Source organism: Artemia sp. Qi Xiang Cuo, chromosome 13, assembly GCF_049724085.1.
Source record: "Artemia sp. Qi Xiang Cuo chromosome 13, ASM4972408v1, whole genome shotgun sequence".
Taxonomy (NCBI): Eukaryota; Metazoa; Arthropoda; class Branchiopoda; order Anostraca; family Artemiidae; genus Artemia; species Artemia sp. Qi Xiang Cuo.
In genome coordinates, this window is record NC_142806.1 from 3,025,873 (window position 1) to 3,097,961 (window position 72,089).

General features: G+C 33.3%; 1 long non-coding RNA gene across 1 annotated transcript; it reads left to right on the forward strand.

The window, feature by feature from the left end:
- The first annotated feature begins 8,345 nt into the window (after positions 1-8,345).
- LOC148944856 (uncharacterized) lies at positions 8,346-37,737 on the forward strand. Its single transcript, XR_016142705.1, has 3 exons — positions 8,346-8,417; positions 21,385-21,536; positions 37,586-37,737. It is a non-coding gene; the product is annotated as an uncharacterized LOC148944856 (long non-coding RNA).
- Positions 37,738-72,089: the final 34,352 nt, after the last annotated feature.

The window sequence follows — 72,089 nt, forward strand, 5'->3', positions numbered from 1 at the left end:
TTTAGCCTCCGCATCTCACCTATTTGCTCATGGTCTTCTCTTGGTTTTTCGCCTTCTTAGTCTCGGGATTTTTCCGTGATTGAAAGTTATTCGGGCTCTTATGGTCAGGGAAGTTGCGAATACGAAACATGCGATCAATAGTATGTTCCACCAGAAAATGGTTGAGAACAATCCGTATCTATTATCCACAAACGTTAATCTGTGGTCTTCATTTGTAAATATGGGGAATCTAATGCTTCTCTTATTTTTTAAGTCTTATTGTCTCTTTATTCTTTTCTATTGTGGACCTTTTCGAGGTTTTCATTTTTTCTTTTTCTATATTGGGAATAGTATACTATAGGTTAATTGCCTATAAGCTGCTCATTTTGGGACTTATCATTTTTTTGCTCGTGGTAATTGCCGGCGTTTGGACTATTGATTTTTTCTTTACGAGTCGACACCCTTGTCTTATGGTTATCATACCCACATTCTGAAACATTAATCCTTTTTTGTAGCTTGGGTGTATTCTTTCTTCAATATTCTAACAAGGCAAAGTTCCAACAGTTTTTCTTGGAACAGAGATCATGATAAAATTCATAAATATGAACAGGATCCCAGGGAACGGATTCATGATCCCTATGATCCAATCCATCTATACGAACATGATCATCTCATAATTAGACACTTTTGTACTTTTTATTTATCTACACTAAAATTTTAATAACAAAACAGAAAGAACGGAGTACAGAAACAGAGCATGGCAGAAACATAAAGAAAAGAACAACTACGGTTCTGTAATGTCTTCTGCTAAACTTTTTGCAAAAAAGCTAAGTTATTTGTTGCCGTCTCTTCTATTAGCACATAAAAATATAGCTTTTATCCATTCTTTAGCTACGTAACCGATTAATCAATTGCAGGTAAAAATGAACATTATAGTGACGACACAGAAACATTCATAAACACATGGAAGGTTTGTATCATGCATCAACCCCAATGAATCATTTTCAGAGATATTCCTGTCATGTCTTGCCTAAGGGTCCTCAGCGGGGCCGTGTTTGCTGTTGAACTTCTTATAGCATGCAAAGTTACAGAAGCAGTGAATTGTACAATATATATATTGATTATGCGGTTAGTTGTATGTACCAGAGACTGGATTAAAGCGACATCCCATTTATCAGAATAATACAGGGTAATGATAAAGATAATCCACCAAAGAATAATGAACACAACAATAACGTGCAGCCACATCAAGCATTCGATCAAACCATCGTAGAGGGGGATCAGTTTTCTTTGGCTCTTTTGGGATACCTTCAGGAACCAGTTCAATAACTCTCCTCAGTTTCGTCTGGTCCGAGACTTTGATGCCAAAACCGATAAACTTCACATAGTGCTCGCAGTTGCTTGATACAATGTTGTAGTTTCTGAATTCATTTTCTCATAAAATGGATAGTTTTTAGCCAGCCAAAGGGCTGGCCGTTGCCTCTATGGCTCTACTCCTTATCTAGTTAATGGGTTCAGAAAACTCTCAATGAAAATGATTCTACCAACCGCGCCATTAGTAGTGATAAACCAAATAGAGTTGACTAGTTTTGGTAATAAATATTGACCGCATCAAAGGCAGTATTATGCCCAAAGGCCATGAACTTACACCTTATGATTTCTCCGATATCGCTACTTATAGCGCTACAGATTGTACCAACAAGCATCGCCCCACAGCACAAGTGAGTAAAGTAACTTTATGACCGCGCCGCCCTAAATTATTGAGAGAAATTAAAACGTGTAGGAATATAGATGTGACCTCTTTCCTTGAGCTATCTGGATATCAGATTTCCTGGGTACGTCCTTGGAAATTTGCGAAGCAATTACCTTTTAATAGGCTGGCTACGGACATATAAAATGGAATAAAAACAGGTAAAAAAGCAATAGATTTAGTGAAACTTACATATTTGGGTGAACAGCAATGGGTCACTTCAAATGACAATAACGGTGACTGAGATACAACAATGAAAGAATCGCCACTCTCGAATGGCGAAAAAATATCTGAATGGTCCTGATTCCGATTTACGAATATCTTCAAAAAGCACTTTTATCCAACTCTCAAACTTAGTTTTTTCGTCCCGTACTGTGACAAATGGCTCATGATTGGCTTGAGGGGTCCAAGGATGCAAACCCCTTCATGATTAATCTTTCTTAAATAGTTTTTATGATCTACACGTTCACACGCTTATTACTTAGTACTCCTTAAGGAAACATTGTATGTCGTAGTTTTTTCATTACCACTTGTCCCGGCGAAATTCAAAGCCATCTCCTATGATTAGCGCCAATGTTTGGCTGAATCTAAAAGGCAGTTTTTCTTTTCGCTGATTAAGTATTTAGACTCTTGGAAAGGGGATTTAAACTTAATTAGAGGAAGTCGGCATTATCTTTAGAAGGAAAGAATCTTTGTATTTTAAATAAGTCACATGTTACTCACGGTACAGAATTTTGTTTCCCTCTCAGCATTAACCTTTAGTCAAATTGATAAAAGAATAGAAATTTAAAAAAGAAGAAGGATCAATTAAAGAAAAACGCAATGCCGTTTAATAAAACATTGACAGGAAAGAATACACTTATTTAGCAAGGGCACCGGCAGAAGTTTTCCAGGGGGCCAGACGCCAAAATAGCATTGGTGGCTGGGGGACAGGGAATATATTTCAGGATATTTATTTTTGTAGGAATAAGTCTGTTTTAAAATACTTTTAGTGAAAACCTCAAATAAAAAGAGCAATTAAATTGCATGCAAAATGAAACAAAATACAAAAAATTTTAAACAACAAGGATTCCTCGCAAAGGGATCGCTTTATTTAATCAATAATATTTTTAATTATTATACCTTTAATCTTAAAAGAAAATCAGATTTAAACCAAAATTACAGAAAGATTTATTGCTTCCATAGATTATAACAGATGTAAACTTGTCTTTATGCAGTTTCCTACTCCTTAGAATAGTTTGCAGAAAGAGTAGAGATACTCAAAAATCATCCTGCCTGCATAGATACCACGTCTTGATTTTATACTGGCCATGTAAAATGTACCTCTTTAACAGGGCAATTCTCCACCTCGATCTTAAATCCCCGTCTACATTCAGACATTTATAAAATTTACAGAATAGCGAAAGAAAAACTAAATTAAAACTTACTATCCAGCTGTCAAATTGATCCTCTTTCTTTTTATTAGCCTATTCAACTAAATAAAATGAACAGGTAAAAAAAAATTGTCACAGGAGAATCTTATCAAATAGTTTGTGATTTAAAAAAACTGGAATTATCTTGACAATTGCTAGACCAACAGTATTGGCTTTTTATGCTGATTCCAAATATATAAAATTATTTCAGTTTGTTGTTACCCACCCACAACTAAAAATTTGAGGAAATTTGCCTAGTTTTTGAAAACAAGGGAAACAGCCCCAGAAATGTGAGCGATCTTATTGAAAATTCCTTAATAAAAAAAAATCATATCGGAGAACTCTGATAGAGGTTTCAAGCTCCAGTCTTCAAAATGTGGAGTTTCACATTTTTTTTCAGAAGAAACATAATCGATGCATTTTATTTGTTTTGCTTTTTCCCAGGGGTGATTGTATCAAAGTGAATGTCCAAGATAATTGGGAGGAAGCTCATTCAAACGTAAATTGAAAGCTCTTTTTTAAATGATCAGACACGTTGGGCCAGAGGAAAGTCTAGTTTTCTGCCACACCAAACTACCACTACTCCAAAGAGAACGAATTTGCAATCAATTTAAAATTATCAGAAGTTAATTGATTTAAATGTAACAATAATTATATTTTATACTTCCCAGTTGCAAAAAAAGTAATGCCAAACGGTGGCAGTACTGGATTCAACCAAGTTGATTCACTTTATTTGTAAGGAAATTAGGCTACGTTTGGTGATCTGTAATTGCGTATCAGCTATAATGAGGGGTGGGGGTGAGTCATTCTTGAGGTGGGGATAGGGTAGATTCCTAAAAAAGTACATATTAATGGATACACTGCTTACTCTTCATGAGGCTTCAGATAAATGTTAAAAGAGGTAGAGAGGAGTCGGAATTAATTAAAATGTTTCTCTATACAGCTAAAATATTAAATTCCCATATATACCAGCCCAGAGGGGAAAAAGCAAGGCAGGGCATCATCAGCCTCGCCAGTAAATTTCTTAGGGTTGGCAAATACTGCTAGGAACTTGGTTTTCAGCAATTTCAAATGGTAATATTTTTCTTTTTCTATTTATATGAAGTACTTCAATGTATTTAAACAAATGTATGCAATGAATTTATCGATAAGAAAATCCTATTGCAGAGCTTGTGATGGCTTCAGTTATGTAAAAGATCAAAAGTCTGTCTCATCCTTAACTCCTTACTCTTTACTGTGAAGTTTGGCTTTTGTTCAAATTTTTAAAGAAAATTTGCAATTGAAAAAAAAATATATTTTTCAAAGCACTAAAAAACTTTTGTTTAATGAGCAGGGTGTCGAAAAGGGGGCAGTCCCCCTTATATACAAAGTAATTTCAATTTGTTTTGAGTTTTAAACTTGCTCCTTACTTTAGTCGAAAAATCTTTTCTTTTCGTTTAATTACATTTCATGAGACTGTAAAGAATTATGAATGCAATACTTTTGGTAACGCAAAAAAAAGATCAATATTCCAATGATCTCTGTTTGGATTTTGATGTTAATCAAATAGTTCATTGTAACTGACAGTAAGTAAGGAGAAATTATAACGTATTTGAGGGGAGTTGCCCCCTCCTCAACACCTTGTTCTTTAAATTTTTTCCCAATTCTTTAAAAACCACTTCTGAAACACAAAGGTCGTTTAATTAGAGCAATACATAACCTTTTTTAAAGTGCCGAAAACTTTAGTGTGAAGATCGAGATGTTGAAGAGAGGGCAACCCCACTCATATACATAATAATTTCTATTCGTTTTAAGTTTTAATGTTGCTCCTTACTTTCAGTTGAAAAATCTTGTTTTCTTATAACTGTGACGGTTATAAACAGTTGAAAAATTTTGGATAGTATATAACTGTTACAACGGGGATTGTCAAATTTGGAAAAGGCATCTGATGGGCAATTTAACTGCAACTTGTTTTTTTCTGTTTTATTTCTTTCCTATACTATAAGCTGTGATGCATGCGTAGATCTAAATGAAGAAAATCTCGATGATGAGATCTTGGTAAGTTAAAAGCACTGTCTATAAATATAATACACTATTATCATTCCCTGTCTCAACCATTATACAAAGTCGGACCGAGATGCAAGTGCTCCGGAGAACATTTAAACAAGTAACATTCATAGTTACATAAGTAACATTCGATTTTTTAACGGGTAGACAAGTCAATCTCTTGAACGCGAAACTTGGCTTTACAATTGTAACTCTAAATTTTAAAGAATCTAATTTAAAATTAATTTATTCCAATATATATATATATATATATATATATATATATATATATATATATATATATATATATATATATATATATATAAAAATCGGTAATTAGTAGTGCAATGTTATTATTAGATGTTCATTGAAGTTACAAGTAGGTTTTGAAGTCTCGAGTTGGTTTCAAAGGCATTTTGAGAAAGTTTCTGCGAAAATACGTGTTCCAGGGTAATATACGTGTTCCAGGGTAATGTAAAGAGGGAGGCTTTGTACAGATTAGGATGCAGGAGGAGTGAGCATAGCTGTGTTGGCCCCAGGTTGCTTGGTGCTGCGGTGAGCAGTTAATAGCAGTAGTAGTAACGGTACTTGTGTCTTAAAGCCACAACACTCAAGTTCTCTCGAGATTTTGTATCGCGAACATGAGACAATAACCGGTTTTCATGGTCTTTATACCAGATTAAATAAAAAAAAACATTTTTTTTTAACTGAAAGTAAGGAGGGATATTAAAACTTAAAACGAACAGAAATTATTCCGTATATGAAAGCGGCTGTCTCCTCCTGAACGTCTCGCTTTTGTGCTAAAGTTTTTTATTGTTTTAAAAACATAGAATTGTGAGAAAGAGTCAAGTGTAAAGAGCGAGACGTTGAGGAAAGGGGACAGTCCCTTTCCTATACGGAATAATTTCTGTTCGTTTTAAGTTTTAATGTCGCTCCTTACTTCGAGTTAAAAAAAACTTGTTTTTTTATTTAATTTTTGAAATGTTTTGAATTAATGCAGGTTTTGATTTTGGCTCACCGTACATGAATAATTAAAAACAAATTTGCATATTAATTATACTTTTATTTGGTTAAATGGCTTTCTCGAAAGTTGTTTAATTTTATTTACGAACGTTTTTGTTAGTAATAAATATACGTAACTTGCGAATTAACATATGTAACGAACTTCTATATTCATATATTTTTAATATGTATATTAGGGGGTTCGCCCCCTATTCAATACCTCGCTCTTTACGCTAAAGTTCGAATTTTGTTCCAATTCTTTAAAAATGACCCCTTAATCACAAAGGCCGTTAATTAGAATAAATAGCTTTTATGAAAGTACTAAAAAATCTTTGGCTTAAAGAGCGAGGTATTGACTCGGGGGCGAACCCAATCATACACGTAATAATTTCTGTTTGTTTTAAGTTTTGATGTTGCTCCTTACTTTCAGTTGAAAAACTTTTTTTTTAATTTGATTTCTGATCGTTTTTTAAATAATGCTGGAAAATCCAGCACCCCCTTCATAGCAATGTCCCTTCCCCCATAAAAAATTCCTCCATGGAAAGATCCTCCCATATGACCCCCGCCCCCCCCCCCACTCTCCGAAAAATACTCCCTAAAACGTCTGTATATTTCCCAATAAACAATACTATATGTAAACATTGGGTAAAGTTCATAACTTTCAGCCTTCACCCCAGGGACTTTGGGGGATTAAGTTATCCTAAAAGACATAGGTATTATATTTTCGACCGTGCTGAACAAAATGGCTATCTCAAAAATTTGATCGGGTGACTTTGGGAAAAAAATGAGCGTGGAAGGGGGCCTAGATGTCCTCCATTTTTTCGGTCACTTAAAAAGGGCACTATAACTTCTAATTTCCATTCGAATGAGCTCTCCCACGATATTCTAGGACCGCTGGGTCGATACGATCACCCCTGGTAAAAAAAACAAAAAAAAACAAAAAAAAACAAATAAACAGGCATCCGTGATCTTTCTTCTGGCAAAAAATACAAAATTCCACATTTTTGCAGATAGGAGCTTGAAACCTCTACAGTAGGGTTCTCTGATACGCTGGAATCTTAAGGTTCTATAATTTTTAGAGGGTGTTTCCCTCTTTTTTCGAAAATCAGGCAAATTTTCTCAGGCGCGTAACTTTTGATTAAACTTGATATATTTGAAATCAGCATAAAAATTTTATTCTTTTGATGTATCTATTGGTATCAAAATTCCGTTTTTTAGAGTTTCGGTTACTATTGAGCCGGGTCGCTCCTTACCTACGTTACCACGAACTGTTTGACAATATTAGTTTCAGCTTGGTGGGAAACTACATTGTAGCTATATTTTAATTAGATATTTAGTTGTTATTTTTGTTAAGTTAGGTTGTATTTAATTTAATGTGGTCTTGGCGGCCCCCTTCCATAAATCTTCGTTATAGTCTCCATAATTTTGTTACTAAACTATTATATTTTCATCATATTTTGGTACATTTCATTATGATTAACCCAACTTCACTTCTTGAGTGTGGTGGCTATAAGACACAAGTACTCTAGTAACAGAGCAAACATATTAATTTGATCTGATTTTGATTTAGCTTTTTTCGCTTATATTTGAGTCGGGAGGGGTGCTGTAATCAATTTTTCCCCCGCATCGCCAACCCCAGGAACGGCTTTGTAATGGAGGAGGGATTGCGGTCATTGTTGTTGGTCACATCTCATGGAAACATCCTAATAAAATAACAGTAGTACTACAAAATGTATTTTTCCAAATAACATGGTAGCTTTTTTTAACAATCCACCCACCCCCAGATGGTTGCCGGTATAATTCTAGGATATACAAAAAAATAGGACAAAGAAATTATTACTTTATATTTGCAGTGATTTTTTATGAATCAGAGTATCATGCTTCCTTCCATTGTTACTCACATAGGCTATATTGGGATATATTCGAATAATATTTGGTGCTTACATGTTATAACGACCACACCAAAGAAGTGAAGTTAGGTTAATCATAATGAAATATACCAAAATGTGAATGAAAATATAAGACTTTAGTAACAAAATTATGGAAAATACAACATAGAATTATGGGAAGCAGGCCGGCCAGAACAAATTATATCTAATACCTAAATTTGCCGGCTCTATATATTCAATATTTAATTAAAATATACCCCTAAAGTAGTTTCTCTCGCTCAGGCTAAGCTCATTATCTCCGAGAAAAGACAAAGAACCGATTTCATTACAAATCAAGAACAAAGTGTGGTCGTATAACACGTAAGTACCTAATATACTAATCTAGTAATTATATTGAAATCTTAGCGGAAATTGTTTCATCAGGTCAAGAATGTGACACTAAATTCATTGATTCCACTTTTGTTGGTTTGACATTACGAACAAACTGTTGATGAGAAATAAGTGGAAAAAAAAAAAATCAAACAAACAATATCTACTAAGTCAATTTCTCAACTGGGACTGTAACCAGTCTAGGCATTAGATCCCATTTTAACAGTAGTGATTATTATACTGGAAAAAGCGTGAATAGCGAATGTATGAGTATATTTATTTTTTTGCAATCTAACTTTCAAAAGATTCCCCCGTGATTCGGTATAATTTCAAAATGAATGAATTAAGAAGATTCTATCGTTTCCATGCTACATTTTCATTACTTTGTGTGGATTGGTAATAAATGCAATAGATAAATTAATGAAACGTATATAAATAAATTATAATCGGATTTGTTAAACAACTTTGACCAAAACAATATCCAAAGACATAATTTCTATTTTTCTCTACAAAAATACATCGAATGGGACATCCAAGATTATGTACTTTTAGAATTGTCTTAGGTTTCGCTTTATTTTCTTCTTCCGTTTTTATTTCCCGTGATGAAATTGTTTAAATCACAGAGTCCGATAAATTACAGAGAAGAATATTCCAAAGTGGTCTAGTCAAGAACTTTGAATTGTCTGTTTGTCAGGCCGTAAAAGGGTTGCCAGAAAGTAAAACAAGCCCGAGCCTCTGAAAAACAAGCCAAAATCCGCCCGAGCCTTTAAAAACCAAGATTGCCATTATGGTCAGTTCCTGAAGTTATAAAATGGCCAAAATTTGTGTTTCACAGAAATTTTCGGTCAAAAAAAAAATTTTGTGCGTGTCACGGCTTGCGCCACACCACATGCATGGTCCGATAAGTGTTATAGAATTAGTTCTAGATCAGTTTTTTTGTCAGGTTATTTCAAACTTAGCACCAATCTTTCGAAACAAATACGGCAAAAAAAGGTGGTCCTAATTAAATCAAACTTCGCACAAATCTCTCAAAACAAATACGGAAAATGCGGTCCAAACTTTTTGTTAATTCCTTAACTTCTTTCAAAATCCTCATCATTCGGTCAGTGACAAAATTGTACTACGAAAATGCTACAAATTGAAGCATTTGCTACAGTGCTACACATGATGAAATATTGCTAAAATAGTTCTTTCGTGCTAAAGTCAGAAAAAGTTTCTAATTCTACTTTTACCTTGCTTGCTTACCCTTTGTTCATTTTGCTCCACTTTCACGGAAGAACAACGATTTATGTGATCTGCCAAAATTGATCTGTTTTTAGCTGCAGTTTTATGCGTCATAATGGTTAAACAGCTGTGAACTCTTATTATTAACTTTCAGAATTTAATATGACTTATTCCAATGAATACGATAGTAAAAACCACAAGCCTAAGAAATAAAATATCTTTGGTTTATTATCGCAAAAGAAATTTTGGTACACGTTATTTGGTACAGTTGCACCACAATATTTTAATATAACTTTACGATTATAGCATGGCCTCAAAAAGAAACATGAGTACTGGGTTAATACAAAAGCCTTCGTAATCCGAAAATGAAATAATACAGACAACTAAAAAAACAAAAAAAAAGAAAGAAAGGCAACAAGGCACTAAGAGATTTAAGACTCAAAAGAGACTAGGATATTATCTAGATCGACTAGATCGGTTGTTTGGTCAGTTTCTTCGACTTCACCAGCCATATAAATATAACTATTGAAAAGCTGCATACGCTTTGTAGGCTCAAACGTCGAGCAACTCGACATCACAGGCCTTATAAGTATCAATATTGAAAAGCAGTTGCAACACAATATTTAAAGATAACTTTATGATTAAAGTAAGGCCTGAAAAAAACGTGAGAGCGGGGTTAATACAAAAGCCTTCGTAATCCCAAGATGAAATAATAAGTACAGACAAAAAACAATAACAAAAAAGAAAGGCTCTTAGATCCATAAGGCACTAAGAGATTTAAGACTCAAAGGAGGCTAGGATATTATCCAGATCGACTAGACAAACCCTATAAATATTCCTATTGAAAAGCAGTTGCAACACAATATTTGAAGATAAATTTACAATTATAGTAAGGCATCAAAAAGAAACGTGAGAACTGTGTTAATACAAAAGCCTTCGTAATCCCATTATGAAATAATACAGACGGAAAAAAAGAAGAAAAAAAAAGAAAGGCACCTAGATCCAAAAGGCACTAAGAGATTTAAGAATCAAGGAAAGCTAGGATATGATCTAGACGAATAGATCAGTTGTTTGGTCAGTTTCTTCGACTTGACAAGCCTTATAAATATCACTATTAAAAAGCAGCATAGGCGTTGTAGGCTCAAACGTCAAACAACAAGAGCCAAATCCTGACAAACACAGCCTGAACACAGGTATTGAGCTCAACATCGGCAAGAACATACAGTTTTGGAGCTTGCTCGGAATGACATTCATCATAGAAAAGGACCGTTCCACTATCGCATTGCTAATTGGCAAACTCAACAGGGTCAATACCCACTTGGCTAACTCACGAAAAGGAAATGCCCCAACAGCATCAGGATAATGTAGGACAGCTATCCAGAACTCAGAGGAGTCTTTGGGGATTGTTCCTCCACAAACAAAAGACCAATTAACGTCCAACAGTTTCCTCCACTGATTCTCCAAGGTACTGAGATCAGTAGTAGGAACAATTCTCAATGGCAAGTCTCCAAATCGGGGTCGAAACTGAGACAAGCAAATCACAGGGGATAAAAATTTTAGCTGTAGGAGCGAATCCAGAGCAGGAGGTATTCGTTCAAACACCGCTTTAGCCGCAGCTTTCAGGAACGTAAAATACCGTATTTTGATTTCGCTCTTCTGTGTGTCTGAAAGTTTAGATTTGGCCAGTTCAATGAGGAACTTGTGTTCGTAATCAACTTGATCTTGTGGCAAATAATTGATTCTGAAGTCCATATTAACCATCAAAGACACTGCATATGAACAGAGTATCATGCACAGGAGACTTAGTATCAAATCCTGCAGTTGTTCAAAAAGACGAAATTGGTCAGCGTTTGTGTGCTGAAACAGCAAGTTCACTCTCTGAAATTTGGACAGCAATGGCTTGAAAAACGAAATGCACATTTTGTTCTGCTCATCCTGATGAATAGTATATAGCAACTTGGCAGTACAGCTACGTTCTCTCTCTTTGGTTAGACTAAATAGTGCGAGAAGCTTCAAATACTGCTCATGTATGCAAACTAATGCATTATACCGAGAAGAGCTAACGAGCATTTGAGAAAGAAATACTTGGCAGGGGTGAGTTCCCATCGTATATCAAATGAAATACATGTTCATATGTCTCCCTTCTAAGGCGCCTTACATTAAACCATTTATATGTTTTGAACATCATAAACTCACGTTTCGAAGAGAGTTCACAAACCGCCTCTAAAGCATATAGATGGAATGAGTGGCAAACACACTTGAAGAGCTGAAGATAGGGTAAGCCATTGTCTAGTAGTAGGGTAAAAAGGAGTGGTTTACTCCGTACATGTTAGTACATGCTATGTACTAATTGATTCAATTTTTGGGCAGATTGTTAAGACAAGAGTGGATGTAAAAATGACCAAGAAATGTCTAAGGTAAAATTCTAGATAAGCTACTTTTTGATATCTTGGAAGGCTTAGGTTAGGAAAACAAAACTTTCAGTGATGAATCCAGGGCCACAAACATGCTCTGGGCAGATATTGCCATTCTATTATGTTAACCCCCTTCTGATTTCTAAGTCTTGGAAATTTGACAAATCAAAGAGTTTTGAAAAAGCTCTTTTTTTTGTCAAAACAAAGAATTTTGAAAAAGAGTTTATTTTCTCTGGTTTTAGTTTGAAAATGCAATTCCTGTTATTAGAGTAAAATTTCAAGCCATATCAAAGGTTTTTTCCTAAATCTAGGAAATTTATTTCCAGATCTTTGATACTTCCCAAATTTGGATTGAGTAAAGTTGTAAAGCTGAAGATCTATTCTGCATGGTTTCACTTTTATAAAACAAAGATTTTTAAAAGTCATCAAAGGTCAGTGCCCTCTATTGGGAATGGAGAAGAAATGGTTGGGATACTTCAAAATATCTTTCAAGGACATACTTTAGTATGTAAACCCATCCCAGGAAGCTTCATTTCTGTAACCTAACCCCTTCCCAAGATAGCAACAAATAGTTTGTCTAGAATTTTACCATATATAATTCAGACTATATATTTGCATGGGCGCCCATAAGGGGGAACAAGGGGGGGCACCTTCATCTTAGTACTCGTAGCATCATTAGTTACAGTAGCTATAATTCTAGCACTAAAAGTATACAAACAAAGGTCTACAAAGTATATAAAAGTCTAGTACAACAAAATGGCTGTCTCAAAATTTTGATTGGATGTGTTTGGGGAAGTGATTGACGTGGGGGAGGGGGAGCTGGTTGCCCTCCATGAGCTCTTTTTGAAGTTCCTATGACATGTCTTTCTATAAGAAGTGCTCTGGTCTAACAAACAAAACAATATATTGTGCCCATATTGCTCTTTACTTAGGTAGTACTATTGTGCTGCCTACGATATTTTGTCTTGAGATTTTAAATATGTACAGCACTGGAAGTGCCAATTAGACCATGTAAGCCCCTCCTATAATTCATCCTATGGGCACCCATGTATATTTACACATTATGGGGGGGGGGGGAGGAGAGCGATCCCAATTATCGACTAAGCCTAGGCCACAAAAAGATTGGGCCAGATCTGTCAAATATATAAAAAAAGGATAGATCTGCATAAAATTCAAGTCTTGCCTTAATCTGAGCAGCAATAAAAGTCCTTGTAACTTGTAATACTCCTAACGCAGAGCCATCTCAGCCATGCAGAAATAAATTCGTAATGGCGAATCGTTTCAGAATAGAAAGCGTTCTATGCCCTAAAGGAGGACTCTTGTCTTTTTGGTGCATAACCACAGCTGAGCAACCGTGATTTTGGAATTTTTGTCTGGTTCCAAATTTTCAGTCAAAATAAGCCCGAAATAAGCCCATTTTTTTAAACAAAAAAAGCCCAATTTCCCGCCCCACGGCCCCCACGCCCATTCCAAAATTCAGCCCGCCCCTGACAGCTAAAACAAGCCCATGGGGCGGAAAACAAGCCCATCTGGCAACACTGGGCCGTAACTGTAAGACAAAACTGCATTTTGTTAAACCACCCACAACCACCTACTCTAAAGGCATTACATTCACCCATCATGACGGATCCACCTTTATTTCTTTGAATGAGAAATAGCGAAGTAGAGTCCATCTAGCGGTAACAATTAATGCTTTTTCAAGCAAGTTTACATTAGTTTTTACAGAAAATTCAAAGCAATTTAAAAAGACTGGCACGGCGAATAAATAGATCTGAAGCTAATGAACAATATGGTGTACAAACTTTGTCTATTCGGTTGAAATAGTAGCTTCAGCTTAGTCGCAAAATTCCATATTAAAAAAAAAAAAATGAAGCAAATTAAAAAAAGTAATGCGGTGAATTTATAAAGTTAAATCTCAGCTATCGAATAATACCAAAATTTTTACCTTTTGTTGAAACTTGAAGACGGTACGCGATCTATTTAAAATCGGCCAAAAACACGGATGGTAAGCATAAACCTTAAGGTAATTGGTGTAGGTAATTCTCACCTTTGTTTTTGAAAACTTTATTGAAGAGAACTGAAAGCGGATTGAGGGCCCTTGAACCCTTGTTATTCATCGGAGTTCCATTTGCTAATTATTTATTTCGTTTATTATGATGATTGCAAAACTAGATACTTGAAGTTCTTTAGATATGCTTATTCTTGAGATTAACTAAAGCGTATTTACTTTACTTTGGAAGTGTACTTGGGGAGATAAAATAAAATTTCAAAATAGGGATAAAATCCTTTTTAATAGACAGTGTATAGAAATTCACAAAAAAATACCAGATAGTTCGGTCACGTATACAGTGACCATCATCAGTAGTAAAACTAAACTAAAATAATTTAAAACAATAGTTTGTGTACGAAATAAAATAAAACTACATATTGTTTAATCCTCTAATTCTTTTCAAAGCAAAGGCGGAAGCTAGCCTCTTTGACCTTCTTGGATTCGGTTCATTAGCGTTCAATTATATAACATTTGGACAGAGGTCAACAACTCGATTGGGTGAATTGAACTTTACTCTGTCAGATTTTAATAATTATCATAGATTGAGTTCAGCCCAAATTCACCTGTATCCTGATTCAAAGCAATAATCTTGAATAATTTTTTTTTTATTTCAAGAGTTTCACGAAAATTTTACTTAAAAAACCCCGATCCCCAGAAATCAAAGAGACATTCTCGAACAAAATAAAATGGTCTGGAAAATTGAAAATATGTTCTGAAAGGGCTTAAGTAAAATCTTCAGACCTAGAATCTTGCTTTAAAGCCGAAGAAATTGAATCTTTATGTTGTAATAATCTCATTTCCAAACTCTGGTTAGTACGTCCCACATATGGTCTCCGAAATTATCTACGTACTTGGGGAGGTCGGAAGTTGAAAGTATTAGAGAAAGGTTGTCATTACCTATAGCCCATAATAATTGAGCTTTTCGAAAGGAGAAAAAAAAATGACAATTGTTTTAGGGTGAAAATGCTGATGGTTAGCCAAGAGTATCGGTTGCATACAGCAGTGGAAACTGGTGATAATGTCGACAAAAAAACTGTTAACTCCATTCTAGGGGTTTGGTGACACTTCGTATTTTTCGAGAGTGATAATAAGCTAATTAATTTCATTAGTACAATTGGTAAAATTAGGGAATTAATTTCTGATCTCAGTTCCTGAACAAAGAGAAAGAAAAAAAGAAAAAAAAGAAAAAAAAAATTACGATTCTTAAAAAAATTGTCAGTTTCCACTCTTATAAGTTACCCGTATGGTTTTAGCACAAGAATTTCTCTTACCAAACACAATGTCAGGTGCAGATTAATGAAATGAACTAAGGAATCAATATTTATTTAACAGAAAAACCATGCATTATATGCATTATTATGAATGTATAATAATTAAAAACAAGAACGAATCTGCTTCGCAACTGTTCTTCGCTTTTTTATTTATGACTTGCTAACAGTATAATACGACTTTTACGGGGGAATAGTGAGATCTATGATATGGACACTGACATCTATGCTTGATGTACTATGAGGAAAACATCAAGCACAAAAACTATATGGGCCTTTGTAGCTTGAGCCTTGACTGAGTTTCTGATTAATGGCTAATGATTCTGGGCTTGGCCTTTTTTTTTGCTGGCGTTTTCGGGCTGAACAACCTTTTCCTATATTTATCTACTATCGGCTGACTCCCCGTGGTAGTTGGCTACTAGTGTACTACGTGGCACTATGTACTGCCTCCCCGTAGTAACATAATATTTGTAGACATCAATATATAATGAGTTGGAGGTAGTTGGTTTTAGATTGTCTGTGCAGGAATATGAGTGTTGATAAAAAATATCGCCAAGTGCTGAAAACCATGTAGTTATCAAGATGTGCCCAGGATTGCAAAAATACTCAATTCAACAGGAGGTCCCAGGGAGCTCTTGCTGTTTGGTTCGAAGCCGGCTTAAGCGCTTTGGTGTATATCTGAGATTTCTTGGTCCCCGTCCTGCACTGGGTTCCGGGACCAAAGCTTTACCTGTGGCCAAAATAATTTCAAGGATTTTAAGAATATGAGAATTGCAGATTGGAATGTTCGACGTAAAAAAATAGCTATAGTGTCGATATTTTTACCGACAAATTCAGACACTTCGAACTGGACTTCAGAAACTCATAGCCCAGGGTGAGGAAAAATGAAATTAGGTGAAACAGAATTTATATACTGAGACAGGAAGGGTGGTATAAATACGTAGATATGGAGCAAGGTAAATGACGTAAAAGACGCAGCTCTTTAGGTTAAGTACTCTTTAGGCTGGGAAGCTGTTGTTATTGGAATATTTATCGTTCATTTTAGGACTTAAAAGTACATAGTATCAGTCATAGTATACGCCCCGGTAGGGCCGACTGACGGAGATATTAGTGATTCCTAATATCTCCGGAAGTTGAATTTTACTATCAGCTATATGTACAAATGGAAAGGGTCTTAGATAGAACTGTGATTTTTGATTAAGAAATTTTTAAGCCCCGGTCAGTAGAAATTGGGATTGATAATATCATTGCCCTGGTAAATTTGGTATAGGAAAACAGCAATGGCTACAAACTGCTGCAATTATGTAGGTATAACAATCTAGGTAAATCAATATAGTATTTGGCCATAAAATGATTCTTAAATTAACATTGTCTTCACATGATGGTAAAATAGCTAACCTAAATAGTTATGACCATGTAAATTGAGCATCGGCTGGATGAATACAAGATATAGGACGTACATGAGTTCTGCTATTTAAGTTAAAAGTAAAAATCGCCATCTTGTACTGTCTAGGGTTTATTTAAAGCTGAAATTTCAGAAGGGTAACTATCTTCCTGGAGGTTATGACGTTGGTAGACTCCAGGATGAAAATTTGAGAGAGGCTTTCCAGGAACTGTTGAATATTAAACTGGAGAATTTTAAATTTGACAATGTAGAAGATGGCTGAAATAATTTTAGGAAAACCATTTGTGAAGCTGCTGATGGTCTCTTAGGGCAGAAAGCTAGTAGCGCAGAAAGCTTGGAATATTCGTAAAAAAGCTCTATTTATATAATAGAAAGGAGAAGGGGCTTGTACAAGAATTATCTGAGTGATAGATCATATGAAAACAAAAGGAATGTAAGGAAAGTGGAGAAAGCAATAAAGTATGAACTAAGGGGGTGTGAAGTAGAGGCTATGGATGAAATTGCCGAGGATGTGGAAGATGCAGCTAGACGGCATAATAGTAATATATTGTAGTGACATGTTAATAAATTCAGAGGGAGTTGTTAATCTGGGCTTGTCCCAGTTAAAGATAGGAACGGGGCCAGAATTAGTATGGAAAGAGTTAAAGAGAGATGGCCTGAACGTTTTGAGAATATTCTAAACCAGAATAGAGCCACAGGAAAAAATATAGAGGAAAATGAAAAGTTTGCGACATCTTGGATGTGAAAGAAGATACATTTTGGGAGGAAGAAATAGCCACAGTACTAAAAGGATTAAAAAATAACAAGACCCCAGATGCTGATACTGTGGTTAGTGAGTTTCGCAAATATGGGGGCTATGAGGTTAGAAATAAGTTGCTGAAGTTTATGGATATAATTTTTGAAAAATTGAAAGTACCTAGCGATATTTGGAAAACCCTGATTAACCCTGAATAAGAAAAATGATAAGAATGAGTTTGTTAATTATAGAAGCATTAGCCTGATCTAGCTTAGCTAGAGGATGCGTTAATAACAGAGTATTAACGAACAATTAAACTTCTTTTCCCCGATCAGACGAGGAAAATTAGCCAAAAACGTAGCTCTAAAATTACTGAAATACCAGAAGCAAATATCGTGTGACGCTAATGTGGCTTTATTACAGGATCTAGCACATAGAATTGAGTGGAAAAGTTCAATCAAAGTTTTCAAGGTAACAACAATTTGTCGAGAATTCGGAGTTCTTATTTCTTGTAACTGAAAACATTTGATCTCATTATGGAAACCATTCAGAAAACAATTCCCTAAAGATTTTGCGATCAAACTGGTGGAAACAAAACTCGTATTAGCCAATGCGCACTCGAGAAGCTTACTCAGTTGAATCTCGAAAAATCGGTTTACCATTCTCTATTCGGAGACAATTAGCATACGTTCACTGAAATAAACTATGTTGTAGCTATTATTTAATTAAATACTTAATATATAGACTTTGTATTTTGGTTAGGTTAGGTATTTAATATAATGCGTTCTGGGCAGTCTACTATACAAAATTCCATATTGTAGTTTCCATAATTTTGTTACTAAAGTATTATATTTTCACAATATTCGGGTACATTTCAATATGATAAAGCCAACTTCATTTCTCGATTGTGTACTGGCTAGTAAGGAAGTAGCCAAAAGCTTTCCCAGCCGTGTCCAGCCACCCCCCCCCTAAAGCCCGATTTTGACGAAGAACACCCTAGTTTATATAAAATTTACATGTCATATGAGGTCTAGCGTATATTTAATCAACATAAGTTATCTTAGAATTCAGACACAAATCCTACCTTTTCATCCCTTTTATCTCAATCTTGATTTCAATATTTTCAAAATCAGCTTCAGAATTTATTTGAGCCTTGGCTTCAAAAGAAAGTTGAAAAACGACTTCCTTTAAAATCTTTCTTTATTGACTTTCCCATGCATAAACAATATTAAACATTTCATTTTACAACGTCATCATTTTTAAATTTATGAGATTTACTTCTGGTAAGAGCTATTTAACAGTCCTGCGAAAAATTGACAAATTCCCTTATTCTTATCTATTTTTCTTTAGTATGTTGGCTGTACGAATAACAATTAATTCCTAACAAAGTCTCTTGAGTGCTATCCATTTTCTAATCCAATTACATTAACAACTTTACTGGTGATTTTAGACTGATGATTCAAAAGATGGCGGTTATAATAAGAATCCTGAAAACAAAACTGAAAACAGGTTAATTGTTAAATTAATTAGTACTTTTTATTTCTTTGAAAATTTAAGAGATTTCCAACTAGGCTAGACAAGCCCGCCAACTGTGCTTGTTTGGTACCCTTAAATTTAGCTCAGATTTCCCCTCAGGGATCAGTACCTGCTTATTGCTGAAATGAGCCCGAATATCGCTTAATTATTCACTGAGTGAGTTTGACGTCATGATATAAAATTCAAAAATCTTGTATACTATAGCAGACAGACAAGGAAGTCAAGCAATTAAGTTACAGCAAGATAACTTTATAGATAACAATTAGTGTCAATAAAAAAAATTTGAATCCTTAAAATAGATTTAAATGTAAATTTTATGAATATAAAATTATCGAATATCTTTGAACTTGCTTGTTGGCAGCGATGCCACGTTTACCCGCCGCCAAGTGGACAACCCCTTGCCTCAGTTTACGTGGCAAGATCTGCTTTAATTTGACAGATAAGAGACTCTTTGTGGCTTGTTCTCCAAATACGTGAGCAGGTATGCCAAATATTCAAAGGGACTATGTTCATTCATCACTTATTGTGTAATAAAATTCCCATTTATTTTAAAGAATTGATTTTGCTCTATTTTTCGGTTCTATTTATAGGAATATTAACCGCAGCAATCTATAAAGCAAATCTAAAATAGGTTTTGGGCTTTATCTAAAATTTCAGCGAAAATAAGTGTCGGCTTTAGCTTTTTTTTCGATTTAAAATATTCATCTCTTTCTCTTTTAAAAAACAACGAAAAGACCGACAAAATCCTTCAAGTAACCTAAAAAAAAACTTAACTTATATTAAAACTTATCAATAGCAAACTTAAAAAAACTTAACATGGGAGAGATGGCAAGTTGATTTGGACAGGCGTGAACCCTTAAATGTTTTGTGATGATCGCTGATCAGAGTTTATGTTATTTGTATCTTTCATTTATGTTATTTTATTATGTTCATGACCGCATATTTGGCTTTAAAATACACTTCTCTATCTATCTATCTAATATGCAGAATAATTGTACCAAACAAATTTTGCATGCAGACCCGCTATTCTTTACCCTCCCCCCCCTAATATGCAAATCTATAGCCTAAATTTATTTCTAAAGTAACGAAAAACTGATGTGCTCTCGAATTTTACACAACGTAAAATTGAGTGAGTGGCGCATAATACACATGTACCAAAATTCGTTCCCCCCCCCTACGGAAATAAAAAAATAAAAGTCAAATAAAATTCTCAAATTGGGAAAGCTTTAATTTCCATGGGTGGGGTATTTTCCGGGGGAGGGGGGAGGGTAAACGCCTAGAACCATATATATACATATACATATACATATATATATATATATATATACATATATATATATATATATATATATATATATATATATATATATATATATATATATATATATATATATATATATATATATATATATATATATATATATATATATATATATATATATATATATATATATATATATATATATATATATATATATATATATATATATATATATATATATATATATATATATATATATATATATATATATATATATATATATATATATATATATATATATATATATATATATATATATATATATATATGTATATATATATATATGTATATATATATATATATATATATATATATATATATATATATATATATATATATATATATATATACATATTTATATAATTGGCAGTAGAAACCAACTGTTTATGAAAAATAAGCAAAAGACAGAGAAACCCACAAAATCAACAAACTTTTGTGTAAGGCCTAGGACAATATCTGGCCATGTTATGGGGGGAGGGGGTGGTTCAGACACAATTTTTACAGCTTTGATTATTGCACTTGGTAAAAACACTGAATGGAGACTTTGATACTGTATTTAATTTTTCCTACCTGATTTCTGTCATATAAATAGACCTAACCTTAATCATACATTTCAAATTCCAAAGCTCTAAGCATAACACAATTCAACCGGTTTTTAAGTAGCCAGTGTGAAAGCATAGCAAAATTGGAGACTAGGGACTTATCCCCATTTTGGAAAGTCCTTGAAACAAAATTTCTTTTTAAAAAAATTGCAGAAAATCTAACTGTTTACTCATTTTGAAGGTTTGACACCTACAAAAATAAAATAGACTGAAAAAATGACTAGTATTTATTTCTTTTGTGATCATAAATAGCAATGTCCAGGGAACTTGTTTACCTGTATAAGATTACATAGTAACTATGGGAAAAAAATTCTTTTTTGAGCCTAGTTTTTGCAATGTATTTAGGTGTCTTTTAACTCTTTAGCCTTGAAATTCTTTTTTATTTTAATCTATAAAATACAGCAACCCCGATGCCCTTTTATCGTTGAAGACAGTGCCATTGCGGATGGCAGCTGAAACCACCCCGCAACCTCCCAAAACCAGCAACCCCGATGACAATGTTGCATTGATCTCACTGTCATTGAAACCAATGACACTTGAAGCCACTGACACTCGTAAGTGAGATTCTATTGCTTATTTTTTTAATTTTTACTTACAATCTAATTGACTTAATTAGCTTAAACACAAATTTAAATGAACTTTAGTTTAGTTAGATGTTAGATCAAATTAAAAAGAAAATTTTTAATCAAATTTAATTAGCTGGATTAACTACCCAAGAAACTTTAACTAAATTTTATTCAAATTCAAGTTATATTTTGTAGTTGGCATTTTCACTAATGTCTTATTATTGCCTATTTCAATTTTCGCTGAAAACGCTTGTGATTTTATTGTCTGCTTATACCCACTTCCAGGTCCATATTCATAAACGTTCAGTATTTTCTCAAACTTTCAATGCGTCAAATACTTTCTGTTTTTGTTTAAGCCTATTTACGCATTATTCCTTTTTATACACATTTCCAGGCTGATCATCATAAACATTGAATATATTCTCGTGCACATTATGTAAAAAATTTAATTTCATAATTTATTTCGGGTAATTTTTTTCTCAGTGCCTATTCATATACACTTTGGCACACATTTCAGGAGGGCCTCCTCTTACCCAAACAATCTTTTTGGCTCCTGAAAAACTGCATTAAAACTTTTACTTTCTGTTCAAATGAGCCGACTTTCCTAGGAATCATCCCTAGGAAGAACAAAGGTAAATAAACAATTTTTTTATGCATTTTTTGAGTTTTTTTGTGTATACCCCCCTTCCACAAAAAATCTTTAAGTAACCCCCCCCCCCCAAAAAAAAAAATTTAAAAAATCTTGAGTACCCCCCCCCGAACAAAATCCTGGGTACGGCCTTGATTGGGAGAGTCACATATTGGGATGAATTTTTTTGGGTTGAACTATCCTGGAGAAACTTTCGACGAGGGGAATTGGCCCGAACTTATATACGAAATTCGTTTTATTTGTCGTACCTTCTCATTGATGACCCCTTTTTACATGTGGAGATTCTGTGGGGGAATTTTCCAGGGAATATTTTCTGGGGAGTTTGAATTTTTTTTGGGAGGGGGGGGCTTACGTAGGGGAGGGGTTTTCCAGAGGAGAAATTCTCCATGGGAATTATTACCAGGAGAAATTTACAAGGAAATTAGCAGGAATATTTTCGCGGGAGATATCCGGCAAATATTTTACACATAAGTGGGATTCTGTCATGACTTTAAAAACGATCAGATAAGAAATATTTTTTTTTTCTTTATATGAAGTTATGCTAAGGAGTATTTTATGCGTAATCGTGAGCAAAATTTCTTTGGGGGGAATTCGCTGTGAGGATGGAATTGTTCGGGGGAAAAATTTTACATGGGAGGAACTTTCTATATACGATTTTTCATGGGGTTTATTTTTTACGGATGAAGGATTTCCTAGGATTATTTGAAAAACTAAAAGAAATTAAATTAAAAAAAAGTTGTTTCTACTGGAAGTAAGGAGCAACATTAAAACTTGAAACGAACAGTATTCCGTATGTGCAAGGGGTTGCCCCCTCCTAAATATTCTGCTCTCTACGCTAAAGTTTGAGCTTATGTCCCAAGCCTTTAACAACGATTCTTGAAACACAAAAATCCGAGCCTTTTTTAATTGCGAAAAAAACCTTTGGTGAAATATTGAAGAGTGGAGTATTGAGAAGGAGAGAGCCCCCTTACATAGTGGGGAATAGGGAATTCGTTTATTTTAAGTTTCAATGCTGCTCCTTTCTTTCGCTAGAAAAAGCTTTTATTCTAAATTTAATTTTGCTTATAACCATTTCATCTTATCTATGTCCATTTATACACTATCATATTATACACAGTTCAATATTTTTTAACGTCAAAATATTCCAGTAGGCTATACGGAGGCCATGTTGGTCAAGAACATGCAAACGATGGTCAATATTCGGCCTAGAGAGAGGCGAGCTTCTGGGGATAAAAATATATCCATCATCCAAGGTAGTTGCTATACTCTTCATTGCAATAAATTTCAGGTACAGCGTTGCTAGCACAACAGATCCTAGGCCTAGGAAATGGTTAGACTTGGGTAAGGCCTGTATATAAGTAGAGGTGACCCTAAAGCTCGTGTCACCCACCCCTGCTGCCACCTATAACTTTTTTTACATAGTTTAATGAGGACAGGGTCAATGACCTCTTTCTCAATGACCTCTTTCTCCAGGTGTGTTTTTGGCACGCTCTCAGCGAATGTTATGATCCAGAAATAGTATTTGTTGTTGTTTCCGAGGCAAATGTCAAGGTCAATGTTGTTGTTGTTGTTTTGTGCACGCTCTCAGCGAATGCCATGGTGTCCAGAAATAGGAAACAGCATTTGTTGTTGTTGTTGTTTTGTGCACGCTCTCAGCGAATGTCATGGTGTCCAGAAATAGGAAACAGTATTTGTTGTTGTTGTTGTTTTGGCCAAGTGCACGCTCTCAGCGAATGTCAAGGTGTCCAGAAATAGGAAACAGTATTTGTTGTTTTGGGCAAGTGCACGCTCTCAGTGAATGTCAAGGTGTCCAGAAATAGGAAACACTATTTGTTGTTGTTATTGTTTTGGCCATGTGCATAGAGTCATTAGGGAGAACACGTGGTTAATTAAAGCGATTGGGAATTTGGAACACCTGTGCTGTCAGTCATTAATCAAATTGTTTCCGGGCAAAGTTTAATAATGTCTGAAAGGCACTGTCAATAATAAATCAAATTGTTTCCAGTCTAAGTTTAATTATGTCTGACAGGTGATGTCAAGATTGATTGATATATCATGAAATGGGAAAGAATTTGTTGTTTCTAAGGTGAATTATTCATTCAAGAAAGGAGAATTAATTTTTTGTTTCTAAGGAGAAGGTGGGGAAGAGATATATTGATTGCGTAATCGAAGGGAGAGAATTCCCGAGAAATTGATTACATAATCAATAGAACCCTATAAGGAGCTCGTGACGGGAATCCATTTATGGGCATAGAATGACGTAATCGACTAGGACAAATGGAATTTCTGAGCAGTTGATCACATAATTAGTAGAACCCTATCAGAAGGTCATGACGGTAATTCATTCATGGTCATAGAATGACGTAATTGACTAGGAAAATGGATTTCTGAGAAATTGATTACATAATCATTAGAACCCTATCAGAAGGTCGTGACGGGGGTCCATACATGGGTATAGAATGACGTAATCGACTAGGAAAATGGATTTCGGGGAAATTGATTACATAGTCAGTAGAACCCTATCAGAAGGTCATGACGGGAATTCATTTATGGACATAGAATAACGTAATCGACTAGGACAGTTGGAATATTTCAGTAGTGTTTTGTTGTGGCTTACCTTGTCACAGTTACATTCTCTTGATTTTTCAAAGTTCATTTTCGATTTCTTTCGTTGAAATGCAAGAGTTGGATTATTTCAGTAGTGTTTTGTCGTGGTTTACCTTGTCACAGTTACATTCTCGTGATTTTTCAAAGTTTATTTTGAATTTCTTTCATTGAAATGCAAGAGTTGGAATATTTCAGTAGTGTTTTCTCGTGGTTTACCTTATCACACTTACATTCTTTTGATTTTTCAAAGTTCATTTTGAATTTCGTTCATTGAAATACAAGAGCTGGATTATTTCAGTAGTGTTTTGTCATGGTTTACCATGTCACAATTACATTTTCGTGATTTTTCAAAGTTTATTTTGAATTTTTTTCGTTGAAATTCAAGAGTTGGAATATTTCAGTAGTGGTTTGTCGTGGTTTACTTTGTCATACTTACATTCCCTTGATTTTTCAAAGCTCATTTTGAATTTCATTAGTTTAAATGCACGAGTTAGAATATTTCAGTAGTGTTATATCGTGTTTTACTTTGCCAAAGTTAAGATATCTCGATTTTTCAAAGTTCTTTGTAATGTAATTACTTGAAATGCAATGGTTTGATTATCTCAGTAGTGTTTTGTAGTTGTTTACCTAGTCACATTTATAATATCTTGATTTTTAAAAGTTAGTTTTGAATTTCTTTCGTGAAATGCAAGAGTTGGATTATTTCAGTTTTCGCGGTTTACCTTGTCACAGTTACATTCTCTCGATTTTTCAAAGTTCATTTTGAATTTCTTTCATTGAAATGCAGGAGTTGGATTATTTCAGTAGTGTTTTGTCGTGATTTACCATGTCACAGTTACATTCTCTTTATTTTTCAAAGTTTATTTTGAATTTCTTTCATTGAAATGCAGGAGTTGGAATATTTCAGTAGGGTTTTGTCATGGTTTACCTTGTCACAGTTACATTCTCTTGATTTTTCAAAGTTCATTTTGATTTTCTTTCATTGAAATGCAAGAGTTGGAATATTTCAGTAGTGTTCTGTCGTGGTTTACCTTATCACAGTTATATTCTCTTGATTTTTCAAAGTTCATTTGAATTTCTTTCATTGAAATGCAAGGGTTGGAATATTTCAGTAGTGTTTTGTCATGGTTTACCTTGTCACAGTTGCATTCTCTTTATTTTTCAAAGTTTATTTTGAATTTTTTTCATTGAAATGAAAAAGTTGGATTAATTCAGTAGTGCTTTGTCGTAGTTTACCTTTTCACAGTTACAATGTCTCGATTTTTCAATGTTCCTTTTGGTTTTTTTTAGTTAAAATGCATGAGTTTTAATTTTTAAATAGTGTTATTTTATAGCATACATGGTCACACATACATTTTCTCGATTTTTAAAAGGTCATTTGGATTTATTTCATTGAAATGCAAGACGTGTAGTATTTCACTAGTGTTTTGTAGTAATTTACCTTGTGAAAGTTATAATCCCACAAGTTTTCAAATTTAATATTTAATTTATTTAGTGAAATGAAAGAGTTGGAATATTTCAATATTGTTTTGTTGTGGTTTACCTTTTCACAGTTACATTCTCTGGATTTTTCAAAGTTCATTTGAAGTTCTTTCATTGAAATGCAAGAGTCGGATTATTTCAGTAGTGTTTTGTTATGGTTTACCTTGTCACAAATACATTCTCTTGATTTTTCAAAGTTCCTATTTAATTTCTTTCGTGAAATGCAAGAGTTGGAATATTTCAGCAGTGTTTTGTCATGGTTTACCTTGTCACACTTACATTCTCTTGATTTTTCAAAGTTCCTTTTGAATTTCTTTCTTGAAATGCAAGAGTTGGATTATTTCAGTTTTCGCAGTTTACCTTGTCATACTTACATTCTCTTGATTTTTCAAAGTTCATTTTGAATTTCTTTCGTTGATATGCAAGAGTTGGAATAATTCAATAGTGTTATGTCGTGGTTTACTTCATCATAATTATATTCTCTTTATTTCTAAAATTTAATATTGAATTTTTTTCGTTGAAATGCAAGAGTTGGATTATTTCAGTAGTGTTTTGTTGTGGTTTACCTTGTCACAGTTACATTCTTTGATTTTTCAAAGTTCATTTTGAATTTCTTTCATTGAAATGCAAGAATTGGATTATTTCAGTAGTGTTTTGTTGTGGTTTACTATTTCACAGTTACATTCTCTTGATTTTTCGAAGTTCATTTTGAATTTCATTCGTTGAAATGCAAGAGTTGGATTATTTCAGTAATGTTTTTTCGTGGTTTACCATATCAAAGATACATTATCTTGATTTTTCAAAGATCATTTTTGATTTATTTCGTGAAAATCAAGAGGTGGATTATTTCAGTTTTCACGTTTTACCATGTCACAGTTACATTCTCTTGATTTTTCAAAGTTCATTTGAATTTCTTTCGTTGAAATGTAGGAGTTGGATTATTTCAGTAATGTTTTGTCGTGATTTACATTGTAATAGTTACATTCTCTTGATTTTTTATAGTTCATATTGAATTTCTTTGGTTGAAATACAAGAGTTGGATTATTTCAGTAGTCGTTTGTCGTGGTTTACCTTGTCATACCTACATTCTTTGGTTTTTCAAAGTTCATTTTGAATTTCATTCATTGATATACAATAGTTGGAATATTTCAGTAGTGGTTTATCGTGGTTTACCTTGTTGCCGTTCCACTCTCTTTATTTTTCAAAGTTAATTTTTGATTTATTTCGTTGAAATGCAAGAGTTGGATTATTTCAGTAGTGTTTTGTCGTTGTTTACCTTATCACAGTTACATTCTCTTGATTTTTCAAAGTTCATTTTGAATTTCATTCATTGAAATGCAAGAGTTGGATTATTTCAGTTTTCGTGGTTTACCAAGTCATACTTACATTCTCTCGATTTTTCAAAGTTCATTTGAATTTCTTTCGTTGAAATGCAAGAGTTGGAATATTTCAGTAGTGTTTTGTTGCGGCTTACCTAGTCACAGTTACATTCTCTCGATTTTTCTAAGTTCATTTTAAATTTCTTTCTCTGAAATGCAAGAGTTGGAATATTTCAGCAGTGTTTTGTCATGCTTTACCTTGTCACAGTTACATTCTTTGATTTTTCAAAGTTCATTTTGAATTTCTGTCATTTAAATGCAAGAGTTGGAATATTTCAGTAGTGTTTTGTCGTGTTTTACATTGTCACAGTTACATTATCTTAATTTTTCAAAGTTCATTTTGAATTTCTTTCGTTTAATTGCAAGAGTTGGAATATTTCAGTACTGTTATTTTGTGGTTTACCATGTCACAGTTACATTCTCTTTATTTTTCAAAGTTCATTTGAATTTCTTTCATTGAAATGCAAGAGTTGGATTATTTCAGTAGTGTTTTGTCGTGGTTTACCTTGTCACAGTTAATTTCTCTTGATTTTACAAAGTTCATTTGAATTTCTTTCCATGAAACGCAAGGGATGGAATATTTCAGTAGTGTTTTGTTGTGGTTTACTTTGTCACAGTTACATTCTCTCGATTTTTCAAAGTTCATTTTGAATTTCTTTCGTTGAAATGCAAGAGTTGGATTATTTCACTAGTGTTTTGTTGTGGTTTACCTTGTCATAGATACATTCTCTTGATTTTTCAAAGTTCATTTTGAATTTTTTTCATTGAAACGCAAGAGTTGGATTATTTCAGTAGTGTTGTGTTGTGGTTTACCGTGTCACAGTTACATTCTCTTGTTTTTTTCAAGTTCATTTTGAATTTCGTTCACTGAAATGCAAGAGTTGGAATATTTCAGTAGTGTTTTGTTGTGGCTTACTTTGTCACAGTTACATTCTCTTGATTTTTCAAAGTTCATTTGAATTTCTTTCGTTGAAATGCAAGAGTTGGAATATTTCAGTAGTGTTTTGTCGTGGGTTACTTTGTCACAGTTACATTCCTTTGATTTTTCAAAGTTCATTTTTATTTTCATTCCTTGAAATGCAAGAGTTGGAATATTTCAGTAGTGTTTTATTGCGTTTTACTTAATCACAGTTACATTCTCTCGATTTTTCAAAGGTCATTTTGAATTTCTTTATCTGAAATGAAAGAGTTAAAATGTTGAAGTAGTGGTACGTTGTGGTTTACCTGGTCACTGTTACATTCGCGTGATTTTTAAAAGTTCAGTTTGAATTTTTTTCGTGGAAATGTTAGAGTTGGAATATTTCAGAAGAGTTTTGTCGTGGTTTACCTTGTCACTGTTACATTCTCTTGATTTTTCAAATTCATTTTCGATTTCTTTCATTGAAATGCAAGAGTTGGAAGATTTCAGTAGTGTTTGTTCATGGTTTACCTTATCGCAGTTACATTCTCATGATTTTTCAAGGTTCATTTTGTATTTTTTTCATTGAAATGTAAGAGTTGGATTATTTCTGATGTGGTTTGTTGTGGTTTAACTTGTCAAAGATAAATTCTCTTGATCTTCAAAAGTTCATTTTGAATTTATTTCATTAAAATGCAAGAGTTGGAATATTTCAGTAGTGTTTTGTCGTGGTTTACCTTGTCACAGTTATATTCTCTTGATTTTTCAAAGTTCATTTTGAATTTCTTTCAGTGAAATGCAAGAGTTGGATTATTTCAGTAGTGTTTTGTGTGGTTTACAATGTCACAGTTACATTCTCTTGATTTTTTTAAATTTCATTTTGAATTTCATTCGTTGAAATGCAAGAGTTGGAATATTTCAGTAGTGTTATGTCGTGGTTTACTTTGTCACAGTTACATTTTTAGCATCTTTCATAGTTCATTTGAATTTCTTTCATTGAAATGAAAGGTTTGGAATATTTCAGTAGAGTTTTGTCGTAGTTTACTATGTCACAGATATATTTTCCCAATTTTTCAAAGTTCATTTTGAATTTCTTTCGTTGGAATGAAAGAGTTTGAACATTTCAGTAGTGTTTTGTCGTGGTTTACCTTGTCACACTTACATTTTCTTGATTTTTCAAAGTTCATTTTAGATTTCTTTCATTGAAATGCAAGAGTTGTTATATTTCAGTAGTGTTTTGTCGTGGTTTACTTTGTCAAAGTTACATTCTCTTAATTTTTCAAAGTTCATTTTGAATTTTGTTCGTTGAAATGCAAGAGTTGGAATATTTCAGTAGTGTTTTGTCATGGTTTACTATGTCACAGTTACATTCTCTTGATTTTTCAAAGTTCATTTATTTCGTTGAAATATGTTTTGTTGTGCTTTACCTTGACACAGTTACATTTTGTTGATTTTTGTTAGGTTAGGTTAGGTTAGGCTAGATCAAGTTAGGTTAGGTTAGGTTAAGTTAGGTTAGGTTAGCCTACGTACGCGCGCGTACGTAGGCTAACCTAACCTAATCTAACTTAACCTAACTTAACCTAACCTAACCTAACTTGATCTAACCTAACCTAATCTAACCTAACAAAAATCAAGAAAATGTAACTGTGTCAAGGTAAAGCACAACAAAACATATTTCAACGAAAGAAATGAACTTTGAAAAATCAAGAGAATGTAACTGTGACATAGTAAACCATGACAAAACACTACTGAAATATTCCAACTCGTGCATTTCACTTAACAAAATCGAAAATGAACTTTGAAAAATTATGAGAATGTAATTTTGGCAAGGTAAACCATGACAAAACTCTACTGAAATATTCCAACTCTTGCATTTCAACGAAAGAAATCCAAAATGATCTTTGAAAAATCAAGAGAATGTAAGTGTGGTAAGGTAAACCACGAGAAAACACTATTGAAATATTTTAAATCTTGCATTTCAATGAAAGAAATCCAAAAGGAACTTTGAAAAATCAAGAGAATGTAACTATGACAAGGTAAACCATAACCAAACACTACTGAAATATTCCGACTCTTGCATTTAAATGAATTAAATTCAAAGTAAATTTGAAAAATTAAGAAAAAGTGACTTTGACATGGTAAACCACGAGCAAACACTACTGTAATAATCCATATCTTGCATTTCAATGAAAGAAATTCAAAATGATCTTTGAAAAATCAATAGAGTGTAACTGTGACAAGGTAAACCATAACCAAACACTACTTAAATATTCCAACTCTTGCATTTCAATGAAAGAAATTCAAAATGAACTTTGAAAAATCAAGAAAATGTAACTTTGACAAGGTAAACCACAACAAAACACTATTGAAATATTCCAACTCTTGCATTTCAACGATAGAAATTCAAAATTAAAGTAGAAAAATAAATAGAGTTTATCTGGGTCACGGTAAACTTCTACAAAACACTAACGAAATAATTAAGCTCTTAAAGTTCAACGATAGACATAAATAGTTAAATTATATTAATCATGGTGCTGTAACTGTGCCCATGTAAACCACGACAAAACACTACTGAAATATAACAACTCTTGCATTTCAAGGAAAGAAATCTAAAATGAACTTTGAAAAATCAAGAAAATGTAAGTGTGACAAGGTAAACCACGACAAAACACTACTGAAATATTCAAACTCTTGCATTTCAATGAAAGAAATTCAAAATGAACTTTGAAAAATCAAGAGAATGTAACTGTGACATTGTAAGCCGCAACAAAACACTAGTGAAATATTCCAACCCTTGCATTTCAAGGAAAGAAATTCAAATTAACTATGAAAAATCATGAGAATGTAACTATGACAAAGTAAACAACGACATACCACTACTAAAATAATTCAACTCTTTCATTTTAATTACATAAATTCAAAAGTCGCTTTGTAAAATAAATATAATGTAAGTCCGACAGTTTAAAACACGACAAAATTCTTCTCAAATAATAAAACCCTTGCATTTCACAGAAGTAAATTCAAAATGAACTTTGAAAAATTAAGAGAATGTAAGTGCGACAATGTAAACCACGACAAAACACTACTGAAATATTCCAACTCTTGCATTTCAATGAAATAAATTCAAAATTAACTTTGAAAAATTAAGAAAATGTAACTTTGAAAATGTAAACTAAAACCAAACACTAATTAAATATTACAAATATTGAATTTCAACGAAATAAATTCAAAATGAACTTTTAAAAATCAAGAAAATGTAACTGTGACAAGGTAAACCACAACAAACCACTAGTGAAATGTTCCAACTCTTGCATTTAAATTAAATAAATTTAAAATGAATTTGAAGAATTCAGATATTGTAGCTCTTACAGAGTAAACCCTGACATACGCCTCAGAAATGTTCCAACTCTTGAATTTCAAAGAGTAAAATCCAAAATAGACTACGAAAAGTCGTTCGAATGTAACTAAAATCAGGTAAACCACGACGAAAGACTACTGAAATATTCTAACTCTTGCATTTCAACGAAAGAAATTCAAAATGAACTTTGAAAAATCAAGAGAATGTAACTGTGATTAGGTAAGCCGCAACAAAACACTACTGAAATATTCCAACCCTTGCATTTAAATGAACGAAATTCAAAATGAACTTTGAAAAATCAAGAAAATGTAACTGTGACAAAGTAAACCACAACAAGACACTACTGAAATAACCCAACTCGTGCATTTTAATGAATGAAATTCAAAATTAAATTTGAAAAATCGAGAAAATGTAACTGAGACAAAGTAAACCGCAATATAACACTAGTGAAATAATCCTACTCTTGTATTTAAACGAACGAAATTCAAAATGAACATTGAAAAAATGTGAGAATATAACAGTGACAAGGTAAACCACGATAAACCACTACTGAAATATTCCAACTCTTGCATTTCAATCTAAGAAATTCAAAATGAACTTTGAAAAATCAAAGAATGTAACTGTGACAAGGTAAACCACGACATAACCTTAGTTAAATATCCCAGCTCTTTAAAATCAACGATTTAAATTCAAAATGTCGTTCGAAAAATAAAGAGAATGTATATTTAAAAAGTTAAAGCATAAAAAAACACTACTGAAATAATTTCACCCTTTGCGTTCCAACGAAAGATAATCAAAATGAACTTTGAAAAAATAAAGAGACTGTTAGTGTGACAAGGTAAACCACAAAAACTGAAATAATCCAACTCTTGCATTTCAATGAAAGAAATTCAAAATGAACTTTGAAAAATCAAGAGAATGTAACTGTGATAAGGTAAACCACGACAAAACACTATTGAAATAATCAAACTTTTGTGTAACTGTAACTGTACCCCCGTGTAACTGTACCCCCTTTAACTGAAACCTCGTGCAACTCAACCCTCCATGCAACCCATCATTTCTCATAGGCCACTGGGCTAATTTGGCTTTTGTGTGCATCCCATTGTTTTTGTGTGGGTTCCATTGTAACTGAATCCCCGTGTCACTGAACCCCAAGCAAGTGAACCCCCATGCATCTGAACCCTCGTGCAAGTGAGACCTCTTTAACTGAACCCTCATGCAAACAATTCTGAGTGTAGCCTACTATTCTTTAATTAGCAGCATCGTGCATTTTGTTTAAATACTTATTTTTTCATTTTTTGGCTTTTGTGTGTGCCCCATTGTTTTTGTGTGGGTTCCATTGTAACTGAATCCCCGTGTAACTGAACCCCAAGCAAGTGAACCCCCATGCATCTGATCCCTCGTGCAAGTGAGACCTCTTTAACTGAACCCTCATGCAAACAATTCTGAGTGTAGCCTACTATTATTTAATTAGCAGCATCGTACATTTTGTTTAAATACTTATTTTTTCATTTTCCAGATTCAAGATTTGTATTTAACACAAATGAATAAACAAGCTGAAGTATTTAAAACGAGCCAACATAGAGCTACGGTCGCAATGAATGGTACTTGTTATCAGAAATCTCCAAAATGGACTCCCCCTCTCTCTCTCCAACCCAACCCAGCCCCGCAGAAATGGGGGAACGAAGGGAACGTTAGATCCTATTTTAAATTGAGAATACTTTTAAAACGTTACTTGTGTATTATACAGACCACATCGGAGAGGTAAAGCTAGGTCAAGTCACATTGTCATTCTATATTATTTATATCCTCATTAAGAACATTCAGAGCAGAGTTACGCAAACGGAAATACCTTTTTTGCAAATTGGGTTAGTTTTATGCGAATGATAAAAGTTTTGGCAAATCGAGATAGCTTTACGCAAATGAAATACCATTTATACCACTAATAATACATGCAATACTGAAAGAGTTATCAGATACCTGTAATTTACAGGATATTTACACGTTTGACAAGTTTTGATTGGAATTTGTATTTTTTTTTGCCAGAAGAAAGGTCATGGATACGTGTTTATTTATTTTTTTTTTAAACTGGTATTTTTTCAAGGAAGCCCATAACACTTTGCAGAAACCCGTCTGCTAAGCCAATGTACCGTTCGTAGTAATAGGTGACTGACCCTGGCAAGCCAATATACCGGTTAAACTGCACACATATCTATGCCTCAGGCGTAGGGGTGAAATCAGCACCTCTCTTACTACTAATGACAAGCAGGATAATGTCAAAGTATATATTTCGAGCATTCAAAAAATGACAATTAAGCGTAAAAATTTCAATTTTGTGACTTTTTACGTCTTAACCATCCCACAACCCAGAAGTTATAAGCACAGAAAAATTACATAAAACACCAGTTATATAAGGTGAATCAGCATATTCCACAGCGCTGATACAATTAAAAATCAGCAAAACAATTGCCTAATCAAACTTGTGTTGCAAGGGTGTTGCTGTAAGATTGATGTGCATGATTTAGAAAAGAACATGTTCGGCTTTCGTCCCTCTACGTTTCAAAACAATGTAACTGTTTGATAAAAATTAATATCATTTTTATTAAAATTCAATGTCATAGCTCTTCAGTTTTTACTCGCTAAAATTATGGGACACTCACGTTTGAAGCGGTGATCTCTTGATCTGCAGTCGAATGCACTAAGCTATAGAGTCCGTATACAGCTCAAAAACAAATATAATTTATAATATAGAATTTGTTGTAAAATTAAAAATATTTATAATACAGTTTTACAACCTATAGCCCTCTCCCCAAGAGCTTTTGGAGGGACATGGTATCCCCGAAGGCATATTTATTGGACCTCTTAACTATGTTGCAATAATTGCTGGCTTAAAATTTTTACCAGATGTCTTAGGGGGAAAGGGGGCGTGGGAGGGGAGTTATCGGCCCTCCAATATTTTTTTAACTTATAAAAGGCACTAGAACTTTTGATTTTAGTTTGAATGAGCCCTCTTCCAATATTCCAGGACCATTGGTTCGATACGATTACACCTAGGGATAAAACAAAACAAATAAACACAAATCTGCGATCTTTCTTCCGGCAAAAAATACACATATTTGACATGTTTGCAAAGGAGAGCTTGAAGCCTCTGCAGTAGAGTTCTCTGATACGTTGAATCTAATGTAAAGATTTTCATTAAGATCACTTGATTATTTGGGGTTGTTACCCCATTTTTCAAAATCAGGTATGAATTTTCTCAGGTTCGTAGCTTTTGATGGGTAGCAATATACTTACTGAATCTTCTATATTTTGAATCAGCATAACAAGCCAATTATTTTTGTGTATCTATTGACATCAAAATACCGTTTCTTAGATTTTTTGTCCCTTGAGCCGCGTCGTTTCTTACCACGAACTGTTTGGTAATAATACTACCAACTTCTTTATGTTTAACAAAAACCCTATGCCTTCTATGCCTTCCCATGCTTTCCCAAGGCCCCTATGCCTTCCCAAGGCCATAATATAATTTGCACTGTACTGAAAAAAATACAAATGAATGTGCATTGTCGGTTTATTATGCATATACAGCTATTTATTAGTCAAAATTTTAATTTTATTTAATTTATTCAATTTATAAAAGTAAAAACATTTATTTTCAGTAAAATGCAAATTTTGTTCTGGCCTTGGGAAGGCATAGGGGTTTTGAGGCCTAATCATGTTAATTTCTGCTCGTTTTGAACTTGACTTGGTTATTTATTGTAATTTCTGTTCATTTTGGGTTTCATTTATTTATTGATGCTGATTTGTGGTAGTTTCAAGTTTGGTAGATTATTTGATTTTATTTTTGCTCATTTTGTTTTGATGGAGTTCTTTACTTTTCTTTGAAAAACTTATTTTGTGGAAAATTTTTTTTAATTACTATGTAACCAGAAGCAGTGGCTATTGATACAGAGTAAATACTAAAACAGAACATGTCTGTAATAATGGCCCCCAAAGCACTCCCTATATTTTTAGTGGATATTAAAACTGAAAAAGAATAAACGGACTTTAACGGAAATCCTAGGTAAAGTTAGATGGCGTTGGTTTTTCATTTTTCTTATAGATCAACTTCAGTTTCGACTCTTATTGTCAACCATACCTTTAAATTATTTATGTTAATACATGTTCGTTTTAAGTTTTGTTTCACTCTTCATTTTAATTTCATTGCTTTTACCCTTCATATACTTACTTATATTAATTTCTGCTTTCCTTTTTTTTACAGAAAATTTTCATTTATATAATGTTTGGAACCACATAAATTTACATCGACATTATCCGTAACGCACTCTATTTTCAAATTCGTTCTTCTAATAATTTTTATTTCATGATTGTTCTAGAAGGAATATTTTAATGTAAGTAATTTAGTAACGATACGTCTTAAAATATAAGTTAGGCTGGGCAGATTTTTATAATTTGCCTATAAAATTCATCATCAAAAAATAAGTATTGCTTGTCATTAATAACTATTCGTTTGTTGTGTATTTAATGGTTTAACATTAGAATAGTCTAATGTTCATCTTACAGGTACAAGAGGGCGTAAAATTTAGCTTTATTTTACTAAGGTGTAAAAAGTTCCAAATTTTAGTAAGTAGTCTAGGTTTAGTAAATTAGAGGAACGTGCCCAAACTTAATCATGCCCAGATGTTGCCCGACCGTTAATTAAAGAGCAGCAGTTTGATGGGATTGTCAAGTAGTAATTTGTAGGGGTATGACTAATAATATTAATTTGACAACTGAAATATTTTATCAATTCCATGTCCATCCTTTTCAATTGCACCAATAGAGGTTGTGTTTATGCTTCTAATTGCTGCTCGATGTAATGCTAAGTGGGTTAAGTTTTTTTCTGGTAGTTTTGTCGGCTTAGTTAAGTTAGATGAATAGATAGTTTTATTTCCCATTTGAAAAACGATACAAAACCACAAATGGAATAAATCAACTGACACAGAAAAGACTATGAAAACAACAGGAATGAGCGAAACCTAAGCTACTATATACATACAGAAAGATACTTAAGGACGAATATCAACGGCAATGCTACTGGTCTCGACTGACTTTAAGAATTCTGTCTGATACTTATTAAGGGATGCAATGGGGTCGATAATGCCGAATCGGTGCGAAACCGATGAATTCTTTATCCACGGTCGGAGCGCAGAAATTTAGCATAATTATACAAGTCTGAACGTATATTTCTTTTATCACTTGTGGAAAAAATATTCCAAAATAGAGACATAGCTAAAATGCAGTATAACCAAAGCATTGTACTAGATGAATGGCCAGAAAGCATAATTTGTCAATATTTTTTACTCTGTTCGTAAACGAGACTAATCTTTATTTGAAAAGCTCAACCAGTAACGAATTATAACAAAATGCTAATATTGAACCTAACAGTGGCACCATGAAAATGTGACGGGGAGGGCGAATTTCTTATTAATTTTTTTTAATGAAGAAATATTTTTTTTTTAATTTTGGAGCGTCAATCCCCCCTCCCAACCATCACCTCCAGTCTAAAAAAACTTTGTTTAGCCTCATTGTCACAAAGCCTTGTCTCTCTAGTTTCATTATCAATATTTATCCTCCAAAAGAGAACTGAGCAGGATTGAAGTTTAACCGATTTCTCTCTTGTTTCAGAAAGGAAGAAAATAAATCCATGGGCCAAGAAAATTCTAAGGGCCAACTCAGCGATGCGATACCGAGATGGCACACTGAAGATTACTTTTGAGGGCAGTAACGCCTATACTGTAATACCCGCTAAAATGATTCGAGAAATTTACCGGGAGTGAATTTCATAATTTTGTACTAATGTGTATGTAATGTAAAAATGTGTAATGTGTAATGTAAAATTTTGTATTAAAGTGCATTGGTGCAAAAAAAAAAAATAAATAAAGTGAGTATTTGGAACTGGTGACAATATTCAGAAAATTGTTTTGAGTGATTGAACATCTCAGACAGACCTCAGCGTTCAAGGCTGCTTATTTTAGCAGCAAATTTATTTCTCTGGCGTGTTATTACCTTTAATGAAATAGTATATTACAATGATGAGTGTTCAACCATGATTAACTTCCTAGTTAAAAAATTCAATTAATACTTGGCTGTGCTGTGTAAGCATTTGAACAAGAAAAGCCTATTTCGTGCAAAACTTAAGGTTTGGAGAGGGATTTACTTCCTTGAATTTAATTTGCCACCCCATCCCTAGATTTTGAAATATACCTTTTTAGGATGTTTCAATTTAAAAATGCCTTTTCAGTATTTCTTTAAAAAAAAATTTAAAACGGCAAATACCCCCCCCCCCATATATTTTGAAAAAGCCAAATTCAATTTACTTTCAAACCCTTGAATGTTATTTCTCTCCCCCCCCCCATACTTTGAAAAATCCCCTTTTAGGGTGTTTTCATTTAAAGCCTGCTTCATTTATGTTTGCATGTTAAACTCTATTCAGGATTTACATCTTCTCTTATAGATAAGAAAAGTAGGGATTAACAATATTCGTTTCTGCAGTCGTTTAAATAATTTAATTCGGTTGTTTTTTAATTTCCTGGTATTGTATTCTATTGATTCGTCATTTTGGTTCCAAAAGAGGTAGTGACAGGATACCTTAAGCGTGGTTTAATTAACGTACCTAATTAACTTACCAAAAGAGACATTCTAATACGAAGAATAATAAACCTGATTTTTTGAACTTCTGAAATAAACAAGGGCATTATAGGCTCGGGCGCGTGTGCAAAATCATTTTTCAGGAGGGGATGAATTTAAAAACTGACACAAAAATAGGCGACTTACGCGAAAAGTAAAAAATATACTGGTTAAATCCTTAAAATCAGGATATATATCAAGAGGTTAGCTGTTAAGCTACCAAAAAATGGTTTTAAGTTTATTGGGAGTCCTATTGAACAAATTTCTGAAATATGCACATGTTGAAAGCGTGTTTGTTGAAAGGCAACATGTTGAAAGGCTCTCTTTTTTTTCTTTTCTTTTTTTTCCGTTGAGAAAGGCTCCAGGACGTGGGGCCGAAACATTCGGAGTATTTTTGTTTAATTAAGTGTTTATTTTATTGTATTCACTGCTTTATAAAAATTAAAACCCGTTTTTCTTGCTTAATTTTTCGTGAATGGAAAAGCAGTGTGGTCTAAGAAATTATATACTCGTATAAACTTCAGAGAAGGCTCATTTGATTGAAAATAGAAAGTTCTAGTTCACTTTCAAAGATTCAAAAGAGACCAAAGCTTAATCCAGTCCCCCACGCCCTTTTTCCCCAAACCCATCCGACAAAAATTTTGAGATATCACTTTTGTTAAAAATAGTTCAAACATCAGATAATGAAAACTTCGAGGTTGACACAAACCCATTTTTTAATTTTGATACTGTTACTTTGATATCAGTTTTGATACGTCGATGAATATTTTTTTTTTAAGTTTGATTTTGAAATAAGGAATTTTTAAAAACTTGAAATTTTTTCCAATCAAAAACGAACAAAAGTTAATTAAAAAAAACTTTCCGAAATATAAGTTTTTCAAAGAAAAGTAAAGGCCATTTTAAAAATATATGCGTCTTGAACAGTCTTAGAAAGTATAAAAAACATCAAATTGAATATTTGATCTATAATGATATTAATTGTTGAAATATCCATCAGTTCAAGAATTTATTTCACTGTAATTGTATTTTTATTTTCAATACTGTAAGAAGTGGAAAAGAAAATATTTTTAATATAATTCGTTTTCAGTTAAGCACTAATGACGCAGTAGGCTTTTGGTTTTTATTTACAGTTAGGAAAGGAGGCATCCTTCCTAAACACTATCCAAACACTTGTTTGAAGGGAAACTATATTCGTCTTTAACAACTTTAAAAAGAGCTAATAAATTAAACTGAATATTTGATGTATAATGATATTAATTGCTGAAAGCTCAGTTCAAAATGTTACTATAATTATTTTCAATATTAAGTACAAAAGAAAATATTTGTTATAAAATTGGTTTTCAGTAAAGCGTCAATGACGCGGTATGTTTTAGACTTTTACAGTGAGAGAAGGAGGTCATACCCAAACTCTGGTTTGTGGTGATTTTTGTTCGTTTCAAGCTTTATTTGCATATTCAATTTAAGTTTCACTCGTTTTAAGATTTATTTATTAATTTACATTAATATCTATTGTATGGTTGTTTTCATATATTGTTTATTTAATTTCTGTTTGTTTTAAGTTTCATTTATACTTCAATAGGAAAATATTGGTTTTCATTTTAAGCTTGATATTCATATTCAATCTAAGCATTACTGGCTTTAAGATCTATTTATTCATGTATATTAGTACTTGTTGTATGTTTTTGCTATGATTGTTTGTTTAATTTCTGTTCGTTTTGGGTTTCATTTATTCTTTAATAGTAATTTCTGGTTGTTTTGAATTTGAATTTTAAAAGGTATTTGCATCTGCTGAGCTTAAGTTTAAAATGGCCTTTACTTTTCTTTGAAAAAATGTATTTTTGGAAAGTTTTTTTTTAATTAATTAACATAAAGAGCACATAATTTGTTAATTATGTAGAACACAGGGCTTTTAGTTATATCATTACTATCCATGGTTTTACAAGTTTTGAGAGCCTGTCAATGTTTTTTTTTGTGTGAACATAGACAAATAAATAATAATGATAAGAAATTACAAAATGAGCAAGATTTCAGGGGGCAAGATTTCAGTAGCACTTTTCAGGGGGCTCAATCTTGAAGTACTTGTGTTGGCAAAGTAACTTTAAAAAGTTTTTCAGTTTTCTTTGCTGTGATTCTTTTTTGCCAAAAAAAAAAATATTTTTATGAGTGACATCATTCTCATATACATCAGTATTGCAATAATGCTGTCATACTTGTCACACTTATGAGAAAAAATTGAAGATTTTCAGGTATGGAGAAGTACATTAAATTGCTTAAAGAGCAAAAACCTGGTAATTGCAACTGTTTGAAAACGTGGATTAGCTACCACTGCAACCCGGATTACAAGCAGGAAAAAACCTAAGGATCTTCGAATGATCGTTATTCAATATAATTATCATTTACTATGGGCAACGGTTCGTTCTTTAATATAATTAATATAAACCAACTGAAACCATAAATCTGGTAATTACAAATAATTTTGGTATTTAATAATAACAATATGGTATCTATATAATAACAATAAGTTTTTTAAACATTAAGATAAAATAAAACTCATTTAAACATTTTTCGAATGTATGTAGTTTCTTTTCATAAAGTGTGAAATGTTACTAAAACATCCTAAATATTTTTGCAGTTTACAAAGATTTGCAGTTTTTATTATACCTTTTGCTTTGTCACAATATAAATACTGTAATCTCAACTATAGTTAAGTTGTCTATGCAAGTTAGTATAGGCAAGAGCTCGTTTTTTATTATAATTTTCAGGTATTTTTCTAATCTCAAATAAAAAATTGTTGCTAAGACACCACAAATATTTTTGCAGTTTACATAATAACTATAGAGATTATGAACTGAAAATACAGCTTATTTTTTAATTTTTATTCATGTGACAAGTTTTAATTCAAAAAGTGGAATTATGATTGCTAAGATACTTTAAATATTTGTGTAGGTTTATACTCTCTACTAGGTTACAGCTAGAGCGTGAACCATGAAAATTCGTTCTTTACTGCAGATATTGTCAAAATTTGTGTTTTATTCAAATATTTTCTATGGGCTAAAAGTTTGTTCTTTATTATAATTAACAGAAAGGTTGGATGTTGGAGTCCACCCGGAGTCGATTTGTTTCTATGGTGATAGAATCACCATAGTTGAAGATTCCAAACATGAGACTCACAGTCCTTCATGTCGAACAGTCCAAAGAGGAATTATCGTTTCCCCTTCAGATAATTTTCAATAATATAACAAATACAGGACATTTTCCAAAGAAATGGAAGAAAGGATTTATTACCCCCATTCCAAAGAAAGGAGCAGCTAATGATTTCTCTGGTGTCCGGCTGATCACAGTTACGTCAGTTTTTAGCAAAATGTACGAAAGCTTTGTTGCTGCTTGGCTGAAAAAACATCTTTTGAAAGTAACTGATCGAAAGCAATTTGGTAACATCCCTAAGTGTTCAACAGTTCATTACCTCGTTAAGTTAATTGATTTTATTTTAAATCACCTGGATGAACCTGGAAAATGGATAAATTTAATTGCAATTGTATTCAGAAAAGCATTTGACCTTGTTGATCACCAAATCCTTTTAGAAAAAATGGCGGAAAAAAATCTACCCAACTTTGTCATTAAAATCATAAAGAGCTTCTTAACAAATAGAGAGCTAACTGTAAAGTATAAAGACCAATTTCCACTTCTCTGTCAGTTTTTTTTGTGGAATTCCACAAGGAACTGTGATCGAGCCGCTGGGCTTCCTCCTCAAGATAAATGAAATTGCTGCTGAACTGGAGGACAGATGGAAATACGTTAACGACTTGTCCTTAATGAAAGTCTTATCTGAGGATTCGAAGAGCAATGCTGCTGGTTTTATCGACCAAGTTACCTCAGAGGCAGCTGAACCGTCTTTCGAACCTCCTATCGCTTCCGAGCTAATAAGTCATAAAATAACTTTACTTAGTGTGGTGATTTCTTTTGACCTCTCGTGGCGGGAGAATACAAAGAAAATTGTAAAAAAAAGCTAACGGCGCAATCCAAATGCTAAAAACACTGAAAAAATTTCGAGTTCCTAAGGACAAGCTGAAACTAATATTTTCAACTTTCATCCGCCCCTTAGTTGAATATGCTTGTCCCGTTTGGCACTTTGCCCTTACCCAGGATGAAACTGATAAAATAGAACGATTTCAGAAGAGATCACTGCAAATCATTTATAGCGGTTCCCCTCTACCTTACTCCTTTTACCTCAAAGAATTTAAACTTGAATCCCTTTCTTCCCGCCGAGAAAAATTATGCCAAAGACTTGGCTCCTCCCTCCTCCAACATCCCATCTACCAATCATTCCTTCCCCCACCTTTTGTCCCTATAAGATCTCGTCTCCCCAGGGAAGTGGCTGAGAAGGTTCCGAAACTGACCCCATTCCACTGTAACACCAGGCGCTACAGTAAAAGCTTTGTGCCAAGCTTTGTGAAATATTACAATGATTTCTAGTGTTTTTATTCTTTAGTGTATATATCCTGACGATGTTTTATCATTTCGCTATTTATGACAAAGAGACATCATATTTAGGCTTTGCCTACGAGAGCTATGTCTTGTTTTTCTCAACGGAAAAAAAAGAAAAGAAAAAAAAAAGTTCTTTTTAAAAAACTTAACTTACATCAAAATAAAAACATACTAAACACATAAAAAGAAAGAAAAGCAACAAAAGGAAAAATATAAATAAATAGGAAACAAAACTCACATATTAAATAAACACTTCCATGCACAGGCGTATAAACAAAATCGAATGTCTATATTGATTCAAACAACGCCTCCTCACAGTATATAAACGGAAATATATCAAAAAATGAAGAATATATTTATGCTTAAACCTAAACCATAAGGGTCAGCTAACCCCCGGCCCATAACCCCTAAGTAAATCTTATAAATTCGTTAACCACGGTTTAAATTATAAACGGAACGGATTCATTTGCTTGCAAGCTAACCAGTTTGTTTACTTTTCCCAGCATTTAACCTATTCTGACCTTTGTTTGCAAAGTCATCTTTCGTTTCAGAACTATTATTAAAATCAGTACTGGTTGAAAATCTTACCTGCTTTTTAATTAAACTATTATAAATTGAATTGATCCTAAAATCCCCTTCATCACTATTGATACTAATACCCCCTTATATTATCTTTTTTATTTCTATAATTTCCCTGAAGCTTTGGAAAAGTCCTACAGACGTATCTACTATTTTTGTTTGATCAAATAAAATACTGTGATGAGGAAAATTATAAACATGTTCTGCAACAGCTGACTCAAACGTTTTCGGTGTTTTATTTTGTTTTTGAGAGCAATCTATGCCATTCTTGTGCTGCTGTAGCCTATTTTCTAAAATCTGTTGTGTTCTCCCCACATAAAATGTACCACAAGAGCATGGAATTTTGTATACTCCCTTTTGCAAATTTCTCAGTACCTTTTCTTTCCCTTTATTTAACAAAGACCTTATAGCTTGTCCTGATTTAAATGCTGTATTTATATTATGTTTTTTTTAATTCTCTTCTTAATTTTTGTGACAATATTGGGATAAAAGACAAAGTTATGTAATTTGTTTCTTGATTTGACCCATCCTCTTCTAATATTTCTGGTTCCATCAACTTTTTTGCCTTTTTTCAATTATTTGAGAAATCATATTTTCCAGAAAGCCATTACCTACTAGAATATCCTTAATAAAAATTCGTTCATTGCTTATGTATTCTGGTGATGCTAATTTTAATACCCTATCAACTAAAGAAATAACCACACCCCTTTTTACCTGGATCGGATGATTTGATGCGAAAGACAAATAACGGTTGTTATTAGTTGGTTTAGGGTGAATTGAAAACGCTAGTTCGTTATTATTTCTATGGATCAAAATATCTAGAAACGGTAACTTATTCTCTGTTTCCTTTTCAATTGTAAAAATTAATTCTCCTCCCAGATTATTTAAATGTTCTAAAAAAAACCTTCAATTTGTGATTCCCCATAATTCTAATTAACTAAAATATCATCCATATATCTGCCCCAAAATTTAGGTTTAAAAAATATGTTTCTATAGCTAAATTTTCTACATACTCTACATAAATATTTGCTAACAACGGACTTAAAGGCCCTCCCATTGCCAATCCCCTAATTTGATGGTAAAAATTATCTCTAATCGTAAAGTAATTAGTATACCTGCTAGTTATTTTGACTAAATTTAATATAGTTTCCAGTTAAGATAATTCTTCTATCTCATTTTTATGTTCCTCAAGTTTTTTGGATAAAATACTAACCGATTTATCAAAAGGAATATACGTATACATTGATTTTATATCAAAACTAAACGATCTAGATTCTTCTGATATTTCTGCACTTATAAGTTTATCTTTTAAGAATTGGAAACTATATTAAATTTAGTTGAAATAACTAGCAGGTTTACTAATTACTTCATGTTTAGAGATAATTTTTACCATCAAATTAGGGGATTGGCAATGGGAGGGCCTTTAACTCCGTTGTTAGCAAATATTTATGTAGAGTATATAGAAAATTTAGCTATAAAAACATATTTTTTAAAACCTAAATTTTGGGGCAGATATATGGATGATATTTTAGTTACTTAGAATTATGGGGAATCCCAAATTGAAGGTTTTTTGGAGCATTTAAATAATCTGGGAGGAGAATCAATTTTTACAATTGAAAAGGAAACAGAGAATAAGTTACCGTTTCTAGATATTTTGATCCATAGAAATAATAACGAACTAGCGTTTTCAATTTACCCTAAACCGACTAATAACAACCGTTATTTGTCTTTCGCATCAAATCATCCGATCCAGGTAAAAAGGGTTGTGGTTATTTCTTTAGTTGGTGTTTCCAAGCTATAAAAGAAAGTAAACAGTTTTTTTTGCGAATGGTATCAAGTTTTCTATTTCAAGTCAACTAGAGGAGGTATGAAACTAAATTAAACACTATTATTTGTGTCCAGATTTTTAAAAGGGTGTATTTTGTTTAAAATTGCAAAAAAATTTCTCCAGCATACAAATAGCAGGTCAAACTATAAAGTCTTAAAAAAAACAAAAAGATTTAAAGTATTATTTTCGTTGATAACCCCCTCCGAGCCCTCAGGGCAAGGGTTGTAAGTTATATTGCCTTGGATCATTAAAGGTTTTTATGAAAGTGTCGTCGTAGAATCTTTAAAAAGGGCTCATTTGATTGGAAATTGAAAGGGTTAGTACTCTTTTTAATAGTCGAAAGTGAATGGAGAGCAACTAACCCCCCCTCTGATGCCCACCATTTTCCCAAACGCATTCAACCAAAGTTTTGAGATAGTCATTTTGTTCAACGCAGTTGAAAGTTCTGGAAATTATTTACTTGAGTATGACAAACCCCCCAGATCCCCCAAGGCAATGGTTGTAAGTTATGCCCTGGGTGCATATAAGGTTCTTTTAGAAAGCGTTGTATAAAATTCAAAAAGGGGCTCTTTCAATTGGAAATTGAGACGACTAGGTTTTAATAGTCGAAAGTGATTGGAGGGTAACTAACCCCCCTCTCAAGCCCACCATTTCCCCAAACACATTCAATCAAAATTTTTGCATAGCTTTTAAAGAATTCCTTTTTTTAAACAAAGGCACAAAAGGGAAGATTTTTTCCAAACTGTAGAAGCTAATTTTACCTTCAAATTGGCTTCCCAGGAAATTTTTAGTTAATATAAGACTTTTGCCACAATCATGCCATGAATAAGATTTTCATGGTATTCTTTGTCAAACAAGGCCCAATGGATAAGTTGATAATTATAACCTTAGTTTTTTCAAATATATTGAGATTTTAAATATGGTCGCTATTTAAATGTCGCTAATATGTCACTATATAATGTTACAAAATATGTGGCAATGCTTAGACATGTCGTACATCTTTACTTGGACAGCGCTATTGCGCTGCTTGTGATATTCATTTGACTTTATATGACAAGCTGATATCAATACTATTTAATAATATAAATGGGTAATCCTACAACCAAATCAATTTAATATGAAATCATAAATAACATCTCAGTAAATAGCGTGTATTAAAAGTTTAGTACAACAACTTAAATCTTAGAGAGTCAAAATCCATTCAAAATTACGAGCAAATGAATAACACGATACTCAGGGCTATTAAAATAGAGTTTGGTAAAAAATTAATGAGATTGAGCATCCTGTGGTGAGCGTTAGGGTTGAGGGAAGTGGAGGGGATATGTGCTGCAGCATTATTCGTGAATCTAGAGGAAAAAAGTCAAGTGTATACGACATTTACCTTTAACCCCCAAAAAATTTGTTTGCGCTATACTAGTGTCGTCTGCAGCAGCTCATTGCTGACAATTTTAGTAAAAGACAAGCACCAGCACTTATATTTATGACTGTTTAATGTGTGTTTATTATTTATGATGTATTGTGTAAGGTTTTTAAATTCAACAAGTACCGTGTTTGTTAAATAGTTACTTTTCTTCACTACTACTTAAGTAGCATCTACTTTAATAGCAAATATATTATTGATTAAAATAATTGATCCCTTTACCAGGACTCCTTGCGGTTTAAAATTTACTGTATTTTGCTTCATTTTGCATGCAATTTAATTGCTCTTTGTGTTTGATAGTTTTTCCTAAGATCATTTAAAAATAAGTTTATCCCTACGAAAAAAATTCGTGAATTTATGTTCCCGGTCACCCAATCACTACTGATATTTTGACGTTTGGCCCCCCCCTGGAAATTTTCTGCCGGGACCCTTGCTATAGATACAGGTAACAGAACAAGCACATGGTAAGCAGTTACTCGTACTTCTTAGACCTATCTTGTTTCTCTGTAAAATAAAAATATATGCTATACGATATCCTACATTATAAACCATATATATATATGTGAATATAATTATACAGTTCCAAACTCATTTTTTTCTTCATGTTTTTTTTTGATTTATGTTTGCTTTAGTAGATCAATTTTAATTATGTTTGGAATTTTTTTTTAGGGGGAGGGGGAGTAACTGAAGGAAAGTTGTTCCCCAGGGAATTTTTTGAGGGGCTTGTGTATTATTCAGTACACACTTGAGAATTACGCTCAGGACATATCTCAGAAAACCGGTTTCATATCTACAAAGACAAGTGACGGATGATACAATGCGTTAGTAGTGTTGGTACAATTAAAGGTACGGGGGTGGTAGCAAATTACTGTATCAATTAAAGGTACGGGGGTGGTAGCAAATTACTGCATCAATTAAAGGAAGAGGGGTAATAGGACATTACTGTGACAATTAAAGAGAGAGGGGTGATAGGACATTACTGTGTCAATTAAAGGTAGCAGATAGTATCCCTTTTTATATTAATATATACAGGCGGGCAGTACTCATACCATTCAACGGGGTAGTCATTCCAACAGGGCATTAACATGTATAATAAAAAAATTACCACGCCTAAAAAAGTCATGTCTTTGCTTGGTTTTTATGTTGTAATAATAATCAGAATACCATGAAAATTCGTGTTTTTCTCGAAACAATGATTTTGTTTGCATGGTATGGGTAAACGAACTTGGTCGTTACGAAATTCTATGGCAATGTGTTAGGCGTGTTTTTTTTATGGCATATCATTCACGCATCGATGGATGTTTTCATGGTATGATTGAATGAAGTTAATGGCTATGAAATTATGTCTGTTAAGCAATAATTTAGGCGAGTTTTTTTTATGTTTGACCTTGAACATGGGTTTAAAAACTTTGACAACGAGTTATTTTCTCAGTTCAAAATTGGCATTTGAAATACAACCATGCATTCTAACAAAAGGAATATTGATGAAAGCTACACGCAAGAAGTAAGTTATTCATTTATATTCTTAGTTGGTAAAGAAATTAATTCTAATATAATTTATCGGGTGGTTTATACAGTCCCCATTATAGTTAATGGATTGTTAAATATTTTTAAATCTGGATCTTCAGAGGTCGGTAAAGAGCAATATCAAAACAAAAAAAGTATGTAAACACTGCATTTAAATGGCTTGCGAGCCTAGTACATAAGGTAAATCATACTTATTTTTATTCTGTCCCATAGTCCCCACTCCCACTATACCCCCCCTGCCATCCCCCTGCCCCCCACTGACCTCCCCCCCCACTTTATTTTTAACATGATATATTTTTTCAACTTTTTTTTACATCTTTTAGAAGGACATGTAACATACTTACAACAAAAAAAATCTCATTTAATATTTTCCAAATTCAAAATGAGAATGATATAGAAATGATATTCGTGACTTTTACTATTAGAAAAATACTGTTTGTAGTAGCACTTTTTTAACTAAATTTTTTTCTGACTGAGAAATTATTCAATATTATTTTTTTATTTATTTAGTTTTTTTTTGTTTTTTTTACGTATCTTAAAATGACATAAAATATGCTTACGGCTCTAACAATTGCACTCTTTGCTTGCTCAGAGACACGATGTTGCTTTCCCACTGGTACTCTATGGCCGGTTATTGACACAACCTACTTTATTTCACATATTAAATCAGTATTTTTTACGCAGTGGAACGATAAACACATAACTAATATCTATAAAAAAAAATGAGGATGAAGCATTTTAAGAAAGTGTGTTTAAATGATAGTGTTATTGTAGCATTGAATGCTGACAAGGAAAAGTATTTAAAGTATGAAATAAGTACAGTGGTAACACTATCGGAAGCGTATTCGTGCCTTGTCATGGCAGTAAGGAAAAAAATTTCTTTGGAACACCAAAAAAAATCAACTCTTATGATGGTGGATATGCGTGATTGAGATCTCCGGAGATGATCGCACTCAAAGAGAGGGCCAATATAAAAATAATAGTAGAATAAGAGGGATATCTTCTTGCTGGTGCTTGTGGTAACATATTACCCAGTGTTAAACCATATCGTCAGCTTTCGGGTATTAGCATTCAACGGAAGATCAAAAGAAGAAAGGCCTACTCTTCTACTAATATCATAAACCATATCTTGTCAATGGGGTGGAACTTGAACTTTGACTTTATTCAATATAGATACATAAATAAAACACAACTCCAGGGACTGATCAATGATCCCTAGGGCCTAAAAGTAGTCCCTGGAGAAATCGAATATTCATAAAAATACTATCACTACTTATTGAAAAATAAAAAATTGACAAACAAACAAAATTTGAAAAAAAAGAAAAAAAAAGAAAAAAAACAAAAAAAGACTGATCAATGATCTCTAAGGCCTAAGTGCAATCCCTGGAGAACTCGAATATTAATATAAATATTATAAATAATTATTGACAAGCAACAAATTGACAAACAAACAAACTTTGAAGAAAAAATAAAAGAAGAAAAAAAGGCACTGTACACTACATTAAAAAGAGATTCCTCCTAAAAACTATTTATTTGTACAAGTAGAAATAAGATGTTTCTTATAATTATATTTAAATGACGGAACTGAAACAGAATCTCTTATTTCCAGCGGAATACTGTTCCATAATTTTACTCAAACGTATTTGATAGAAAAAGCTGCTCTTTGCGTGCGACAAATATCCGGGATAAGAGAAAAATGTGTAGATGACGACGTTGGATAAGCATGATAATATGACAAGAAATGAAAAGGAAAAGTTGTGTTAGTCCTGGGGGTGCTAGATTATTCAAGTATTTATACACGAAAACAGCAGTTTGGAGCTGACAAAATTGTCTCACTGTTAGCAACTGAGATTTAAGAAAAACTTCTTTAGCATTAAGTCTATTAAAATAAATCGACTTTACAGCTCTATTTTGTAGGATTTGAATTCTCTTTAAATTATAACAAAAAGAATTAGCCCAAACGTAACAACTATCATGCATATAAGGATATACAAGAGTAAAATAAAGGGTTTGCAAAACTTTTTGCAGAAGGAAATTTTTAAGTCTATGCAAAATCCCAGCTCCTCTTGAAATTTATATATATATATTGAATTTACATGTTCTTTCCATGACAATAATTCATCAGTGATTACGCCTAAATATTTAAATTTTGAAATTCTATATATTAAATGCCCATCAGCTGTTAAAGATAGTTCAGTGTTTACCTTTTTAATAGTAGAAAAAATCATGTAATTTGTTTTTTTAATATTAATCAATAAACGGTTAATCCTCATATATTCTATTAGATCAGTCAACGCGCTCTCCAGGGTTTTAAAAAGGGTTTCAACACTTAAAGCTTGGAATAATAAAGCTGTATCATCTGCGAATGATATTGTCAAACAATATTTCATAAAATTTTCTATCTCCGCGGTATAAATGAGGTAAAAGAGTGGCCCTAAAATCGATCCCTGTGGAATTCCGCAAGTTATTAGGTGCTCTCGTGATCTTTTTTGTCCAACTATAACGCCCTGTGACCTATCTAATAGGTATGACTCAACCCAGCTAACAATCCGCGGTGGAAATTTATAATTCTTTAACTTTCTAAATAAAAGATAATGGTTTATTGTGCCAAATGCTTTCGACAGGTCAATAAATCAAGCTGAGGCATAAAAACCTATATCTAGAAAATCTTTCCCTCTGCAAATAAAATCGGTAATAGTGTGATCCGTTGAATGTTCTTTCCGAAATCTATATTGGCTAGGTGGTATTATTTTATTTTCTTCCACAAATTTACTTATTTTATCATGCAATATTTTTTCAAAAATCTTCGAAATAACTGGTAAAATTGAAATAGGGGGGTAATTATTTATCTCTTGCTTATTTCCATACTTATATAGAGGTATATTATGGCTTTTCTTTAGACCTTTTGGAACAATTCCCTTTTGGAAAGACAAATTGATTAAAAAAATCAAAATACGATATGTTACCGGCAAAACATGTCTTAAAACACGTTTTAACATGTGATTAATTCTAGAAGCCTCTAATGGTCCCAAAGAATTCACTATCTCCTCCAAATCATTTGTGGAAACCGGTTCAAAAACAAAAATGCTTCCATCATTATCAAAATTTGAAGAAATTTGACTTCTGTCTTTTGTGTCAATATCATTATCAAATATTTATGGAGTATTTTGATTAATATCAGTATCAAATTTATAAAAATTATCAGCAATATATTAATAATATTCTATTATTTCACTATCCGGGTTAAATATCTTCTTAGGGGTCTCTATATATTTATGTTTATTTAGCCTTGAAATTCGGTAAATAATTTTTTGCGTTAAAGATACATCATTCTTTGCTAGTTGAAAGGCATTGAGAAAATAATTCTTCTTAGCATCTCGTTTTTTCTAATTGACAACATTCTAATAACTATCATAAATATCTCGATTTTCATTCGACGGGTTTTTCAACATTCTACTATAAAGCTTGTTTCTTAATTGTATCATGTTTTGTAATTCCTTTGTTAACCACGGAGGTTTAAAATTCTTTCTCGATCTATTCTCATGTGGTCCTTCAATCTTACAACACTTGTGAATTGCTTCACGAATCTTATCAGAAAACAAAACATAACCTATTTCAGGGTCATTCTGACTCAAAACATCGCTCCATTCTAGTTTTCTTAAATGATCTTTTAATTTATTTAAATTTAGTTCATTGAAAACAAATATTTTTTCTTCGATTTTATGCTGGTCATTTGGATATGATGATAAATCGCTAAACGAAACTGTTACAAATGCAAGGAGATGATCCGAACCTGTCGCAATTAGCACATTTGATGATTTCAGCCGGTCAGAAATATCTTCACTAATTAATGTATTATCAATAAGCGTGGCTGTGCGTTCCGTAATTCGTGTGGGGATGTTAATCGCTGGGAAGAAATTAAATAATATCATAGTTATCGTGACTTTCACATTCATGTTATTTTCTAGCTCCAATAAATTATAGTTGAAATCTTCCGTTAGCATACACTGCTTTTTACATAACCCTAAGGTCTGAGAAGGATTCTCAAATTGATGAGACATTTTCTTGGGGTTAGAACTAGGTGTCCTGTAAATAAAAGCAATCAAAATTTCAGCATCATACTTTTTTACATTAACAACAAAAGACTCAAACCGACCTTCAACCGAGACACCTAAAGTATATTCTGCAGTTATAGAAATATCATCCCGCACCTAAATTTCTAATCCACTTTTCCACATCTGCGTTATAATAAAAAGAATAACCTCCTAGTGATTACAAACTTAAAGGCGAAATTCCACTAAAGAAGGTCTCAGTTAGTGATAATAAACCAACACAAACATTACTTTCATTGACTGTCGAAAGTAGTGTATAAAACACAGTTTCAAGCCCCTGATAATTATACGATCACAACTATCAATATACGTAGATACCGGAATATTCAGATCTGAACTCACTTTTTCATTCCCACCATCACGTTCACAAAGGCCTCGTTCACATACATTGGCTAAATTAAAGTAATTTCCTGCAAGATCAGATAGTCTACTAGTCAGCAAAGACATCTTAAAACAAAAAGTTCACCTAACTGTCACCAAAGCAGTTTAGTTACTCTCTTGTCTATGAGCCAGAACCCTGGCTTCTTGAAGACGGCTCAGCGATACAACTTCTGATAGGTCCTTAATTCTAACTACTTGATCGCCAGACTTTGCAAGGATACGGCCCTGCACTGACCAAGCATTTCTCATACCCACTACATCCCTAGCAGCATTTAGAACTTCCTGTCTAGGACGAGTAAGGCTTTCACTTACGAAACATTTCGATCCTTTCTGCTTGCTCCGATTTTTCAATACTTCTCTTGCAACTGTGCACTTGCAATCGGACACTGATTGTAGACCTAGTTTGTTTGTTATCAAGTCTAACTCATTATTTATGGGATGCCTTGTTGTTTCATTCAGACCAGGTAGGTGGTAAATAACTACGTAGGAAGACTTACTAGCTTGTTGCATTTCATCGAAGTCATACTGCAAGTTTGACAATGCTTGTGCTAAGAAATCGACTTTCGACTCCAGCGCTCTGATTCGGTCCACTAATTTTTCGTGGCTACTTTTAAGTTCCAACATAACGGATGAATAAACAGTTTGTTTTATTTTCTCAAGGTCATCTTGTGAGAGTTTGACGTTACCGAGCTCCTTTGCAATATTTTTCTTAACAATATCACTAATTGAGTCATTAGCCTGCTAAATCTTCGCTCTCAGTTCAGAAATCTCAAGCCGCAGTTCCTTCTCAATTCCAAGGCTAGCAGCAATTTCCATGTAAGAGTTTGGATTTTTATTCAGTCCAGCCATTGCTTTTTTGATAGATGCATGTTTACTAGTACCGCATGCCTGTTTATTAGTTTCAAAGTCCATCATATTTTCAATCGTAACAGCTGCTGTTTTACGATCCCCGTACTTGAACACTAGAAATTTCTTTCCGGGACTAAGAACACTAAGTATCCTTATTGGCCACCATGGAAATCCAGGTAACCGAGCGAAAGCCAGATCTCCCAACTTCCTTCTTTTTTCTTTTTTCCCTCCCTTCTCTTTTCTTTCACTATAATCGTTATTATTGCCAAACTGGCATACCACACTTGGATATCTTATGAAATTATCTCAATTTAAGAAAGCCGAAAGTTCAATTAATGCATTGGACAGAAACTCCAGTCATTTCAATTTATCCGGTGACGTCACACATTCCACTAGGTTACAGATACTGAATAAATATTTTTAATAGTTTATAAGACGTAAAAGTGTTCTCACTATTTCGTAACTACTGAAAAAATTCAGTGTCTAATTAAATCAGAATAAACAACTGGTTCAAAACTGGTTACCTGTGTAAAAATAATGTGATAATAGACAGCGAAATTGTGGGAAAAATAAGGGTATTGCTAGAAAATATCTCTAAGGAATATAATGATGAATCAAATGAAAAACAAAGTGCCAGCAAACGTTACTACCATTGATCAAACAATCAATGAACCAAATAATAGCAAAGATGAAATGCATATTGAACATGTGGATGACCCCCCAATAAAAATGTGTTCACACGATAGTCTTATTGTAGCATTGAATGCTACAAGAAGAGTATTTGAACTATGAAACAAGTGCAGGTGGTAGTACTATCGGAAAAGTATGCATGCCTTATCATAACAGTGAGAGTTTAGATTTCTTTGGAGTAACCAAGAATTTCAATTATTCACATTCTGGATATGCGAAAGTATCATTTCCAGAGATTATTGCACTCAAATAGAATACCAACATAAAAATAATCGTCGATGATAGAGAACAACTCCTTGCTAGTGTTGCTGATAACACATGCTACCTACGGATACATCCTATCGTCAGCTTTCGGGTATTAGCATTCGACGGAAGGTCAAAAGAAGAAGGGCCTACTAGTCTACGAATATCATAAACCATATCTTGTCTATGTGCCGGAACTGTTACCTCTTTTAAAAAAACATTTGATAATAGACAATGAAATCACAGTCAAAATAAAAAGAGCATTGACAGCCAATATCACTAATGAATTTCAAGATAAATTAATGAAGAATAAAGCATAAGTGAACATTATTACTACCAAAGATCATGTGGTCAATGAATTAAATAATAGCAAGGATGGAATGTGTATTGAACCTGTATGTGACATCCCAGTAAAAATTGTATATGACTCAAAATGGAATAATGATTATTCAAGTGGTTATGAACTAAGAGAAGTGAGTAACTCTAGTATCAATAGAGAACCTAATGATTTATTTTATGGAACAGATTCGAAATGTTCAAAGTGGCTCAATAATATTAATAGTGTATTATAATGTATGTAATATACTTTTATGTTAATATTCTACATGTTGTTAATTCAATAAAAATATTTTATGCATTATTTTGTTATATTTCTATTATTTAGGATACGTTAGCATGTCGACGCTTAGAATGTTTATTAGAAAAGTCGGATATTCTTTTTCTTTGGAGAAAATTAGAATTGGAGTATAACATTTTTCTTTTCTTTGAGAAAATTCAGAAGAGAACTTGAACTTTCCTTCACTTAGTTGTGAAAACTCTGCTTGGTGTTGGGGTATTCAAAAAGCCATAAAGTAAAGTTGTGGGTGAAAAGGATGAGTACTTCAAGTTGTAAAATTAGTTTAGGAGGGACATTAAGAAAAGAACTTGTTCTGAAAAGATATAAAAAAGCATTTTGAAAGTATTGCTTGGTATTGGGATATTAAAAAAACCATAAAGTAGAGTTGTGGGTGAAAAGGATGAGTACTTCAAGTTGTAAAACTAGTTTAGGAGGGTTTTAAGAAAAGAACTTGTTCTGAAAAGATATAAAAAAGCCTTTTGAAAGTATGACTTGGTGTTGGGATATTCAAAAAGCCATAAAGTAAAGTTGTGGGTGAAAAGGATGAGTACTTCAAGTTGTAAAATGGGTTTAGGAGGGACATTAAGAAAAAAACTTGTTCTGAAAAGATATAAAACGCCTTTTGAAAGTATTGCTTGATTTTGGGGTATTCAAAAAGCTATAAAGTAGAGTTGTGGATGAAAAGGTTGAGTACCTCAAGTTGTGAAATTGGTTTAGGGGGGACATTAAGAAAGGAACTTGTTCTGAAAAGATATAAAAAGGCTTTTGAAAGTATTACTTGGTGTTAGGGTATTGAAAAAGCCATAAATTAAAGTTGTGGGTGAAAAGGACGAGTACTTCAAGTTGTAAAATTGCTTTAGGAGGGACATTAAGAAAGGAACTTGTTCTGAAAAGATATAAAGAAGCCTTGTGAAAGTATTGCTTGGTGTTGGGGCATTCAAAACGCCATAAAGTAAAGTTGTGGGTGAAAAGGATGAGTATTTCAAGTTGTAAAATTGGTTTAGGAGAGACATTAAGAAAAAAACTTGTTCTGAGAAGATATAAAAAAAGCCTTTGAAAGTATTGTTGGGTGTTGGGTATTCAAAAAGCCATAAAGTAAAGATTGTGGGTGAAAAGGATGAGTACTTCAAGTTGTAAAATTGGTTTAGGAGGGACATTAAGAAAAGAACTTGTTCTGAAAAGATATAAAAAAGCCTTTTGAAAGTATTGCTTGGTGTTGGGGTATTCAAAAAGCCATAGAGTAGATTTGTGGGTAAAAAGGATTAGTCCTTCAAGTTGTAAAATGGGTTTAGAAGGGATATTCAGAAAGGAACTTGTTCTGAAAATATTTAAAAAAACCTTTTGAAAGTTTTGCTTGTTGTTGGGGTATTCAAAGAGACATCAAGTAAAGTTGTGGGTAAAGAGGAGGAGTACTTCAAGTTGTAAAATTGGTTTAGGAGGGACATTAAGAAAGCAACTTGTTCTGAAAAGATATACAAAAGCTATTGAATGTATTGTTTGGTGTTGGGTATTCAAAAAACCATAAAGTAAAGTTGTGGGTAAAAATGATGAGTACTTCAAGTTGTAAAATTGGTATTAGATGGACATTATGTAAATAATTTGTTCTTAAAAGATATAAGAAAAGCCTTTTGAAAGTATTGCTTGGTGTTGGGGTATTCAAAAAGCCATCAAGTAAAGTGCTGGGTGACAAGGATGAGTACCTCAAGTTTTAAATTTTTTTTAGGAGGTACATTAAGAAAGGAACTCGTTCTGAAAAGATATAAAAAAGCCTTTTGAAAGTATTGCTTGGTGTTGGGGTGTTCAAAAAGCCATAAAGTAAAGTTGTGGGTGAAAAGGATGAGTACTTCAAGTTGTAAAGTTGGTTTAGGAGGGACATTAAGATAGGAACATGTTCTGAAAAGATATAAAAAGGCCTTTTCAAAGTATTGCTTGGTGTTGGGATATTCAAAAAGCCATAAAGTAAAGTAGTGGGTGAAAAGGATGAGTACTTCAAGTTGTAAAAATGATTTTGGAGGGACATTAAGAAAAAAATTTTCCTGAAAAGATATAAAAAAGCCTTTTGACAGTATTGCTTGGTGTTGGGGTATTCAAAAAGCCATAAAGTAAAGTTGTGGGTGAAAAGGATGAGTACTTCACGTTGTAAAATTGGTTTAGTATGGACAATAAGAAAGGAACTCGTTCTGAAAAGATATAAAAAGGCCTTTTGAAAGTATTGCTTGGTGTGCCATAAAGTAAAGCTTTGAGTGAAAAGGATGAGTACTTCAAGTTGTAAAATTGGTAAAAAGACACAGGCAAAAAGAGTGTACCCCGCGACGGCGCATACATAGTGAGACAGACATGCAAAGTCGACATAGCTTTATTATATTTTTAAAGTTAATTTAGACTAGGTTACGGAAGCGCGTGTCGATAACCGGCCATAGAGTGCCAGTGGGAAAGCCGTATCGTGTCTCTGAGCAATTATAGAGTGCAATTGTTGGAGCCGTAAGCATATTTTATGTCATTTTAAGATACGTAAACATCAACAAAAAAAATAAATAAAGAAAAAAATAAAAATAAAATTGAAAAATTTCAGTCCAAAAAAAATTTAATTACAAAAAAAATTGCTACTACAAACAGTATTTTTCTAATATTAAAAACACGACTAACATTTCTATATAATTCTCATTTTGAATTTGGAAAATATTAAATGTGATTTTTTTTTGTTGTAAGTATGTTACATGTCATTCTAAGAGATGTGAAAAAAAGTTGAAAAAATATATCATGTTAAAAAAAGTGGGGGGCAGGGAGGGGGCAGGGGGGGGGGTATAGGGTTTGAGGATAGTGGGGATGGGGACTATGGGAAAGAATAAAAATAAGTATGATTCGCCTCATGTACTAGGCTCGCAACCCATTTAAATGCAGTGTTTACATACTTTTTTTTGTTTTAATATTGCTCTTTACCAACCTCTGAAGATCCAGATTCAAAAATATTTAACAATTCGTTAACTATAATGGGGACTGTATAAACCACCCGATAAATTATATTAGAATTAATTTCTTTACCCACGAAGAATATATATGAATAACTTACTTCTTGCGTGTAGCCTTCATCAATATTCTTTTTGTTAGAATGCATGGTTGTATTTCAAATGCCAATTTTGAACTGAGAAAATAACTCATTGTCAGAGTTTTTATACCCGTGTTCAAGGTCAAACAAAAAAAAACGCCTTAAATATTGCTTAACAGACAGAACTTCATAGCCATTAACTTCATTCAACCATACCATGAAAACATCCATCGATGTATGCATGATATGCCATAAAAAAAACCACGCCTAACACATTGTCATAGAATTTCGTAACAACCAAGTTCGTTTATCCATACCATGAAAACAAAATCATTGTTTCGTGAACAACACGAATTTTCATGGTATTCTGATTATTATTACAACATAAAAAACCAAGCAAAGAAATGACTTTCTTAGGCGTGGTGATTTTTTTATGATGCATGCTAATGCCCTGTTGGAATGACTACCCCGTTGAATGGTATGAGTACTTCCTGCCTGTATATATTAATATAAAAAGGGGTACTGTCTGCTACCTTTAATTGACGCAGTAATGTCCTATCACCCCTCTCTCTTTAATTGACACAGTAATGTCCTATTATCCCTCTTCCTTTAATTGATGCAATAATTTGCTACCACCCCCGTACCTTTAATTGATACAGTAATTTGCTACCACCCCCGTACCTTTAATTGTACCAACACTAGTTGCGTTGGACTGACACATGGGTGCCCATAAGGGGGGCAAGGGGGTGCCAGCCCCCCCTCTCTGAATGACGGTGTTATATATTTGTATTAATTTAAAAAAGTTTTCAAAGAAAAGTAAAGAGCTCTATTAAGCCAAAATGGGCAGAAATAAAGCCAAATAATCTTCCAAGAGTAAAACTACCACATATCACTATTAACAATTAAATGAAACTCAAAACGAACAGAAATTATAATAAATAGCAGATTGAAACTCAAAGCGAGCAAAAATTAACATTACTAGGGCTGACAACCCACATGCCTTCTCACCGAACATAACTTAGGGTTTACTGCAAAAATAAAAAAATGACCGTGGATTGTCAGCTTAATTTACCTGCACTGATATTTAACTCCGCTATTTATATTAATTTCTGTTCATTTTGAGTTTCATTTATTTATTGATAGTAATTTGTGGTAGTTTTACGCTTGGATGATTACTTTACTTCATTTCTGTCCATTTTTGGCTTAATGGAGTTCTTTATTTTTCTTTGAAGAGCTTGTTTTGTGGAAAAAGTTTTTTTTAGATGAATTTCTGCTCGTTTTTTATTGACAAAGTCATTTTTAAGAAAAAAAAATTTATATTGTTTCGATTTTATTCAAAAAGCCATAGAGTAAAGTTGTGGGTGAAAAGGATGAGTACTTCAAGTTGTAAAGTTGGTTTAGGAGGGACATTAAGAAAGGAACTTGTTCTGAAAAGATATAATAAAACCTTTTGAAAGTATTGCTTGGTGTTGGGGTGTTCAAAAAGCCATTAAGTCAAGTTGTGGGTAAAAAATATGAGTACTTAAAGTTATAAAATTGGCTTAGGAGGGACATTAAGAAAAGAGGTTGTTCTGAAAAGATATAAAAAAGCCTTTGAATGTATTGTTTGGTGTTGGGTATTTAAAAAGCCATAAAGTAAAGATGTGGGTGAAAAGGATGAGTACATCAAGTTGTAAAATTGGTTTAGGAGGGACATTAAGAAAAGAACTTGTTCTGAAAAGATATAAAAAAGCCTTTTGAAAGTATTGCTTGGTGTTGGGGTATTCAAAAAGCCATAAAGTAGAGATGTGGGTGAAAAGGGTGAGTACTTCAACTTGTAAAATTGGTTTATGAGGGATATTAAGAAAGGAACTTGTTCTGAAAAGATATAAAAAAGCCTTTTGAAACGTATTGCATGGTGTTGGGGTATTCAAAAAGCCATAAAGTAAAGTTGTGAGTGAAAAGGATGAGTACTTCAAGTTGTAAAATTGGTTTAGGATGGATATTACGAAAAGAACTTGTTCTGAAAAGATATAAAAAGGCCTTTTGAAAGTATTGCTTGGTGTTGGGGTATTCAAAAAGCCATAAAGTAAAGTTGTGTGTCAAAATGATGAGTACTTCAAGTTGTAAAATTGGTTTAGGAGGGACATTAAGATAGGAACATGGTCTGAAAAGATATAAAAAGGCCTTTTGAAAGTATGGCTTGGTGTTGGGAGATTAAAAAGCCGTAAAGTAAAGTAGTGGGTGAAAAAGATGAGACTTCAAGTTTTAAAATTGGCTTAGGAGGGACATTAAGAAAGGAACTTGTTCTGAAAAGATATAAAAAAGTCTTTTGAAAGTATTGCTTGGTGTTGGGGTATTCAAAAAGCCATAAAGTAAAGTTGTGAGTGAAAAGGATGAGTACTACAAGTTGTAAAATTGGTTTAAGAGGGACATTAAGAAAGGAACTTGTTCTGAAAAGATATAAAAAAGTCTTTTGAAAGTATTGCTTGGTGTTGGGGTATTCAAAAAGCCATAAAGTAAAGTTGTGTGTCAAAATGATGAGTACTTCAAGTTGTAAAATTGGTTTAGGAGGGACATTAAGATAGGAACATGGTCTGAAAAGATATAAAAAGGCCTTTTGAAAGTATTGCTTGGTGTTGGGAGATTAAAAAGCCATAAAGTAAAGTAGTGGATGAAAAGGATGAGACTTCAAGTTGTAAAATTGATTTAGGAGGGACATTAAGAAAAAAACTTGTTCTGAAAAGATATAAAAAAGCCTTTTGACAGTATTGCTTGGTGTTGGGGTATTCAAAAAGCCATAAAGTAAAGTTGGGGGTGAAAAGGATGAGTACTTCAAGTTGTAAAATTTGTAAAAAGACACAGACAAAAAGAGTGTACCCCGCGACGGCACATACATAGTGAGAGAGACATGCAAAGTCGACATAGCTTTATTTCATTTTTAAGACTAATTTAGACTAGGTTACGTGCGCGCGTGTCGATAACCGGCCATAGAGTGCCAGTGGTAAAGCCGCATCATGTCTTTGAGCAAGCATAGAGTGCGATTGTTAGAGCTGTAAGCATATTTTATGTTATTTTAAGATACGTAAAAAAAAAATATAATTGAATAATTTTGAAGTCCAAAAAAAAATTTAGTTAAAAAAAAATTGCTACTACAAACAGTATTTTTCTAATAGTAAAAGTCACGACATTTCTATATCATTCTCATTTTGAATTTGGAAAATATTAAATGTGATTTTTTGTTGTTGTAAGTATGTTACATGTCATTCTAAGAGATGTAAAAAAAAGTTGAAAAAATTTATCATGTTAAAAAAAAGTGGGGGGGGGGCAGGGGGGTATAGGGTTTGAGGATAGTGGGGGTTGGGACTATGGGACAGAATAAAAATAAGTATGATTTACCTCATGTACTAGACTCGCAAGCCATTTAAATACAGTGTTTACATACTTTTTTTGTTTTGATATTGCTCTTTACCAACCTCTGAAGATCCAGATTCAAAAATATTTAACAATTCGTTAACTATAATGGGGACTGTATAAACCACCCGATAAACTATATTAGAATTAATTTCTTTACCCACTAAGAATATATATGAATCACTTTCTTCTTGCGTGTAGCCTTCATCAATATTCCTTTTGTTAGAATGCATGGTTGTATTTCAAATGCCAATTTTAAACTGAGAAAATAACTCATTGTCAGAGTTTTATACCCGTGTTCAAGGTCAAACATAAAAAAACACGCCTAGAATATTGCTTAACAGACAGAACTTCATAGCCATTAACTTCATTCAACCATACCATGAAAACATCCATCGATGTATGCATGATATGCCATAAAAAAAACCACGCCTAACACATTGTCATAGAATTTCGTAACAACCAAGTTCGTTTACCCATACCATGAAAACAAAATCATTGATTCTCGAACAACACGAATTTTCAAGGTATTCTGATTATTATTACAACATAAAAAAACAAGCAAAGACATGACTTTTTTTAGGCGTGGTTATTTTTTTATGATACATGTTAATGCCCTGTTGGAATGACTATCCCATTGAATGGTATGAGTACTACCCGCCTGTATATATTAATATATATATTTATTTATATATATATTTATTTATGCCCGCTTACAATGGAGAAATGGAGAAAAAAAAAGCGGAGTACAAAATGAAACAAAAAAAGAAGAAAAACATGTTCAACACTAAAAATTAAATACAGGTATTTCATTCAAAGAAACAGTTGAGTCAGCGGTGAGTCGTAGAGTTTACTGAGGGATCGTCTTGAGGCTCTCCGTTCTAGATCAATCACCTTGGTTGATGGATCAAGGATTCCATATATGGAGGAGATCTCCGTGTTAGAAAATCTTAGTGGAAGTCCCAGCAAAAATTTTGCAAATCTGTAGTATAAAAAGGGATACTGTCTGCTACAGTATCCCTTTTATATGTAGTATATAAAAAGGTATATGTAGTATATAAAAATAAAATCTGCTTTTATGTGTAGTATATAAAAAGGGATACTGTCTGCTACCTTTAATTGACCCAGTAATGTCCTATCACCCCTCTCTCTTTAATTGACACAGTAATGTCCTATTACCCCTCTTCCTTTAATTGATGCAGTAATTTGCTACCACCCCTGTACCTTTAATTGATACAGTAATTTCCTACCACCCCGTACCTTTAATTGTACCAACACTACTTCCGTTGGACTGACACATGGGTGCCCATGAGGGGGGTACAAGGGGGTGCCAGCCCCCCCCCCCTCTCTGAATGACGGTGTTTTATATTTGTATTAATTTAAAAAAGTTTTCAAAGAAAAGTAAAGAGCTCTATTAAGCCAAAAATGGGCAGAAATAAAGCCAAATAATCTTCCAAGAGTAAAACTACCACAAATCACTATTAACAATTAAATTAAACTTAAAACGAACCGAAATTATAGTAAATTGCAGAGTCAAATTCAAAGCGAGCAAAAATTAACATTACTAGGGCTGACAACCCACATGCCTTCTCAAGACCAGAACATAACTTAGGGTTTACTGCAAAAATAAAAAAATGACCATGGATTGTCAGTTTAATTTACCTGTACTGATATTTAACTCCACTATTTATTCTAATTTCTGTTCATTTTGAGTTTCATTTATTTATTGATAGTAATTTGTGGTAGTTTTACACTTGGATGATTACTTTACTTCATTTCTGTCCATTTTTGGCTTAATGAAGTTCTTTATTTTTCTTTATTTTGTGGAAAAAGTTTTTTTAGATGAATTTCTGTTCATTTTTTATTGACAAAGTCATTTTCAAGAAAAAAAAACATTTTATATCGTTTCGGTTTTTTTTCTATAAATCCACAGTTCGGCATATTTGTGGGGGTATGACATGCCCAATATCCCTAAAGACAGAGTTTCTGGACCGTTCTACTATGCTGAACAAAATAGCTGTCTACAAAATTTTGACTAGATGCGTTTGGGAAAAAAATCGGCTTGAAAGATGGGCTGATTGCCCTCCAATCTCTTTTTACTCTTAGAAAGGACCCTAGAACTTTTAATTTTTAATCGAATTAGCTTCTTTAATTGTTTCAATGATATTTTCTAGCTATTATAGAGTGATACTGCCTATGATATTGCTTATATACCTTTTTGAAAACCTGCATGTATACAGTTTTTTCATTTAATTGGAACGCCCCCTAAACACTTCCTAGAAGTTTCTCCTTAATACTCTAAGCGCCATTAGTTACAGTAACTGTAGTTGTAGCACTAAAAGTATACACATAGGACCTTGTGGCTAGTTCAAAATCCTCAACTTACGCTTAAAGATCTAACTTAAAAATATAAATTGTTCTTGAGATATTACTTTGTCACCACTTTGAAAGTTCATATGCTCATAGTTTGATTTGACTTAGTTCAACGTCCACCTAAATATTTCTTATATTTGATTACTGAAAACGTTGTTATATTCCCTTTGGAATATTGTCTACAAAATGGCTGTATCACAATTTCCATCGAAATCGTTTGGGGAAAAGAGAATATCAGGGAGAGCGGGGGGGGGGTGTATTTTCTCTCCATCACGCTTGACTCTCAAAATGGAACTAGAAGTATGCATTTCCAATCAAATGAGCCTTCTCTAAGACCCCCTCTTCATAAAAAACCTTACATCCCCCCGGGGAAAAACTTAACCCCCTGATTCCCACACTTTGGGTGGTTGTGTCAAACCCACAAACCGTTTTATCTAGTCTGTGGACTATGTTTGAACAAATGATTGTCTTCAAATATTTTTTGGGAGAAGTTGGGGAAAATAAAACGTGGGGGGGTGTAGCTGCCCTCTGATTAATTTGACTCTTAAAAATGGCTTTTCAACATCCGATTTCCAATCCCTTGAGCCCCCTCCGAATTTTACAGGACCGCCGTTTCAATTAAAAACCTTAAATGCCCTCGAGGCGGACTTTACAACCCGTGCCCTGAGGATTTTGAGGGGGTTCTCATCCTCAAAGAAATAATTTCTGGAAATTTAAACTACGTCAAAGAAACTAACTCTCTCGAGATTTTGAATGGAAGGGTTTTGGTACATGATGGGTTTGGGGGGGGTGTTTTCCCTCTAATCAATTTTGACTATCAAAGAAGATACTAGCCCTTCCAATTACAAACCGGACTGAGACCTTTTTAAAGTTTTTATGACAACAAATGACCATCTTAAAATTTCCATCAGAGGCGTTTCTAGAAAATACGACGTGTTTGTGTGTGTGTGTGGGGGGGCTATTTGCCTTCTTATCACTTTGACTCTTAAAAAGAGCACTGTAACTTCAGATTACCAATCCAATGAGCCCTCTTTGAAGTTTATACGACCCACATTTCCACAAAAACGTTATATGCCTCCAGGGCGTAGCTTATAACTCTTGATCTGAGGGCTATATTGGGGGGGAGTTACCTTCAAAGACATAGTTTCTGGACCTTTCAACTACACTGAAAAAAATCACTATCTCAAAAATTATGATTAAATGTGTTTGAGGAAATGATAGGTGTATGGGAGGGGGGGCTTCAGGATCTCCACACGCCTGTGACAGATATAAAGGTCAGGAGAACGTCTGTTTACCAATAAAATGAACTCCCGTGGAGGTTTTTACAACAACACTTTCTTTAAAAAACCATCTAATAACACCGGGCATTACTTACAACCCGTACTCTGAGGGTTGTGGGGGGGGGGGGTTGTTCCTATCAAATTCTTAATTTACAGGCCTTAAAACTACACTGAACAAACGGGCTATCTCAAAATGGTGATTGGATTTGTTGGTGGAAGTGATTGACGTTAGGGAGGGGGAGCTGGTTGCCCTCAATGAGCTCTTTTGAAGTTCCTATGATATTTGTTTCTATAAGAAGTGCCCTGGTCGAAAAAGAATAATATATTGTGCCCACATCGATCTTTACTTAGGCAGCGCTATAGCGCTGCCTATTATTTTTTGTCTCGAGATTTCACTTATGCAGCACTGGAAGTGTCGATTAGGCTAGGTAAGCTTCCCCCCTTAAAATTGAGTCTATGGATGCCCATGGACTGAGACAGAGTGTTGGACTTGTACAATTTGGGCTATATATTTTCACATTACGGTTAGTGTTGGGTAGGTTAGAGGCGATGTCCAAATGCTTTACTCTCACCCCTCACCGTAATGTGCAAATATATAGGCCAAATTCTATTATTATATAAACTAAAAATTATATGAAGGGTATTTTATTAGAATTGACCTAACTTTACTTCTTGAGTGTCTACGGTATTGTTCTGTTAGCTGGAAGCCACGTGATATATTGTATAGTGAAGATGCTAAACAAGCTAGTCTAACAGGTACTTTCAACTGAGAAATCCTATGCCGAGATTGCAAATAGTGGTTTCTCACTGCGTTTAAAATATTTAAACTATTGGTTTTTGGGGTTCAGGGGGAAGAAGTTACCTAGGCTAGGTTAGGTTATGTATTTTTAGGCTTTATTTTCATTAGCATTAACCATTAGCATTAACCAAACTTATTATTTAATGCCAAACTCATTAGCATTTATTTCATTAGCATTAACCAAACTTGACTTCTTGCGTGGGTCCCATCAAATAGAACAGTACAATTTTTTATATTGAACCCTGAAATTTCTTTATTCATCATCCCCCCCCAAAAAAAAAATTACGGGTGTGTACCTTGAGTATGAATTCTCAGAATTTTCATACGTCATGTTTGTTGTATATTATTTATTACGCAGAACCAAGACTTCCTTAAACAAGATCGACTGTCCAGGTTAAAAATCCCTGCAAATTACGTGAGCACCGTCCTAAAGTATCGAAAACACAGGACTGAGCCTCAACAAAGACAGTGACCAGATATCCAGGACCTAGCGAGTATCGATCTGGCGTTGTATATACTAGAGTTTCTCACTCCTGAACGAAAATTTAAACTTTAGTTTTTTGGGGTTTAGGGGGAAAAAGGTCCCTTTAAAAGTTTAGATTCCGTCTTTCGTAAATGCTCTGCTTTACCCCCCCCCTCCTAATGTATAAATATATTGCCCAAATTCGTTGATAAACTATTATATTTTCATCCTATTTTGTTTTATTTCATTAGCATTAAATAAACTTCACTTCTCGTGTGTTTTCCATATTTTAGTACCATGTTCACAATGTACCCATATTTTAGTCCCATATGTTAGTACCATGGTAGAACAGTACCATAGACGTACGTAGCCTCTTCTCTGGAAGGGGAGGGGCAGCCAATTTAGCGATGACGAGAGGGGGGCTAAAAATAGATGGGCATTTCACAAAAAATTACATCGACAGGAAGTTAGAGAACTCCTAAGAAATAGTTATTAATGAATAGTCACCAAAAATCTTAAATCATCAATAAGAATTAGCATTAAACAATCTTCTTGGATTATAGCTAAATATTTCCAAGATATTATGGATACTTGCATCTTGTTTTAATTTTATTCTGTCATTCCAGCTGTTTATTTGCAGCTTTTTCAACTATCTACCTTTTATCAACTGCTTTTTCAACCATCTACTTTTTTTCAACTGTTGTTTCAACCATCTCTAGTCTAAATCTCAAGTTCCTGGGGGGGGTAGGTGCCCCCCTCTGCTCCTCGTTCCTTACGACCAGGAATACCACATATCAGTACAATTGTTACTTTTATCAATAATTAGATACAAACAAAAAAACCTTTATTTTGTTAGTTATTTTAAATCAGTATCTCAAACTCAGTTCTATCTCAAAATTACTACCAGCTGTTAAAGTTTTGTACACATTGTGACGCTGCAGTACTGGATAGTGTTGGGCGATATTTGATATCAATATTGATATATCGATATATCGGACCAAATATCGATATCGAATATCGATTATCGAAACCGATATTTTTTAGGGGTGTCTAACCTCCTATATTTCCCGCGGAAATCCACCACATGAAAATTCTGCAAATTTTCAGCATACATCTTCGAGATTTTTTGCAGGTTTGAATTCTTTCATCTATAAATGATTTTATTTATCCTTATCTTACAACTTACCCTGGCATCTTTTTCAATAGAATTCATTTCCGCCTCCCGAGTCAGATACGTGTGAATTATTACCAACTGAGAATGAAAAGTTCACAATAAATGATGTTCTAATGAAAAGTTCAGATTTTATCAAAGCTAAACTAGCCGACCAGACAGGGTGAATTTTCTCAGTCTGAAAAATTCTGTCAAGGAAAAGGAGCTATCTGTCATAGATAAATTAAGATTAGATAATCTAGCTTTAATTGTAATGATAAATGTATAATATATATATATATATATATATATATATATATATATATATATATATATATATATATATATATATATATATATATATATATATATATATATATATATATATATATATATATATATATATATATATATATATATATATATATATATATATATATATATATATATATATATATATATATATATATATATATATATATATATATATATGGATGGACATATGTTTCGTGCTTCGCACATACTCTAAATTTGATGTGGGGGGTGCATAATGCTGAATTGCTGCCTCTCGTCCAAAGGGCTAGAAATATTGTCGGTTTTTTTAGACGTAGTGTTGTAGCTACCGACAAGTTGCGCCAGGTTCAAATCTCTATTGACAATTTTTACACCTAAAAATTAAAACCTGATGTGACCACTAAATTGAATTTGCTTCTCACTATGGTGCGTAGTATACAAGACTTGAAAGTCGGTAACAAGCTCGCTTGCACTTCTCGGTAAAGGGGACCTCATACTCACTGATAGTGAGTGGGGTGTTATTTCAAATGTGATTGAAGAGGTAACCATTTAGCTCTCTTCTAAAATCCATCCCCATCTCAAAAGTTGCGCCTTATTCGAGGAATTGTGATAAACCTTAGTGTTAAGGTGCTGTTGCCTAAAAAAATTTTGTTTGTAGTAACTAGATAACTGTACAAAAACATTCTTTTTGTATATAATCAGCTCTTTTTGTGGAGTAACGAAAGGATGATGTTGATTTTTTGTGATGTTGGTAGAGGACATATCAGATCCTAATCTAGGACAGTTAAAAATATGGTTGTAATCAACATTTCCCCTGATTAGCAAAGTTTTCTCCTCGAATTTCTTTTATGCGGTATTGGGTGGTGCAGTGAAAAATAAGGGTGTCGAGAGATAATCTTAGAAATTGACAAAGTCAAAACTGGAAAAAAAATATAAAAGAGGACATTTTCTGATTGAAGGGCAGTGGGTGTTAGGGGACATAGAGAGGGACTGAGGAAGGTTTTGCTGAATAAAATGCATTGTAGGTTTATAAGCCTTGGTCAAGTCACACCCGTCGCAATTGCCACATATATTGACCTCTGTTTCAATAATATGTATATTTCACCTGAAGATGTTCTACAAATTAAGAACAAAATTGCAAACGAAATAGATTTGGCCTTGCTGGCTGCTGAATCTCGATCAGAAGATACAAGTACCACCACAGTCTCTGCGATGCAGTCACATTAGAATCAAGCCAGTTTGTGGGGCTCACACGATGAAGTCCTTATAGTCAATGCGCGACATGCTTCGACAGCTGCCGAATATATCATGGCTCTGTAAACTTTCAATAGGGAGTCAACAGTTCCAAGAGAAACTTGTCCACTCAAATGGTGGAAGTATCGTGCTATGGGGTCCAAAAAACATCTGTACAAAGTCGCAATGAAATTCCTGTCTTTGCCCGCTACCATTGTCCCTTCTGAAAGAGAGTTTAACAAGGCTGGTCAGATAATCACTGAACGGCGGAACCGACATGCTCATGTTTTTAATTGCCAGCAGTTTGTTTTTCTCTTCCTGAGCCCGAATAATTCCACATCTGGGTTTTTATTATATTCATTTATGTAATCGAACTTTATTTTTATTGTTTGTTTTTATATTATCTGAATTTTGAAAAAAAAAGCCATATAAAGTACCCTTTATTTACCATTTGTGTTATTGAATTTCGTCATATCCAAGAAATAGCAAAAAACTGATCCGAAAAATCAATTTCGTTATATCAAATATCAAAAGTAAAAATATCGATATATCGATTAATCAAATTATCGCCCAGCATTAGTATTGGAATACCAAAAATGGATTAGTTAATTGCTATTTACGTCAGACTAATGAGTTGTACAATCAACAAGGGTAAAAGCTGAAATTTCTTTAGGTAAGCACATAGTTATGCTTATGACAATAATATAGAATCAAACTTTAGCAAAAATATGCCGTAATGTGCAATAATATTCATTTATTATAAGGGAAGGAAGGTATTTAGGGGCCAGGGGTGTAATTTTCTATGGAGCTGGGGGGCGGGGGGGGGCTGTCCCTCCCAGAACTCGGTTTTACCTCTCCCCCAACCTCTCTTCGTCCCCCATCCCAGCTTAAATTTAGTTTCTTCCAAAATCTTGTCAAAACTAAGATAAACCTACATAATTCAAGCATCAAAAGAAACAGATAATTTTTTTTAGCCCATATTTACCTTTATTCAGTGAAGTCACTTAGGGAGGGGGGGGCAGTTACCTCCTCTCTGCCTTCCAAATATTTTGAAAAAAACTATAATTTCTTAATTAGCTTTAAAACTGTTGCTTGATTTAAGAATTTAAAATTTTTCATTCTAAACGAGCTCCCTTGTTTTAAACCTTTCAAAGGCGGAAATGGAAACACCCTTTACATCTGCAAATAGGACAGAAATGGAATCATTGAAGAATAAGAAGGTAGATATACAGTAAATACAATTTTTTTAATGAAAAAGAAATCATCGAAAAGAAAAAAAAGACTTAGTGTTTCTCATAATGATTTTCGTAAAATAACTAGATAGGTCAAATCGTTTGTTAGTTATGGAATTTGGTAGAGGGATATTCACTCCAGGATCCTTTAATTATTTTAATTTTTATTTCCAGTATTCAATTGAAAGTCTGATTCTCTTATTTGTCATTAAAATGCCTAATAAACGTTGATAACGTCCTATTCCATATGTTTTGGATTCACATGCTAACCAACAAATGTAGGACTGCCTATATGTACGATACTATGCTGATTTCTTGCCATTTTCACTTTTCCAGATATTTCTTTTAACCAGCTCCAAAACAAGAAATGACATAAATGTGCTAAAAATTATCAGTGAAATTAGTTGTATTTCACACAACACCAGCGCCACTTTTTGGGCATTTATCTCTGCATCAGCATGCTGTAAGAAATGTCTGATGACAATAGAATAAAGTGTATTTAAACAAAATATTAATATTTTTCTCACAATTTAGAAATTTTGTGTGTATGTATAAACATTATCAATCCATTCTCTTTTTCTATTTCTATCAGTTTTATCATGCAGCACTAGGAGAACTAGTGCTGCATGATTAATCTTCCCTTCAAATTGGCATCCCAGGAAATTTTTAGTTAATTTAAGGTTTCTGCCACAATCATGCCATGAATCAGATTTTCTTGGTATTTTTTGTCAAACAATGCCCAATGGATAAGTCAACAATTCTAACCTTAGCTTTTTCAAATATTTTGAAATTTGAAATATGGTCGCTATTTAAATGTGGGGAATATGTCACTATATAATGTTACAAAATATGGGGCAATGCTTAGAATTGTCGTGTATCTTTACTTGGACAGCGCCAGTGCGCTGCCTGTAATTTTCGTATGGCTTTATGTGACCTGCTGATATCAACACTATTTAGTAATATAAATGGGTGAACCTACAACCAAATCAATTTAACATGAAATCATGAATTATATATCAGTAAATCGCGTATATTAAAAGTTTAGTACAACAAATTAAATCTTAGAGAGTCAAAATCCATTTAAAATTACGAGCAAATGAATAACACGATACTCAGGGCTATTAAAATAGAGTTTGGTAAAAAATTAATGAGATTGAGCATCCTGTGCTGAGCGTTGGGGTTGAGGGAAGTGGAGGGTATATATACTTGAGCATTATTCGTGAATCTAGCTGAAAAAAAGCCAAGCGTATACGACATTGAACTTCCCCCACCCAAAAACTTGTTTGCGATGCACTACTATCGTTCTTAGCGGCTCTTTTGTGAAAATGTTAGCAAAAAAAACGCGTGATCGCGAACATTGTTTACTACATCCGCTGTAGATAGAGTATGCGAGGTATTGTTTAAGATTATTGTATTTAAGAAATATCGGTTTTGTAAAGTATTTACTTTTCTTCATTACTGCTCAAATGGTATCTATTTCGATATCACACTCTCTTGCCCTCCCAATAA